Source organism: Herpailurus yagouaroundi, unplaced genomic scaffold, assembly GCF_014898765.1.
Source record: "Herpailurus yagouaroundi ecotype Mexico unplaced genomic scaffold, PumYag 140, whole genome shotgun sequence".
Taxonomy (NCBI): domain Eukaryota; kingdom Metazoa; phylum Chordata; class Mammalia; order Carnivora; family Felidae; genus Herpailurus; species Herpailurus yagouaroundi.
Window position 1 is genome coordinate 88,713,456 of NW_024412395.1, and position 72,089 is coordinate 88,785,544.

Genomic DNA, 72,089 nt, shown 5'->3' on the forward strand with positions numbered 1-72,089 from the left:
TCTTTCAATTCCTCCAGATGCCACTTGCTTTATCCCCTCAGGGATTTTATACAGGTTAATCTGTCTTTCTAGAACCCATTTCTAGAAACTTTTGTTCTTCAAGTCTTAATTATAATTTTCTTAATGAATCTTTCCTTAACTCTTCCCCCTACTCATTCCACTCAAACTGTTATAATATCAAAGCTCATTTTATTTATTTCTTATAGCACTTACCAAAATATAATTAATTTTTTCCCCTGAGCCCATAAGCACCACAGAGAATGAGATTCTATTTTCTCCCTATTTTATCTCCAATAGATGACATTTCCTTGGATACAGTAGATGTATATACATATTCATTGAATGTATAAATGGACTCCACAGGAATATTTATTAATTGCTTTTGACTGTTTAAAATATATGGTAAATGTATTTTTTTACATAGTTCTCTCTACTTACCTCAATTTCCTCTCACTTGTTGTCATTCTATTTTCAGTGATTGAAGAAGATAAACAAAACCATTTCTATAAAATCTAGAAGAAATCAGAGTTAAGCCAAAAATCTGAGTATGTTCAATAACTTTTATTTTTCATTTTTTCCAAAGTTAGAAAATAGAAGTAAATACTTCATAAGTAATGATTTTTCTCCCTTATTCAAGTGCAACTCAGCTTATTAGGGTGGTCACTGACTATTTTTCAAATAGGAATTCCTGGGGATTAAGGAGGGACCAGAATCTTTACTAGAAAGCATTTAACATTAACAGCAACAAAATAAAAACATAACTTCAATGTTCGGCACTTTCAAGTCAACACTCCTACTTGGCCCATTCTTTAATACTTTCTTTAATCATTTCCTCTGCTTGCATCTGTGTTTTCAAAGTTGCAATAGCCCTACACAATGTTTGGAAACTATAACACAATTCCACTCTCAAAATGGAAAGGGAGGAAAAAAAGACAACCTACATTTCACACCCTGCCATGTTCTGGCTGCACTAAGTGATTAATGATAATGGCCATTTGCCCAAAATATAGACTGAGTTAACAAATGGGATTGGAAAACAACTTTATGATAAATGTAGGAAATATATTATTCTTTTTCTATGCTATATACCTTTCTTTGTACATAAAATGGAAAGCATTCTTAAATTCTATTTGCACATAATAATGCATGAAATTACAGCTTTTATAATGCCATGTATTGAAAGGAGTTGGATTGATTTGGTCAGCCAAGGAATGCAGCCTGTGAGAATTACGTTTATTAATACCTTATAACCTGCAGAGTTCTTCTAAAGGAAATATTACATATTATAGATTTATGGTTTACTTTATGGAGACTCTGTACTTGATACAGAAGAGATAATTTTGGAGTTTCCATCCTTATGTTTACCTGGCCAGTACCTACTTATTTACATAAAGGTTATGATGGTGAGCTTTAGAACAAAAAGGTTAACTGAATCAAAGGGAAAATCATCCATGAAGAATTAGGTCCCTCTGGAAATGATACATTTCTCTCACTCCTTTAAATTGTGTTTTAGCTTCTCTCAGTGAAGAGAGGTGAAGGAATGGCTCCCCATGACCCATTTTGTAAATGATAAAAAGTTCTAGGCCTTCAGTCAGGTAATGGGGAAAGTCTGTTCCCAGTACTATGCATCTGATTGTTCTCTAATAAACTAAATGTAATTAAAAATAGAGCAAGGCCATTGCATTTTAATAGCTTGGATTCTTCCCTGTGGAAGAGTCAGCAAACAGTGAGAGAATATGAAGATTCAGCTCCCTAGCACCTGCCAGGCAGCCTTTCTCAAGATTAACAGCATCACACCAGGTTATTAGAGGAAACATAAATACTTTTGAAGCTCTGTGGGTAGTTACGATATCACATTTTATTATCTTCTCCTAAAATGGAATTACTCACTGTAATTGCTTGCCCGTCACAGGCCAACAAACATGACAGAAGAAATCCTACATATTGGGGAGCAGGGATATAATGCAAAAGCAGCTGGCCTAGAAAATGTTTTTAGGGACACATTATTACGTATTTATAATAATCATAATTAAAATTTTATAGCACTTTACAGCTTCTAGGATAGGCATATATTTATGCCTTGCAATTTGAAGTGGGCTTAGTAGTTATTTGAATTCCAATTCGGATAAGGAAATAGGGGTGTAAAGATGTTGAGTGATTTGCCTAAGAATCCTGCTGCCAGTAATTGCAAAGTTGAGAATGAGCCCAATCTCCCAACTTCATTGTCTGTTCTTTCTGCCATTCTGCATGGCCTCCCTTAATTCAGTAGCAAACACATATTTGCAGTTCCTTTGTGAACCACACCCTTCTTGGAGAAGAGTTGGTTTTCAAGAAACTAGAATTCCCCAGAAGAATAATGGAGGATAACTAAAATGCAAAGAAATTACAATGTCATATGTGTCCTTACAGAAGTTTAGAGATTTGTTGTTAGGTATGGGCTATTTGATAGTATACAAGAAGTCACTATCTCTATGAGTAAGAGGAAAAAAGAGATACATTAGGAGACACTTTATATGTTGTTATTATTTTTGCTTTTGTTGACTTTATTTCCAAAATAAGATTGATTATGAAAAGGTGGGCTGAGTCTAAAGATGGAATGGGACTAATACACAGAGAAGTACAGACCGGGAGATGATACTTGTGTAAAATATTATTGGATAAAAAACTGTTATCCAAAATATACAAAGAACTCTTAAAACTCAACAATAAGGAGATCAACATCCCAATTAAAAACGGGCAGGAGATTTAAACAGATGCTTCAACAAGGAAGAATACAGATGGCAAAGAAGCCTATGGAAAGCTGCTCCACATCACATGTCATTAGGAAATTGCAAAAACTTAAACAACAATGAGATACCACTACTCACCTATTAGAATCACATCACTCAAATCCAAAATACAGACAATGGCAAATACTGATGCAGATGTAGACAAATAAGAACTCTCATTCATTGCTGGTAGAAATGCAAAATGGCCACTTTGGAGGACAGTTTGGAAGTTTCTTACAAAACTAAACATCCTCTGACCATATGACCTAGCAATTGTGGTCCTTGGTATTTACCCACCAAAATTAAAAACTTATGTCCACACAAAAACCTGCACATGGATGTATATAGCAGCTTTTTAATAATTGCCAAAACTTGGAAGTAACCAAGATGTCCTTCATTTGGTGAGTGGAAAATAAAATACCAGACAATGGAATATTATTTTGTGCTGGAAAGACTTAAGCTATCAGACCATGAAAAGACATGAAGGAAACGTAAATGCATAGGATTAAGTGAAAGAGATTCATCTGAAAAGTCTATATATTGTATGACTCCAACTATAGGACATTTTGGAATAGGCAAAGATATGAAAATAGCAAAAGAGGGTGCTTGCCAGGGATGGGAGGGAGGAGGGATTAATGGGAAATAAAAAGGATTTTTAGAACAGTGAAACTATTCTGTATGATACTACAATGAAGTGTTGCACACTATATTAGTTTTGACAAATGTATAAAGAGATTTATCCACCATTATAGTATCATACAGAATGATGATATCACTCATCAAGAATGAATCCTAATATAAACTGTGGACTTTGGATGATAATGATAAGCCAATATAAGTTCACTGATTATAACCAACATATCTCTCTGGAGTGAGATTTTGATACTGGGAGAGGCTGTACATGTACGGACACATGGACTATATGGGAACTCTCTGTACATTTCTCGTCATTTTGCTGTAAGCCTAAAACTGCTCTAAAAATAAGCTGTCTTATTTTAATAACCTTTTTAAATTAAAAAATGTAGTATGGGGAATATCACATCTATATGGGGAAATGAGTGCTGTCACACTCAACAGCACAATGTGTGGCCAGCAGGAAGTGAAGTCAGTGATAACATGTTTTAAAATCCATTTGAGGTCTGAAGAAAATAGGGAGAATTTTAAGTCAAGACTCCTAGACCCCATATTTTACTAAACTAAATGAATATTGGAAGTTCTGACTGTACATCGTACCAGTACATGGAGATTCATTCCATTTATTACCATACAAACCATTGCTGACTGGTGTACCTCAGTCCTAGACTATCTGGAGAGGAATGATCCATAAAGGTCCAGTTAGTCCAATGGGATGTCATGAAGAATGTGCTCAAAATACAGAGAAGACAGTCTCTGTTATATTTCAAAAAACATGAAATATTTTGTGTGCTCAAATCCTTTATTTGATGCATTACATGCTGCAATCACTTATGGGGTTTCTCAGTTAAAATCCCATTACCTTGATTGAAACTTATCTGTGGATTAATACAATTTTAATTTCTTTCTTGCTTCTTGTTTTCTATACATTTTTAAATTTGAAGTTTCCTGATAATATTTAGGTCAGATACGCGGTTGAGTTCTGAGTATTTTAGTGTTTAAATTCTCTGGTCTTTTCTTAATGGAGTATGACCATAAATTAATGTCCGATGATTGTCCTTTGCTTATTTTCTCTCTTAAGCCATCATTTGAAACCTCTTTAGCAAATATTATTTGCCCTTAGATATTCTAGCTTGTCTGCTGGCTGAATCCTCAATCCCTAAACATCCATTCATTTTGTAGTAACCAATGTGGCACCAATTTTTACCTCAATTTGGCCTATCATTGTTGAAAAATTCTTGAATTCTTACTGTGTTATTTCTGGGAGTTCTTGGGCACATTGCTTTTGGGTTCATGAAGAGTATTTCTGTTACCACGGCATCCATTATGCCCCTCCATGCTAGTTCCAATTCCTGACCACAGCTAACAAAATCACTTGTGGCTGACTGATTATTACCACTGCGGTTGGTATTTAGGAAATCACTGAAATTGTTGGCAAGGGGGTCACCTCCTGACATATTCTCTAGGCCCCAAAGCTTTGTAGTTCATCAACAGTTGGGCCACATTTTTACTTGGGCAGCAAAGCAATTTATTCCAGGGTAAAGAAAGACCTCTGCCTGCAGCCCTGAGGAGTTCAGATAGAAATCCTTGGACCTAAGCCAACTTACCAGCTCCTGGTCAAACATTTTATCTTCTTTACTCTCTTCTCCTCTCATCATGAACCTCTGTCTGTTGTAAATGTCACTGCTTGATTCCATAGTGGACAAAGCCTGGCTAGTGCCTGTAACCCCACTATACCTGTCACTCTCTTGGTTTGGTTCTATTTTATATGAAAAGATTTGCCTTCTGGACATATTTTATGCCTAAAGATTTCCCTTTTTCAATAAAATCAAGTTTGCACTTTGAATGACTCACTAACCACGTGCAAGCTGAAGATACACTGAAGGAGGAATACTTGAGGAGAAGAGACAAAAGTGGCAGCAAGTGCAGTCTTAAGGATGCTGTTTCCAGTAGTCCTTTAAAAACATTCAAGAACAGTGTCATAAGAATATGCAACTTATGTTTTTAAACTGTTTTCATATTCTAACTGCTCTAATTATTACCATATGTATTGCAACTGCATATCTGACGAAATGGCAGAATGTAAAGTGGGTCCAGAACCTTGTAGACATTGCTAAAATAAATAGTAAAGAGCATAAATAAATGTCACCCTTTAATCTGCTACCCTATGTTTTATTCATATTCATAGTGAACATAATGGATTTAACTATATAGTTTTACCTAAGATCACTAGTCTGGTACATATTGATGGAGACGTTCTTATGTGTCAGGTATTGTGAGGATGTCACTGTCTAGCATGGATGCATATTTCTTTTGCTTTATTATTTTGTAATATTAAAGAAAGCATACATATTGTTGGAAATTTCCTTTAAGCTCTTGAAACAATGGATTTAGTCACATAACGTAATTTTGAATGAAACAGAGCTGACTCACCAAATTAGATAGTTTTAATCCCAAATCTGATTGCCATTTAGGGACTGGGTTAGTGACTCCAGATGCCATTTATGATGTCTTTAGACTATATGCTCATTAAGAGCTTTTATTGCAAATTCAGTACCTTTTAAGCTAAAATGCATTAATGCTCTGGATCTGAATTCTAACCCAAATGTTAAATGAATAAATAAGTGTTCAATGTTTCCTCTAAAAATTTAGTTCTGGTTAGTTAGTCTAGTTGTTTGCTTTTGGCTTTGTTTTATGTTTCCTAAACTTGGTGAGATAGATTTTAATGTTTTATTGTGAAATGTCTTATTTTCCTTGCTTATATTCTGTCCTTGAATTCTTCTAATAGACATTCTAAGTACATATGCTTACACATAATATGCGTGTATGTCAGTTGAGTTTTGTCTCTGTGGAGTGGTGGAGAATAAGGCAGACAAGCAGCCTCTAACCAAAGCAAGTGAGCTAACAGATGGAGTGCACAGTGTGAAATTAGGGAATAATTGGCAGGATTTTTTTTTAATGATCCATCTGGAATCCAAGGGTCAAGATCATCCATTCTGACAGTTCCACAGGATCACAGCCTCATTTTACATTTAGTTTTTAAGGTTACTTTCTTCAAAAAAAAAAAGTCTTCATTATAAACAATTTTTTAAGAAAATGAACAGTAAGAACAACTTAGAATTTACCACAGAATAAATGCTACCCTGTTATAGAATAATGGCTTACATATAAAAAAACAACATATCATGAATTACTATGTCTAATCACATTAACAATTCTAAATATCCTATACCACAGTACCCAGAACTGCAAATGACTGTATTCGGTTAGGTTACATTGATGGTCACTGATCCACACAAAACTGGGAAGCAACTGAGAAGCTGAAAATTGAAAATATCTGGGGGCTACATTAACAAATAATTCTATTTCTCTAGAGGAAGGGAAGGACAGATCTGGGGAAAGAGCTAGGAGTCTGCCCCATTATGAGGATGATAGTGCCTAGTATTCTTTTTATTTATTTTGCAGTCTAAGTAAAGCAGGTAATGTAAGTAGGAAGGAAATGCAGTACTGACAATCATTTAAAATAATAACAGCCGCAAATGTTCATTGTGGGTTTCCTGTGTGCCAGTCATTCTCCATGAATTACATGTGTTAAGTTACTTAATGCTCCCATTATGTGGCAGGTACTGTGGTTATTCTACTTTACAGATGAAGAAAGAGGATTATAGAGGAAAGCAATGTGTCCAATGACATATGGCTAGTAAATGGCTATTCTGGAATTGAGCCCCAGACTCCCTGACTCTGGAACCTGTGTCCTTACTCTCTATGTTGTGTTTTCATTAAATATTGATATATTAGATATTGATATATGTGAATCCTCTCTCTCTCTCCTCCCCCTGCTGATTTTTCATTATATATTGATATATTACAGGGGGAAATTTTCTATACTGAAAATAAGCCAGTGGGCAAATGAGTAGTTACCTCTTTTATTGCATGAAGAAATAATTTACAAAAGCACACACATTTTAAATAGAAATCTACCAATACTTCTTTCATTTATGAATTTTACTTACTCTTCCAAGGTGAATACAAGTTTAATTTTATTATTTGTACTTTGTACTAGTAACCAACTCTCTGAACTCATTGGATGATTTTTCTTTTAGTTTGTGAAATTGTTTTTAATTCTATATAAATTTTGAGACTTTGAGATCTATCAAAATGTTTATTTCCAGCCTTGCATACCACAGACTCACTATATTTCTGCAATTGTAATATTCATTCATTTATTCATTTAAAATATTTACTAGGCATCTGTTATTCACCATTACTAAGACTACTTTGGTAGACAGGATAGATTTTGTTTCTGTTGTTACAGAACTTAAAGTCTAGGGTGAAGGTCAATTATACAAACATTAACCACTAAGCGTGATAAACGCTAAAATAAGATAAACGCAGGTTGCCTTGAGGACACATAGCAATATGTCTGTCCTTGTCTAGGGATTTTTAAGCATTTACTCAAAGTGGATGTTTTAAGTAAGAATTTTGCAAATAAGCTTCAATTCTGTCTTTATGCATTTATTTTTCACTCTACTGATAATATCTTTTTAAGATAGAAGAAATTTGGTTATTATAAGGTGATCCAATTTCTTCCCAAGTAACAAGAAACTCTCATGTCCTCAATCCTCTTTCAGTTACCATCTCATTTCTCTTCCTGCTCTTTCAATACAACTTAATACGTCTTCACTTTATAAATAAATCAAACTTCCCAAATTTACTTGTATATACACTATCTATAAAAATATGTGAGCATAAAAATATATTAAATATAAAATTTATTGCATCTATAATATAAAAATACATCTCACAGAAGTTTTATATATTTGGGTAAGAATGCAAGTGGGCACTTTGCTGTGAATCTTGAAACAGGTTTTGGAAAGGTGGGGGGAATCTTGGATTGTACACATATACAAAAAAAAGCTTATAAAAGAGTGCATTAGGAGCTGAGGTGACATGGTCACCTGGCTTCAGAACAGTCAATGTTCTCTTCACCTTTTCTGTGTGCAGATATTTTAGAAAAGGGCAAAAATCCTAAATTTGGGCTCTATTTCAGGCAAAGGCTCCAATTTCTCTTGTTCTCTCTTCCATACATTCTCATCAGGCTTCTGCCAGCACCACACCACTGAGGCTACTCTTTCCACGGTTATCTGTGACCTCCAGGTTGGTTCAGTGGTCAATTTCCAGTCTTTGTCTGACTTGACAATGCTGTAGCATTTGACATAGATGAGTATTCTCTTCTTGCAAGCCCCTCTGAAATGTGACTTATCGAACACCACACTCCCCTAGATTTTTCTCCTATCTCATTTTCCACTCTGTTAGTTTCATTTGCTGGTTCCCCCTCATTTCTCTTACCTCTAAATGTTGGAGACTTCAGAGTTCTGGCCTCAGATCCTTACTTTGCGTATTTATAGTCACTCTTTAGTGAATGCTTGAGAGAAATCAAACATATATTTTTATTATAATGTTTGTTTCTCCCTTCAAATCTGTTAGTATTTGCTTACTATGTTTAGGTGCTGTGATGTTGGGTGCATATATATTTATAATTTTTATGTCATCTTAATGAATTGACCCTCTGATCATTATGTACTTATTTGTCTCTTATTACAGTTTTTGACTTAAAATTGATTTTGTCTGATGCAAGAATAGCTGCCCCTTCTTTCTTTTGGTTTCCATTTGCATGGAATATCTCCCCCCAGCCCCACATACTTCACTTTGAGCCTATGTGTGCCCTTAAAACTGAAGTGGGTCTCTGGTATGCAGCACACAGTTGAGTCTTATTTTTTGTTTTTTGTTTTGTTTTTATCCAGTCAGCTGCTCTATGCCTTTTTATCGGAGAATTTAATCCATTTGCATTTAAAAGTTTTTTTTTTTAATGTTTATTTATTTTTGACAGAGAGACAGAGATAGAGCATGAGCGGGGGAGAGTCAGAGAGAGAGGGAGACACAGAATCCAAGCAGACTCCAGGCTCGGAGCCGCCAGCACAGAGCCCCATGTCAGGCTCGAACTCATAGACCACGAGATCTTGACCTGAGCCGAAATCAGTTGCTCAACTGACTGAGCCCCTGCATTTAAAAGTTTTTAAGAATGTTTATATATATAGAGTGTGTGTGCATAAGTAAGCGGGCAATTGGCAGAGGGAGAGAGGGAGAGAGGGAGAGAGAAAATCTCAAGCAGGCCCCAGGCTCAGTGTGGAACCCCAAGTGTGTTTATTCTCAGGACTAAACTTGAGCCATGGGATCATGACTTGAGCCAAAATCAAGGTTGGATGCTCAAATGACTGAACCCCCAAACGCCCCTTCATTTGCATTTAAAGTAATAATCAATTGATAAGACCTTAATGCCATTTTATTGTTTACTGGCTATTTTGTAGTTCCCTATTCCTTTCTTTCTCTTTTGCTGTCTTTCTTTGTAAATTGATGATTTTCTGTAGGTATGCATTGGTTCCCTTTTCTTTGTGTTTTGTGTGTTCACTGTAGATCCTATACTGAGAGATTTCTTTTGAAAGTAGCAACACTATTAATGTTACAAAAATGATTTGGTTTCTTTTTCCTTTTTTTTTTTTTTTTTTTTTGGTTTCTTAAACCAGGAAGTGCTAGTACAAGGAAGAAATCCTTTGTAGACACTGCACTAACTTTAACGTGGATGGGAATGCTCCATTACAAAGACATAAACTGGCCTATAATTGTCAGCTTCCATTAATTTGAAGGGAAATGAATCCACATAGTCCATGTACAGGAGCACTGGAAAAAAACTATAGAGGTTATGTGTGTGTGTGTGTGTGTGTGTGTGTGTGTGTGTGTGTGCATGTGTGTTGGAGTTGAAACTCTTAAAATTTTAGAAAACGGGTTGAAAAATGCGGTCAATAAGAAGAAATCTGGAGTTCAACAGAACCATGATATTCTCTGAGGTGTTTATATATCAATCAATGAAGAATAAGAAATAGTAAGAAAAATTTGAAAAGTTAATGTGTGATTATATAAACATGTGAAGACATCATGAGTCTTAACTTGCCAAACTCAAGTGTTTAGGTAATCCTGCAGTCCTTTATTAGGTGGAAGCTGAAGCACTCTCATACTTTGGATTGCACAGAGTTCATGAGGATAGTATGATTACTAATAAGCAAGACAAGGACTCTTTCATATTTAGTGCATCCCACTGATAATATCTTTATTCTCTAAACCCTTGTGGTCTCACACAATTCAGCAACTCCATTTCCATGATTCCACACTCTGGCGTAGGCAACTTTGCAGCTATTTTGAGCCCTGGCAGCAGAGTTTAGCTTACCTGGATTCTGCATGTAGCCATCTCCTTTGGTCCTGAGACTTCCTCAGGGCTCTCTCTGATGGGCTAGAAGATACCTATTTACTCCAGTTAATTCTGTTCTTCTCTCAGACTTGAGAATCTTTTTCATTTCTCTGACACTATTTTTTTTCTTCCCTTCCTCTTCCTGGTCTCTTCTCTTAACCCTGACACATCAACCAAGTGTAATCTCTTCAATGAGCTACTGCACACAAACTTCTCCAAGAGGGGACTGACTGTCTCATTGCAGAAAGAAATGAAAAGGGACTACATCAGAAATGTAAGAAAAATCAATATCTCATTAAATTACTCTTCTATGACTGTGTAATCAAAACAATAGATGAAAAAAATACAATAGGGGGAAGTTTATTGTCTGTGTTTTTCTAAATCATTCCCTGAAATTCTTCTTCATTTCCTCTGACACAAAAATTGCTGAAATTTTAAAACTTTACTGGTAAGTTATCAATTAAATAAGGAAGTTATTTTCGTTATTTTCATCCAGGATGAAGCTCATACGCACCTGTTCACTGAATCTCGGTATATAGCATTGTGATAATTTATTTCTACTGCTTTTCTAAAACATATTTAGAGGCTAGAAATATCCTTTAGGTAGAATAAAATGGCTCTTTTCATTAACATTTTCTTTCCTGACTGAAATATTACTGACTACATTACAAGCACCCAAGTAAATTATCTACCTGAAATGATCTCCATATAAATTTTTTCATGTTATTTTGTTACAAATGAACCTTTAATGCAAGAAGATACCAAAGACACTTCACTAGAAAATTAGCAACAAAAGACTTCAAAAGCTTTCTTGGGTGGGATGATTAGTGATTATTATGATTATTATGATTATGATTATTATTATTATTATTTTGCAGTATGTGCTTTCCCTTATACTTCAACTTTCTTTGTCTGAATTTCAGCATATTTTCCTAGCTTCACATTATGGTATATTTTAGCATTCTTCCATTTGGCATGTGGCTAATAGTACATAGTTGCTCTGTGGCTCATATATTAAAACTGAGCCTCAAGGAAAAGCTTCTTTATAATACAATGTGGGGGATTTTGTCAAGCTGAAAAAACCAATTAGAGTAATAATAAAATATACAGATAAAATCATAAAGATGTATTTCTAGAAAGAGGGAGGATAAGTTTAGATAAAGGAAAGGGAGTAATATTAGCAAAGTGGCATTCCAAACAGGATAGTTTATGGCAATAGAAATGCATTTTTCTCAAGGAAGGCTTTGACCTGCTTGAGGTAGTTTATTAGAAAATGATCAGATCTAGGATTCCATAAGGCAATGGCTGTCCACGCAGAATGAAGGTCAATGTTTAAATGGATAAATAAGAATTACATCTACTTTTTAACCTATAGGTATATTGTTATATATCCTCCTCAATGCAACAAATGAGGGAATTCTAACTACAATATATAGGATTATGAAGCTGTATAACTAGGGGGGCCTTGTTATAGTCTAGTATTTTATTTAACCATTGTATATGTTTCACATTTGTATATCGGAATTTGGGATGTGCTGGATTATTAGTCTTATTTAATTTCTTTTCTCCTCCTACCTCCTATTCTACCAACCTCAACACACACACACACACACACACACACACACCCTTCAGATAAGTTATCTCAAAATTTTTTGTTTTGTTTTGTGTTTGCAAACAGAAAGTGCATACTAAATTCTTATTTAAATATTAAACCACTCTAATACCTAATGTGATGCTTTAGTCATATAAAGTTCTAATAAGAGTAAAATAGTATAATTTCCATTTTATGGGTTCATATAGAGAGACTAAGTCTCTTGCTCAGGGTCTCATACAGACTACTGCAGTAATTTCTTATCTCTTCTTCATGGTAGAAGTAGATTGAGATACAACTTCTTAATTTTCAAGATCCATTCTCAGCACAATTTATTACTGGTGATGTTGACCTTGATAAAGGTCATGTTTGATAGGATTCTCCATTGCTGAATTATAGCTCTTCCTTTTCAATGGTTTATATGTTAGAAGGGAATCACTAAGTCTAGCTCACACTCAAGGGGAAGGAAATTAAACTTCACCATCTGCAGGGAAGAATATCAAAGAATTTGTGGTCAAATGTTAAAATCACCACAGTAATTAATCTATTTGGGGGAAGATACTTTGAAGCTACATAAATTATGTTAAAGTTTTGCCCACTGATTTTTGCATTCATTGGTGGATCTTGTCTGAGGAAATTACTACTGTGGTATCCTAATGGCGACTTTGTACTTCCTTCATTCCTCACACAGTTACTAGTTGTAGTTATTCTGTAAGGGGGACTTATTCCTTTTCCTTCCATTTTTAAAATTAAATTAAATGAAAAATTTTATTTTCCCTCTCTTATTTATTCAATCATTTATTTATGCCAATAGGGACTCATGGGTATGTACTGTATTCTTTCAATTATAATACAATGATATGGTTATTTATTAAAGTGTTCAAGTTATTCCAGCGTTAGTCATTGGGAACTACTGAAGTCGACTCTTTTGACTATTTGTGTGTGCGGTTTTTTCTTTAATGTTTATTTTATTTTATTTTTGAGAGAGAGAGAGAGAGAGAGAGAGAGAGCGAGAGAGCGAGAGCACAAGCAAGGGAGGGGCAGGGAGAAAGGGAGACATAGAATCCAAAGCAGGCTCCAGGCTCTGAGCTGTCAGCACCAGCTGACGTGGGGCTCGAACCCACGAACCGTGAGATCATGACCTGAGCAGAAGTCGGTGCTTAACCAACTGAGACATCCAGGCACCCTGACTCTTTTGACTATTTGATCACTTTTTTTGCTTTCTGGTACAACTAGATGCTCCAGGCTATAGCACTAGAATTATCTACTTTTTCAAGAAGGCCTGGTTCATTTTATTGAAGAATGGTATTCAGAAATTAAGTTTTGGGTATATTTTGTAATTTTTAATGAACTGGGTTTTTTTTTTTTTCTTTTTTAATGGGCATATAACCATTTGTATTTTTCTTCTCTTTTTTCTATTGGAATTGTCTATAGCCTTTTTCTATTTCTATTGGGTTGCTTTTATTTGTAAACATTTCTGATAAGTAAAGAATATTATCCTTTATATTATCGCATATGTTGCAATCTCTTCTCTTAGGCACTTATTAGTCATCTTTATGGTGCTTTTAGACATGTTGGAGCTTTACTTGTATAGTCCGATGTGTTAATCTTTTCATTTATACCTTGGTGTTTTATGGCTATTCTGTATGCAAAATCTATTTGTCTTTTATCATGTCAATACCACAATGTTTTAAATGCTTAAGGCTTATAGTATATTTTAACATATGGCTGGGTAATTGCATTCTTTTTGTTTCTTTTCCAAAAATATTCTTGGCTAAAAATCTATTTCTATTTTAATCATGAATACCAATTTCTCTCTTGGCGGTCATTTTCCAAGGCCTTTCAGTTTAAAATACATTTCACCGGCACCTGGAGGGCTCAGTCCGTTGAGCAGCCGACTTCAGTTCAGGTCATGATCTTGTGGTTCGTGAGTTCGAACCTCACATTGGGCTCACTGCTGTCACCCTGACAGAGCAAGGCCAGCTTCAGATCCTCTGTTCCCCACCCTGTGCCCCCACTCCCTGCTTACTCTGTCCCCAAATTAAATAAATATTTTTTAAAACCCACATTTCATTTATTTACAACTTTCCTTTTTTGTGTGTGTGAGTGTATTTAAGATAGTACATTTCCCTTGCTTTGACTACATCTTATAGATTTTGATATATAGAGTTCCCACTGATTATTATCTGGAAATGGCAAGAACTGCAAAATGATTCCAAATATAGTAACTAACTGCTCTGTTGGTTGATTCTGAAGCTCCTTCTTCTCTTAGCTTCTGCCTCTCTCTACACGAGTGGCACCGAGGCTCCTGTTCCTCCCTTCTGTGGCACAGAATTTTCCTGTGAGCTTCTTAGGTGCTCCTTTCTTCTGCTATTTTCCTTTTGTTTATATCCTTTGGGGAGGATTGACTCACAATTTATGACACATTTTGTTTGGTTGGTTGGTTGTTTTTTAAGCTGTGTGTGTTTGTGTATGTGTTATGTGTGTGTGTGTTTTGTGCGCGCCCGTGTGTTGCGTGTGTCCGTGCGTGTGTTCCGTGTCTGTGCGTGTGCGTGCGTGTGTGTGTGTTTGGAGATAGGAACATTTGGGGCAAGTGCTCCATCTCTCATCTTGAAACTAGAGTCCTTATTTCCTAAATGTCAGAAAGAAGGTAGACATAGGAGTCTGTGGACATCCAATATGAGCTAGGAATAAGCTCCCCCAAGTTCCCTTATTCATTGTGAATGGACTACTTTTTGCATGCTTCCTAAAGGAAAACCCTTTTGGGTGAAAAACCTTTTGGGTGAAGGTTTGCCTTTTCATCAGCTGACCCTCTGAATAAATTTGGGTACATTCTACACAGCTACTCCAAACCAAGGAACTAGTTAGTTCCTCTGAGGTCATCTATATTAATTCTCCCATCTGGTTTTTGTTTTTTAGCGGTGCTGAATCATTCAGCCATTTCCCAAATCTGTCTCACTTGAATTGTATCTTGCTATAATTCCTTGAATCCTGGTTTCCAGGGTTGATATATGTGTCCTTAGTTAAATACGTCTTTGGGAATGCAATGATGGAAAGGATTTAAATATATTAAATGTGATACAAATCTAAAACGGGGAATCCCAACAGTGTTTTGTAAAGCAAATTCAGCCTGATTAATCTTTCTGACTCCTAAAGTCATTAGTGAAACCAACAGGCATTTAAGCAAAAGAGCAAGGAGTATACTATTGAAAAGCAACTACTTAGCCAAGCTAACATAATTTCCTTGTTAAAAAGTGTTAACCTGAACGATGAGGGTGTTTTTACTATTGTTATTTTCTTAGCAATCTATGTTCTTCATGCCACATTGATGAGATTAGATGATATGATCTCTCAAGTTTTAGATCTAACATTCAGTGAGTTTGTAGGTGGGATGTATGTAAGTGTTTTGGCATAAAAATATTCAATAAATTCATTTAAGCAATGAGATGGCCAGAAAAAGACTTTATTCTATAATCAACCTGTGATATCTCATTTTGTGAATGAGTCTTGGATATTTTGATTAATACAGGCCCTTGATTTCAATTAGAATGGTAGGAAATCAACTTGTTTCAGCTGTGTGTAGCCTAACTAATAGATGATTTTGTGACATAAGTACATAAAATATGGATAGGGATAGAGCAACCTTCAAAATATGTTCTTGTTTTTAATTTCTTACCTAAGTCTGAATAAGAGCAGACAAGGCATCCTAAAACAGCCTGTGGTCTTAGTACTTAAAATGTGATCTCAGAACAAAAAAATAGGCATCTCCTGGAATCTTAGAAATGTGAACCCTCAAACCTCTCCCCATATTTACTGAATAAAAATTGGCATATGAATATGATCCCCAGATGATGTGTATGCATATCACAGTTTGAAAAACACTGTTGGGGTAATTTATCAGACTCTTACTGTCAAAAATGAAAGGGTACAGTAACTAATAAGAGAACTGACATGTTTTCTTTCTAAATTTCTTCCTTCCAGTACTTATGAAAATATGAACTATCCTTCCAACTTGACCAGTAACTATAAAGATGACGATCTTGCTCTTGGATTCTTTATGTTTATTTGAGGTAGAGACAGACCTACTCTTTCATTCTCTAGATTAGGTCTTTGTTATCTCTAAAACATGCTAATAATAGAAGTGTCCTATCTAGGATCATTGCTTTCAGGATTAGCCTTTTCAAATTAACTTCACACAGCCACTAGACAGATTTACCTACAATAAAAACCCAGTTCCATCACAGCTGCATTATTACTCTGTAAGCAACCCAGTAACATGGGCTCCCTCTTACGAACATTGATCCAGTTACCCTTGTTGCTGTCAGAAACAGACCAACACCAATTTAGGTCCAGTTACACTCATGACAGGAGCTGCAGCCGTAGGAGATGGAAGTAGTTTCATTAATCTTTTGCTTTAAGTTTTTTTTTGTTTTCCAAGAGATTTTGACTGGCCACAATGCTGAGAAGATGTAACAGTGAGGACTCCATGTGAGGCATGAGAAAACAGAAATATAAATGGGTATTTTGAAGCAAATGCTATTCCCATATTCCCTTACTTCACCCGCGTTCCTTGAAGCTCTGGTACCAGCAATCTGACAGCTTCCTATTTCTTTTTCTTTTTAAAAATGTTTTAATGTTTATTTTATTTTTGAGAGACGAAGAGTCAGAGTACCAGTGGTGGGGGTGCAGTGCAGAGAAAGAGGGAGACACAGAATTGGAAGCAGGCTCCAGGCTCTGAGCTGTCAGCACCGAGCCCCATGTGGGACATGATCCCCTGAACCTTGACATCATGACCTGAGCTGAAGTTGGATGCTTAACCAACTGAGCCACCCAGGCGCCCCTACAGCTTCCTATTTCAAGTACTTGATTCTCACTTCTCTACTCAAGGGGTGTGGGGAGTTTTGGGAACCCCCAAACTTGCTTCTCTGTACTTAGGCAACCCAGACATATGTGGATGTGTGGGGTGGGAAGAAATAATGGCCCTAGAGCAACTCTCAATAATGGGAGATGAGAGTCCCATCATTCAGTGAGAATCCTGATACCTATTATACCTGGTTTCTTAGATGGAGCCTATTGGATTTAACACTGGTGAACTAAAATAGCAAATTGTTCACTAACACATCTTTGTTGTCGTTGTTGTTCTCCCTTTCCCCATCACATTTTCTTTGTTGATCATTTGTGCCTCCCAAATGCTTGCCTCAGGGTCTGATTTTGGGAGGATCCAAACTAAGGCAGTAAAGTTCCCACTATTCCTTAAACCCCTCAGCTTCCTATTCAAAATGCCCACCTGCTTGTTGGGAACTTGCTGAGGGTGACTACCAAGATAAAAGTTTTGAGTTTTCTCTTAAGGGGCCTCACAAGGAGAAAGTTATTACTCTGATGAATTTACTATGGTAAAAATTCTGTCCCTTAACTTTTTGTTAAATTAATTCATTTATTTGAGAGAGAGAGAGACAGAGTGAGGGGGGGAGAGGCAGAGCCAGCAGGAGAGAGACAGACTCCCAAGCAAGCTCCATGCTGACAGCGCAGAGCTCAATGCATGGCTAGAACTCACAAAACCGTGAGATCATGACCTGAGACGAAACCAAGAATTGGACACTTAACCTGAGTAACCCAGACGCCCCTGTCCCTTAACTTTTAAGCATAGAATCCAGAGTTTATATATGAAGAAGCATTCTATCTGTCAAATTTTCTTCTCTGCATCTTCGGCCCGCATTTCCAGGGAAGACCCAAACCATTTTTCTTTATGGGCACTAACAATTTCAAGGAAAATGCAAGTAGTTTTTCTTGAGAATCATTCAGTTTTTCTTGAATACTTTGCCCTTATAGATCCCTTTGAGTTTTAATTTTATAGTTTGACTCTTGAAGGAAAAAAATTATTTCCTCTCCTTCTAAATTCCTACAGGATACTAGCATAGCCGTCCCTAGGTAGTTAATCCTCCATCATATTTTTTTCAAGGCTCCATTCTTTTCCTCATGATATTCCATACTAGAAGCTTCTTCCCTTACCTTCCACCTCACTAACTTAGACTCATAGACTGGAGACACATTTTGGGAACTTGCTTTGATCATTAGGTAATTAAATCTCCTTTTTGCATTCTTATTATAGGAAGAATACCATTTAATTGGAGTTTTCTGTATGAATGCCCTTGAGGTCACAAACTATGTCTTATTCATCTTCGTATCCACAAGGCATAATAAGCACTCATTGTATGTTTGTGGAATGAATAATCAAGTGCATTGTAAGAAGAAACAGTAGTAAAGAATCTGCATAGGCCTATGATACCCTAGCAGGACTTTGGTGTTGAACTGGTTTAAACCATTTTAGGGCCTCCCCACATTTCACAAGTAATGTTCCCCCGATCAAAATGACTTCTTGATCATGATTTCTTGGTGAGTTCACAGAGAGAAAACAAAACATAACAAAACAAAACAAAAGTCTATTAACTTGGAATATACTATATGATTCCAGACACCTGCCCAGCTTTTCAACAGTATAATTGTCCAGGCCATAAACATAGCATCCAGCTGATTCTTTCATGTGAATGCTTCTTTATTTATTTATTTTTTCATACGAAATAGCTAAGATGATTCAACACCTTCTGTAATGAGAGAAATATTTCACTTAAAAAAAAATCTAAAAGATGCACAGATAATACAGTTCTATAGTTTATAAATGGAATATTAGAGCTCCTTAGATAGTTTCCCTACTGACACCCATACTGATATTCAGGGTTATATAAGGTACTGTCCATTTGATCTGGCCAAAAAACACTTGAGAAGATGAATAAAATACTGAAGTATATGATAAAAGTGTCATCTGGCATACAGTAGCTATATTAGATACTGTTTTCTTTTAATAATATATGCTTCAAGAAAGTGACTAATAGTGAACAACAACAAAAAAAAACCAAAATAAAATGTCAACATAATTTAATACTCAAAGATTTTTAGAAGAGTATCCCAACATAGATTTCCTTTATTATAAAGCTAAAAAATTACATATTAATTAATTTAATAACTTTTTAATAAGCACCTACTGTGAATCAGGTACTATGATATGTATTCAATGTGGGAAAATTAGAGAATGTAGATAAAATAACAGCAAAATAATATCATTACTCATAGATAACCATTGTTAAAAATATGATCTTTCTCTCTCCCTTTCTCCCTCTCTCTCTCTTTTTCATGTGCTCACTCAGGCATGTGCATACACACACACACACACACACACACACACACACACGCACACACACACACTCTTTTCAATAACCCAAAGTAAAAGAAGCCCATTTGTCTGCCTATTACAATTGCCATAATGCAGCCACACTTATAAATAAGAGTTTTTAAATTTTGTTTAAAGGACAATTTATCCTGATTGCTGTGGATGCACACACACCAGGTTTAGCAGTCTCTATTTGTTGGTTATCTACCTGATAATAATCCCCCATTTTTGCTTTTTAAAAAAATCCAATTTCTTTCTTTTTTTTTTCCAGAGTTTGGGAGAGTCATGGGCTGTAGGGGAGAATGGGCTCTTTCTTAGTACTAGTAATTAAATATTGATTAATAAAAGAGTCAATTTTGGCACTCCCATTTCCCCTGCTATTGTTAGAACTAAGCACACAAGTGAGGTTCAAATATATTAAATGAAGCAAAGACTTCCAGGAAACTTTGGAAAATATTTTGTTACTTTTAACAAGGGGCATGAGGTTGGGGTATGCTCTCTGTGTGGGAATTCTCATGTTTCTCTACTCACTGCCCTTTTATTACAGACTATTTCTTAAGGAATTTGTATAATGAATGGTTTTCAAGGATAGAACTAGTTTTGGAGAAAAGGGCAGGCTTGCTTACTGTCCCGAATAATAAACATTGTATCTTCTTCCAACACAAAAGTCTAGAAGGTTTGTTTATTGCATGTATCAAAAGATTAGAATTTCCTAATGTCAAGGTTCCTCTTGTGTAAAGAAATCCACACAATATGAAGGCATCACCAGACACTTGTCATACTGCCTTTGTGAGAATTGTGACTTTGGGAAATGGCTCAAAATAGTTATGACACTGTGGCCATTGCTTTTGTTATGAGTAATAAACTGTCCATCTCTGACTTACTCTGGGGTCTTATGTCTTTTGTCAATGTCCATGAAACTGTGGCACACTAATTTTTAGCCTGAAAGTAGTATGAGATCTCAGACCTTGCACAATTCTTGACACTCTCTTTCTATTTCTGGCCATTGTGCAATGTCCTGTGAAACTGTGAGGGCAGAGCTGTGGCAGCCACCTTATGTCATGAGGATACAAACCTGAGGACAAAAATCAATACTGAGTGTGACAGAACAAAAATAGATATGGAGACAATCTAGGTTATTAAAGATATTGTTAAGACTATGATAAAAAGTTTTGAAATTATTGTACTTCCAGATTCATTTTAGTTGAAATGATACATTTTGCCTATTTTTAAAAATCATTTGAGTCAGATTTTCTGCTGTGACAAAAACAAGTAATATAAATAATTAAGGAATACAAAGTAGTTTGAAGGCCTGTTTACTGCCAATAGATACAATAATAGCCAAGATTTATTTAGTACTTACAAATGTAAGCTTAATGATAAATATTTTGCTTATATTTTAAAATTCATTTCTTAAGCAACATCCCTGCGTGGTTGTTTTTATTTTATTATTACTATTTTTTAGAGAGAGAGCACAAGCAGAGTGGGGCAGAGGGAGAGAGAGGGGGAATCACTTTTCTTAAAATGTTTGTTTATTTAGTTTTCAGAGAGAGAGAGAGAGCAAGCAAGGGATGGGCCCAGAGAGAGGGAGACATAGAATCTGAGGCAGTTTCCAGGCTCTGAGCTGTCAGCGCAGAGCCCAACGTGGGACTCCACTCCAAGAACCATGAGATCATGACCTGAGCCGAAGTCAGATGCTTAAGCCAAATTCTTCAAGAGAGAGAGAATTTTAAGCAGGCTCCATGCTCAACTCAAAGGGGGGCTTGGTTCCACAACCCTTGGATTATGACCGGATCTGAAATCAAGAGTCAGGTGCTCAACCAATTGAGCCACCCAGGGGCTCCAGGTTGTTGTTATTTAAAAAACATTTTTTCGGGGGGCACCTGGGTGGCTCAGTCGGTTAAGCCTCTAACTTCAGCTCAGGTCATGATCTCGTGGTTTGTGAGTGTGAGCCCCGTGTCTGGCTCTGTGCTGTCAGCTCAGAGCCTGGAACCTGCTTCAGATTCTGTGTCTCCCTTTCTCTCTGCCCCTCCCCCACTTGTGCTCTGTCTCTCTGTGTCTCTCGAAAATAAATAAATGTAAAAAAAATTTTTTTTAAATTATTTTTAATGTTTATTTTTGACAGAGAAAGAGAGAGAGACAGAGCATGAGGGGGGTGGGGGAGGGGCAGAGAGACAGGGAGACACAGAATCTGAAACAGGCTCCAGGCTCCAGGCTCTCAGCTGTCAGCACATAGCCTGAGGTGGGACTCGAACTCACTGACAGCAAGATCATGAGCTGAGCTCAAGTGGATGCTCAACCAACAGAGCCACCCAGGAACCCCCAGGTTGTTGTTAGTTTAAACACAAAGAATCTGAGCCTCCTGACTTCACGTAATAAGCCTAAGATAATTGAGCTAAGTGACAGAACTCAGATTCAAATCCTGGCAACAAATCCTAGGCACCTAACCGTGATATGGTGTCTCCCAAGTAGTTGTGATACCCACCATTTGTTGAGGCTTCTTTTGGTCTTGACTCTGTGCTAAGCACTTAACAATGAATTCTTCTTACATAAGTGGGGGATGAATTTGGACCAGTTATATAAGTCTCTGTGCAAATGAGTGCCAAGAAACATTCTGCCTGAAAATGAACTTTTAATTTGTCCCCAAACAGTAATTTTAAATCAGAGGTCTGCTTGGGTTTTCAGATCAGAACTGAAAATTAGATGCTTGCTAGTTCTTGCTGAAAGTGAATTTGCACTGCTTGTTGTGGACTAATTTCATTGACATATATAATCCTCATAATTGGAAAAGATATTTTGTTGTATCAATAGAAAACAAAAAGAGAGATTAGCATACTTCTTCTCAATCCCTTATTCAGTAGTCCTCTACTGCTCGAATACTGCTCTGACCTAAACCTGAAACCATAGTGAGAAACACCCACCTCCCCCAAGACTGTTGCAGTCTCAGCTTTAAGCTGTCAGGAACTGGGTTTCACTAGTTCAAATCACTGTCAGCTAGGCTGATGCCTACCCTTAAAGACTTTCACGAATAGATAAACAAACCGACAAAATCCAAGGAATTAAAATATATATCCTCACTTTGATTCATAATGGTCCAAAGGGGCACTGCAACAGTATTCTCTGAGATTCTGGGTTAAAAAAAAAAATCTGTGTGAAATGGAACTTTTCTTAGTATACAACTTGCTTTTTGAACTGCAGTGGCCTGTATTTGGTGAATTTTCCTTTTTTATTTTTTTAAGTTTATTTATTTATTTTGAGAGAAAGAGAGCAGGGGAAGGGGAGAGAGAGAATCCCAAGCAGGCTCCACGCTGCCAGCACAGAGCTGTCCTGGGGCTCGAACCCATGAACTGTGAAATCACCACTTGAGCTCAGATCAAGAGTCATACACTTGGGGCACCTGGGTGGCTCAGTTGGTTGAGCGACCGACTTCGGCTCAGGTCATGATCTCATGGTTTGTGAGTTCGAGTCCCGCGTCGGGCTCTGTGCTGACAGCTCAGAGCCTGGAGCCTGCTTCAGATTCTGTGTCTGCCTCTCCCCTGCTCATGCTCTGTCTCTGTCTCTCTCTCTAATAAATGAACGTTAAAAAAAAAAAAAAAAAAAAAGAGTCATACACTTAACCAACTGAGTCACCCAGGTGCCTCCCTCCACCCCCCAGATAATTTTGTATTATAGTTTGTGAGTGTGACAGATTGATGGCCTATTTAGCTTCTTCGGTGTTCAAAAGGGGTTAGAGGTATTCAATGAAGATTTTGAAGTGCTGGGAAGTATGATTTGAAATTCTAAAAAATGACTAAAATATTCTAAAGTTTTCCTTTCTGTAGCGCCAGGAGTGATATCAGAATATAACCCACTTCCCCACTGTAATATAATTTTTAATATAAAAGTTATTTGTTATCACTCACTACCATGGCCCAGAAGTGAAACATAATCCAAATACATTATCCATTGTAATATAGCTTTGACGTGTATTTCCCTAGTGCAGTTGTTTTCCAGGGGACCTAGTCCTAATTATTTAACACTTTCAAAGTCAATAAATTATCGGAGGCTAGCAAAAGGCCTGTTGGTGGATGAAATTTCTCTGTGAAATGAAAGTTGTCTCATGAAGTGAGAAGCTGCAAGAAGGTATCATTTAATAATAGCAAGTAATATTTTTAAATTACTGTTTAGAAAGGTATTGCCTGATATTAAAATGACTTTATATAAATGCTGTGTCCTCAATTTAAAAGGACATTGGTAAACCCCTAGGACTGAACAGACCTTTTCTCCACCTAATTAAATTAAGTGTAGTGTACAGAGCCTCTCTGCAAAGATTAAGAGAATGCATTCCTTGTCAGTTTAAGTGTTGCCTGTGGCGGTATTTTTTTCTAATTTAATTAAAAGCTGTTCTTTTATGAAGAACAAGCTTGCAGCATAATTTCTCTTATGTTTACATTTCTAAAGGCTATTCAGAAGAAAGTGGAGAGTAAGAAGGACAAAAAAGAGGAGAGGGGACTAAGTTGCAGGTGTACCAGAGGAAGTTCAGTCTTTCTTGTTGTTCAGGAAAAATTCATTTCAACAGTGAAAATGAGTGCAGGGAAACCAGGTGTCTGGGAAGACCACAGTTTTCATTGTGTTGGGTTACACCATGTCTTCACCTTATGCCCAGTCAACACCCTTGATAAAAATACAGAGCATTTGTCAGAGAGGTAATTGCACCATAAACTCTCACATATTCAAATACTTGTGCAGTTGTTTCTCTTTCAAAGCGTGTGATTAGCTATGGAGGCTGAGGTGGATTTTTCAGTCTATTACCACATGCAAAGATAGGTATGCATCGGCAGTGCCATATTGGAAAGCCATTTGGTGCTCTGGTACAGGTACAAAGCCCATTCAGAAACATCCTGAAGATATATATGCAAGGGCCCTGAGAGCCAAGTTAGACTGCCCCCCTCCCAGGTATCGATAGATCTTGATCAGAATTTAACAAGATACAACCTCTTTGATCTTTTCACATTTTTGTTATGAACTCAAAATATCCATGTACGTTGTTAAATATTTATTACCTCAGTATTAGAAACCTATGTCTTTTGAGTTTAAGCAAAGTGGAGAGAATAGAAATTAGTAGAGAAAAAGGAAACTTTTGATAAAGGAAGTATCCAATAAAAACTAGGAATGGAGGGAGGAAAGGAGGAAAGGAGGGAGGGACTAGGAATGTCCTATAAGACCAGAAAAAGTAGGAAAAGAGAAAAAAGAATCAAAGAGAAAAACCAATAAATAGAAAATAGCTACAAACATGGTATATGTGATACACACACACACACACACACACATACACATATATACATTTTTAAATGTTTTTAAATTTATTTTTGAGAGAGAGAGAGAGTGGGGGAAGGGCAGAGATAGAGGGAGACAGAGGATCTAAAGCTGGCTCTGTGCTGATAGCAGAGAACTGGATGTGGGGCTCCAACCCACAAACTGTAAGATCGTGACCTGAGCTGAAGTCGGAAGCTTAACTGACTGAGCCACCCAAGTGCTCCAGCCATGATATATATTAATCAAACCGTATCAATAATCACTTTAAATATGATGGTCTGAGGGGCGCCTGGGTGGCTCAGTCAGTTGAGTGACCGACTTCGGCTCTGGTTATGATCTCATAGTTCATGAGTTTGGTCCCGCATCGGGCTCTGTGTGGACAGCTCAGAGCCTGGAGCATGCTTGGGATTCTGTGTGTGTGTCTCTCTCTGCCCCTCCCCCACTTGTACTCTGTCTCTGCTTCTCAAAAATAAAGAAAAAAAAACTTAAAAATATAAAATAAATAAATATGATGGTCTGAACACATCAATTAAACGATAAAGAATATCAGAGTGGATTAAAAGACCCAACCATATATTGTCTACAAAAACATTAAAAGTAAAGAAGTACAGAAATATATACCATGCTAAATCTAGTCAGGAGAAAGCTAAAATAGCTAGCTTAATGTCAAATGAAGCTGACTTCAGAATAAGAAAAATTATCAAAGGTAAAGAGAGGTACTACCTAATGATAAAGCACTCGATTTTTCAAGAAGATATACAATCAATCCTAAATGAGTATGCACCTAAATGAAACATCAACATAGGCCAGGCAAAAATTGATAAAACTGAACAGAGAAATATAAAAATTCACTATTACAGTTGAAGACTTCAACATTTCTTCTTCAGTAAGTGGCAGATTAAGCAGACAAACATTCAGTAAAGATATAGTTGACTTTAAGTGTGATCTCACTCAACTTAACCTACTTGAGGTTTATTAAAAATACTTTAACCAAAAATACCAGTATGCATTGTTTTCTCAAGCTTGTATGTACTTTCAGGAGAGTTTTAAAGATATTTAGACTAAAGAAAATGAAAATAAAGCTTGTCAAAATTTATGGGATGAAGAAAAGGAAGTGCTTAGAGGGAAATTGATATGTGTATATGTCTGTGTTTCCCACGTATATATATCAGAGAAAGTAAAGATATAAAAGCAATAATCTAAGTTTCCACTGTAAGAAACCAAGCAGAGAGGAAAAATGTAATTCCAAAGCAGGGGAAGAATATAAATAATAAAAATTAAAGAGAAATCAATGAAATCGAAAACAGAAACAATAGAGAAAATCAGTGACACCAAAAGGTATATCTTTGCAAAGATCCATAAAATTGATAAACCTCTGTGTTAGTGCAGGTTCTTCAGAGAAACAGACTAATAGGAGGCTTGGTAGAAAGTCCAAAATCTGATAAGGAGGCTGGTAGGAGACTTAGGAAAGAGTGGCAGGTAAAGTCCCAAAACAGTGTGCTGTAGAATCAGGAAGAACCTGATGTAGACAAAGTTTGAAGGCAGTCTAATGGAGGATTCCCTCTTAGTCATGGGAGGTCAGTCTTTTGTTCTATTTAAGATTTCAACTGATTGGTTGAGGTCCACCTACATTATGGTGGACAATCTGCTTTACTCAAAGTCTACCAATTTAAATACAAAATCATGAAAAAAAAAACAAAAAAAAAACAACTCACAGAACATCTAGAACAATGCCTGACCAAATATCAGGGCACCATAGCCCAAACAAGTTGACACATGAAATTAACCGTCACAGTTTCTACTAGCATTAAGGAAGGGAGGAGGGAGGGAGGTGGGGAGAGACAGAGAAAGAGAGAGCAAGAGAGAGAGAGAGGGAACACAAAGTAGCAATATTAGCAAAGAAGAGTTATCATATTGAAACCATGGGCATTAAAATGATAATAAAGAAATATTGTAAACAACTCTAGTCCTAAAAATGTGATAACTTAAATGAAATGAACCAATTACTTAAAAGACATAAGGTACTAAACTTATGCAAGGAGAAAAAGGTAATCCAAATAGGCCTATATCTGTTAAAGCAATTAATCAATAATTAACAGCCTTCAAAAAAGGAAAGCAGCAGGCCTGGATGGTGAATTTTACCAAATATTTAAGTAAGAAATGATACCATTCTCTATAATATCTTCCAGAAAACAGAAGCAGAGGGAATACTTCCAAACTCATTCTATGAAGCTAGTAATACCCTAATACCAAAATCCAATAAATACATTACAAGAAAGAAAAACTGCAGACCAATATCTCTCATGAACATAGATCCAACAATCCTCAACAATATACTAGCAAATGGAATCCACAATATATAACAAAAATTATACACCATGACTATGTGGGATTTATTCCAAATACATAAGGCTGGTTATACATTCAAAAATCAATCAATGTAAAACTCAACAACAAGAAAACTCAATTAAAACATGGGTAAAAGACCTGAACAGACACTTCACCATAAGAAATATATAGATGGCAAATAAGCATATGAAAGTTTCGCAAAATCATACGACATTAAGAAATTGCTAACTAAAACTATGTACCTATTAGAATTGCTAAAATCCAAAACACTGACAACATCAAATGTTGGCAAGAATGTGAAGCAATAGGAACTCTTATTCACTGTTGGTGGGAAAATGGTATAGCCACTTGGAAGAGAGTCTGGAAGTCTTTTACAAAACTAAGCATACACTTACTATACCATCTGGCAATTGCACTCCTTGATGTTGACCCAAAGGAGTTGAAAACTTATATGAAAACCTACATAAGGATATTTACAGTAGCTTTATTCATAATTACCAAAACTTGGAAGTAATCAGGCTTCTCTTCAGTAGGTGAATGGATAAAAACAACCTGCAGTACCTCCAGACAATGGAATATTATTTACCACTAAAAAGAGATGAGCTATTAAGCCATGAAAGCCATAAAGAAAACTCAAATGCAGATTGAAAGTGAAAGACGCCAATCTGAAAGGTTGCACACCATATATACTATATGACGTTCTGGAAGGCAAAACTATGGAGTCAGTAAAAGTACCAGTGGTTGCCAGAGGTTGTTGGGAGAGAGAGATGAACAGATGGAGATCAGGGGATTTTTATGTCAGTGACACTACTCTGTAGAGTAATGTGGTGGTAGACACATGTCATTATACATTTGTAAAACTCATTGAGTAAACCCTAACCAAACACCAAGAGTAAACCCTAATGTAATCTATTGACTTTGAGTGATAGTGATGTGTCCATGTAGGTTCATCAAGTGTAATACACATTCTATTCAGGTAAAGGATATTGACAGTGGGGGAGACTGTGTGTCTATGGGCTATATGGGAAGTCTCTGTACATGCCTCTTAATTTTGCTGTGCAACTAAATGTGCTACAAAATATAAAGCCTACTAAAAAATGAAAAAGGTAATTCAGATGTTAATAGGATAAGAAAAATGACATATCAATTGATGCAGAAAAAGCATTTGACAAAATCTAACACCCAATCATGATAAAAAGTCAGCAAAGTACAACTGTGGGCAATTTCCTCAACTTGGTAACATAAGCCTACAAAAAAACCTATAGCTAACATCATACATATTGACAAGGAACTGGACACTCTTTCTCTAAGACTGGGAATAGGGTAATGATGTCCTCTCTCATTGCTCTATTCAACATTGTACTTGGGGCATCTGGGTGGCTCAGTCAGTTAAGCAATCAACTCTTTTTTTTTTTTTAAGTTTACTTATTTATTTTGAGAGAGACAGAGATAGCGCTAGTGGGAAGGGGCAGAGAGAGAAGGAGAGAGAGAAACACAAGCAGGCTATGCACTGTCAGCACAGACCCCGATTTGGGACTCAAACTCATGAAATTGTGAGATCATGACCTGAACTGAAACCCAGAGTCAGACACTTAACTAACTGAGCCACCCAGGTGCCCCAAGTGTCCAACTGTTGATTTTGGCTCAGGTCATGATTTCACGGTTTGTGAGATCAAGCCCTGCATCAGACTCTGTGCTGACAGTGAGGAGCCTGCTTGAGATTCTCTCTCTCTCTCTCTCTCTCTCTCTCTCTCTGCCCTTCCCCCACTTGTGCACACACTCTCAAAATAAATGGATAAACTTTAAAAAACAAAAACAAAAACATGTACTGGAAGTCTTAGGTAGTTCAATAAAAAGAAAAAATATATATAATGCATACCAAGTGGGAATAAAACTCTATTTGTAGATAATATGGTTGTCTATGTAGAAAACACCAAAGAATTAAAAAAAAACCTCTTAGAAATAATAAGCACTTATAATAAGGTTGCAGAATATAAGATCAACATACAAAAGTCAATTGTTTTCATATACAACAGGAATGATTAATTGGACTTGATAATTTAAAAATGGTTTTATATTTATATACCATTTATAAAGCACCAAAAGAGAAATACTTAGGTATAAATATAATAGAGTTTATACTTTCAATAGTTTTATATATATATGTATACATATATAAATATAAATTTTGATGAAATAAATCAAAGAACTAAATAAGTGGAGCGATATTCTATGTCAAGATTTGGAATATTCAGTATTGTTGAGATGTCAATTCTTCCCCAACTTGATCTGTAGATTCATTGCAATCCCCATCAAAATCCCAGCAAATTGTTTTGTAGATATCAACAAACTAATTCTAAAGTTTATAGGAAAAGACAAAAGATCTAGAAATGCCAATACTAAAGAAAAGAGCAAGGTTGGAGGACTCACACTACCTATTTTCAAAACTCACTATAAAGCTAAGTAAATAAGACAGCATAGTATTAATTAAAAAAAAATAAGATGATAGGTAGATAGATAGCTTAGTGGAATAAGATGGAGTGCTCAGAAGTAGATTCACACAAATACAGTCATAAAGGAGCTAAGGCAATTCAATAAAGAAACGAGTCTTTTCAACAAATATTTTTTGAACAATTGTATGCCCATGTATAAAACGATGAGTTTGGACACAGACCTTTTAACTTTCACAAAAATTAACTCAAAAACAGATCATAGATCTCAGTGTAAAATGCAAATTATAAAACTATTAAACTTTGAGAAGGAAACATATGTGACCTCGAGGTTACTGATGAGTTTTTGATGCAAAATCTAAATCCATGAAAGAAAAAAAAATTGATAAGTTAGCCATCATTCAAATTAAACATTTCTGCCCTGCAAAAGGTATTGTTATAAGCAATAACAGACAAGCCACAGACTGGGAAAAAGTATTTGTAAAACATATACCAGATAAAGGACATATATGCAAAATCTACAAAGAACTCTTAAAATCCATCAGAAAACAACCAGTCCAAACATCTGAATAACCATCTGACCAAAATGAATATTTTACATGGCAAATAAACAAATGGAAAGATGCTCAACATCATCTGTCATTATGGATTTGCAAATTAAAACAATAATAAAATACCATTCTATACCTACTATAATGGCTAACATCTAAAAACTTGATAATACCAATTATTGGTGAGCATGTACAGCAACAAGATCTCTTATTCATTGCTGGTGAGTGTGCAAAATGATATACCTACTTTGGAAGATAGTTTGGAAATTGCTTATAAAGCTAAGCAGAGTCTTACCATAGGATCCAGCGATTGTTTAGTTACCCATCTAAACACCCACACACAAATATTTGCGGCACTTGTATTCATAATCATCAAAAACTGGAAGCAATCAAGATATCCTTCATTAGGTGGATGGATAGACGAAATGTGATACATCTGTACAATGGAATATTATTCAGTGACAAGAAGCGATGTATCAACGTATACTTTATCCCAAAGTATAAAATAAATATCCATGAGCCCATGTCGACATAAATCATTGAGTAATTTAAATGGAGGAGAACTGAAAAATATTTCACGCAGAAGAATTCCAAATAATTTATGTAGGTATTCCTCCTTCAAGGAGGTGGAGTAGAATTCCCCATTTTTTAAAATATGGCTTGTATACAGTGGCTTCTTTCCTAAGAGTACAGTGTGGAAAGGGGGAAATGAGTAACTGACAATGAAAAAACCTGGTAAATACTATCTCAGAGGATCAAGGTTAATCAGCAGTCATAATTAATATTGATAGTATGTATTCTTGATATCATGTGAGGAAAATAGTATTTACCTTTGAGGGTTTTTTTTAAAGTTTTTTTTTATTATTATTTATTTTTGAGAGAGAGAGAGAGAGGGAGGGACAGAGAGAAAGGAAGAGAGAGAATCCCAAGCAGGCTCCACACTGTCAACACAGAGGCCAATGTGGGGCTCGAGCTTGCAAACTGTGCGATCACAACCTGAGCCAAAATCGAGAGTCCCACACTTAACCAACTGACCCACCCATGTCCCCCACTTTTGAGGTTTTCCTTACAAAAATGAATAGCTCCAATTTAGTTCCTTGTGATTAATGAGGAATAATATATCAGACAAATACCAACTTTGAGGGTCATTCTATATAATATCTAACCTGTGCTCAAAATTGTCAAAAGCATAAAAAAAACAAGGAAAATTTGAGAAACTCACAGTGAAGAAGAGCCTAAGTAGGCATGACCACTTAATATAATATGGTATCCAGGTTGGGATACTGAACTAAAAACAACTTTGAGTAAAAACTAAGGACATTTGAATGAAGACTAGACATTAATTAATACAATGTGTCAATATCGGTTCATTAATTGTAACAAATATACCATGCTACTAGAAGATGTTTTAATAAAAGTGGAAATTGGGTGTGGGGAATATGGGAACTCTCTGTACTACATAGTTTTTCTGTAAGTCTAAAACTTATAAAATAAAAAAAACAATTCAAAATGGATTAAAGATGTAAGTTTGAGACCTGAAACCATAAAAACCCTAGAGGAGAACATAGGCAATAACCTCTTTGACGTTGGCTGTAGCCACTTCTTTCTAGATATGTCTCCTGAGGCAAGGGAAACAGAAGCAAAAATAAACTACTGAGACTTCATCAAGATAAAAACTTCTTCACAGCAAAGGAAATAATAAAACCAAAAGGCAATCCACAGAATGGGAGAAAATATTTGCAAATTACACATCTGATAAAAGGTTAGTGTCTAAAATATATAAAAAATGTATAAAACTCAACACCCCCAAAATGAATAATCCAATTAAGAAAATGGGCAGAAGACATGAATAAACATTTTTCCAAAGAAGAGGTACAGATGGCCAACAGACGCATGAAAAGATACTCAACATCACTGATCATCAGGGAAATGCAAATAAAAGGTACAATGAGACATCGCCTCATACCTGTCAGAATGGCTAAAATCAACAACTCAAGAAACAAACAGGTGTTGGCAAGCATGTGCAGAAAGGGGAACCCTCTTACACTGTTGGTGGGAATGTAAACTGGTGCAGCCACTTTGGACAACAGTACAGTTTCCTCAGAAGGTTAAAAGTAGAATCACTCTATGGTCCAATAATTGCACTACTAGGTATTTACCCAAAGAATACAAAAATACTCATTCAAAGAGGTACATGCACCCTGATGTTTATAATAGCCAAAATATGGAAGCAGCAGCACAAGTATCCATCGACTGATAACTGAATAAAGATGTGTGGTGTGCATGTATATATGTGTGTATGTATATATATATATATATATATATATATATATATATATATATAATGGAATATTATTCAGCCACAAAAAACAATTAAATGTTGCCATTTGCAATGACATAAATAGAGCTAGAGAATATTATGCTATGTGAAATAACTCAGAGAAGGACAAATAACATGATATCCCCCTCATATGTAGAATTTAAGAAACACAACAAATGAGCAAACGGGAAAAAAAAGAGGCAAACCAAGAAACAGACTATTAACTATACAGAAAAAGACTGATGGTTACCAGAGGGGAGGTGGATGGGGGTTAAATAGGTGATGGGGATTAAGGGGTGCACTTATGATGAGCACCAGGTGTTATATGGACGTGTTGAGTCACTGTATTGTACACCTGAAACTAATAATTACACTGTTAACTGACTAAATTTAAAAAAGATTACTAAATCAGATTTAATAGCCAAAGGTCATAAACAGTAAAGAACTATAAATATATTTAATCTTATGGTTTTAAAAATGTGAGGAAATATAACAAGATATTATTTTTTCCTCCTCATATTTTTGAGGATGGAACAATAAAAAAAGAACCCTAAACATATAATTAAAATAAAATAAATATTTAAAAAAGTTAAAAATGTAGAAAGTCAAAGTTCTTTAAAGACTTAGAGAAAATGTTTGGACAACATAATCTCGGTAAGTGATCCTGCTAATAAATTTTCTATTCTTTGGTAGTCAAAAACCTGATGGATGGGGAGAGAGTAGAGGTAAGGAGAAAAGAGAAGGAGAAAAAAAAAGTCTTAGCAGCCTGTTTTTCCTAATCCTATTCTTACTGACCCAGCTTCTGGTTCAGTGGCGTAAATGAGTAACAGATGTGGGACTCGGATGTCTTCCAGCATTAAGGGGAGTGTGGTGCTCAGTTGTGCTCAACACAGATTCCAGAAAGCAATTCCTCGAGTCTGTCAAAAACATCACCAGAGACAGTTCCAAAACAAGGAGATTGCTTTAGCACACCAGGAAAGGGGGTGACATAGATAAAGGAAAGCCATCACAATGCTCAAACCAAGGGAATGAAAAATTCACCTTTGCAGCTGAATGTAATCACACATAAGTCCTGTCTTTTAAAAAATGAGATCATAATATGAGTCATCTGTCTCTTATATATATTTTGAACTACACAGGTCCTATATGGAGTGTCTGTTAAGGGAGGCAGAGCTATAGATACGGCATTTGAATTTTAAGTCTTAATTTCTTTTTTGAAATAAGAAAATGCCACCATAAAACTTTTTTTTGGAAGATATTATGATGAATTTCTGCCTGATGTTATAGTTTTAAAATGACGGCATTTTATTCTGTTTTGGTCCCTTAGTTGCCTGCCATAACAGTTTAAAGGAGAAAGGAGATTAGTGGAGTAATTTTGCTGCAATAAAGGCCACCTTGTGGAAGGTCAGTTCACTGCTTGCTTCTTGTTTTTCAATGCAAGACCCTTCAAGCAACAAGAATAAGGCTGCTGAAACAGGTGGACAAAGTAGTCAGAGAAAAGACAATTTCTACCTGTTATTGGATATGGTCTTGTACATTGAATCTGAGTAGATTTTTGCTAAAATGGCAACTGGAGGTATATTGCTTCCTAGGACTCATATACTGTGAGTTTTTCTGTCTTAAGAAAACAAAGCAAGGCAATAAACAAAATAAAACAAAATGATAGTCATAATATCACAACAGTTTGTGGAGACACAGAATACACTACAATATTTTTTATATCTTAAGAAATTTCTTTTGGGGTGTCTGGGTGGCTCAGTCAGTGGGCATCGACTCTTGATTTTGGCTCAGGTCATGATCTCAAGGTTCTTGGATTCAAGCCCCATATCAATGGCTCTGCATGCTGACAGCATGGAGCCTGCTTGGGATTCTCTGTCTCCCTATCTCTCTGCCCCTCCCCTGCTCCTGCACTCTCTCTCTCTCTCTCTCTCAAAATAAATAAACACTTAAAAAAGAAAGAAAGAAATTTTTTTACATTGTGGAATTAATTGAAGTGCCTTTCTTAACATCAGCAGAGTCATTTCAAATGGGCTTTACATTTTGCAAATTGAATCAACAGCTTATGGGAGGTTTTGTTCCTTCTGAAAAGCTTAACTCTTGCAAAATTGCAACTCTTAAGAAAAGTACCAGAGTTTATTGAGTATTCTCTATGTGACTAGCACTTTTAAAGTGTTGTTTGACTTAGTTCTCACAAAAGCTTTATGAAAAAGTTTTACTTAACTATTAAGAAATGAGAAAACTGAGGCCAAAACTAATTAGACTCTGTCTGAAGATCATATAGCTGTAAGGATATGGTCCTATGCTTGAACTTGACTCAAAGCCAGAAACAAAATATATACAAATGTATATACAATATGTGTGTGTGTATATATATATATATATATATATATATATATATTATACACATTTATTTATACATATATAAAAATACATGTTATTTACCTGCTACATACTATATATACTTTATATATATGTGTGTGTATATATATAACATATATAATACATATTGTGTGTATATATTCCTGATATAAATTGTTGATTTAAGGTAACAGGCCAATCTTGTTTCCAAATTTAGCCCAAGTTGAAAGATCCACATTTCTTGAGGACACAGACCCTGACTTATTTGTGACTTCACCTAGCCCAGAGCCTGGAAAATGGTAGTCCCTAAATTATAGTCATTGACTGATTGCAAAATGCTTAGAAATCAAGTTTTCCATCGATCAACACTTTGCTGAGGTTCAACCAGAGAAAGCAGTTGTGTTAAAAATTTGCTGGTAGCTCAACATTTTAAAACATTATCTCATATGGTCTCTACCTCAATTTAGACGTGATCTCTCAAGTTAAAAATAAGAATTTGGCTTTACCGTACCTACTCTGTTTTTACTTTTGTCATAGAAGCTTGCTTTTTTGTCTAAACTAGGGAGTTAGATTAGGTGCCCAGAGTTCAGAGGACTTAATGAATCATATTTTCAATGTCAGGTAATTTTGTGTGTGTGTGTGTGTGTGTGTGTATGTGTGTGTGTGTGTGATTTGTGCCAACTTTTTTCTTTTGTCAAAGGTTAGTTTTATTTCATTTGTTTTTTTTTGTTTGTTTATTTGGTAGATGACTGAGAATAGGTTAGGACAACACAAAATGGGTTACAAACCTTTTCTCATAGACACTGTGGATGATTTCTGCTGCTTCTTACCTCCTCCACCTCCCCAACAAGTATAATAAATGCAAAATGGCATTCCAAATTCTTTTAAAGGAAATTCTTAATCCAGAAGATTTATTTTAAAGTAAGAAACTGAAATTTTCTCATTTTGAAGGGTTGAATATAAATGAATGATTTCAGTTGCCAGAAAGAACTGTAAACACTGGTACTTGCAGATGTGTTATGTGTTGAAACTACAAAGATGTTTAAGATATGGGCTTCTTGTACTTAAGGGGTTTTGCGTTCTTGTGATGTGACCACTGAAAGCAATTTTTAAAATTTTGAGCCTCAATTCATTCCTGCATTTTAGAAATCAGATGTTTTTCTCTCTCTAAAATATGTCTACTGTTAGAGCCTGTAATAGAATCAAGTATAACAGTTATTTGTTGAATAGCAGCTTGTATGCTATATAGCTGAAGGGAAAAAGGATAAAGATATATTCTGTTTCTGTCTCCCAACTAGCAAGGGGACTTGGCCAGGTTATATTAACCCGAGTCTCAGGTTTCTCACAGTAAATAAAGAGTTTGTTTTGCACTGATATTTGAAATTGCTTCTGTGCTTGAGCCAGAGGTCCGCATTAAAGTACATAATGCATATGATGCACCTAGCAATGTACCTAATGCGTATGTAGTAAAGGAAATATCTGCTTACATTTCAACTCAGTTAACCTTCTTCACAATTAAGCGGCCTTAAGCAGTCCATCTTTTTCTGTGTATTATGCAAGGTATTGTGGTATATTGGAACCAATATGTCAGAATGGGGTTTGATTCCCAGCATTATTATTCCTAAGATTATTGACATTGTACACATTACTTCTATGAAACTACTACTACTATTTGAAAAATGATGGTAAAAATATGGGTGTTAAATGAAGCAAATTTATTTTTCTTCTAATTGAATGCTCCAAACATATCATTTTTAAAGCCTTCCTAGTGCAGACATGCTTTATCGCTTAGACATTTTGACTACAATAATCACCATATTGCTCTGTGATGGAACAAACCATTGTTGGTTGGGAGTAATCATTGGTCTCCCAGTGTTTCCTACAGTGTGCAATACATGTTGCTCTCTACTCTCTTGTTCCTCTGCTTTTCCTTTCTCAAACATATTGCCTCTCTAAGATTTGTGCAGCTCTATACTGCCAACTTGCAGTAGTGAATATCTATATAAATGAAAGGATATTGAAAAAAACTACTTGCCCTTCATTTCAGAACCCCAAGCTGAAGTTGTAATGCAGAGTACTCAGTCATTACTGTCGAACTAATTAATGCTACCAATATACCATTTATATTCCCCCCAATATATCAAGATGTATCAACTTTTAAAATGCCATCACCAATTAAAATCTAGGATATACTTCAATGTTGACTAAAATTGGGTCCTATGATGTTTCTCTTCTGTCTCCTGTCCAGACACCATTTCTGTAGTAGGGCAGAGTGGGAATGGAGAGTTGAAACCACAAGAATTAATTCTGAAGAGACAGGTTGACATCCACTTTTCACACTGCAGAGATTCACAAAAAGCTCTTGTCTTTTAGTAGAGGTTGCAGTGTCTTATGCCCAGGGACACTTGAGTGTCCTGTTGTGGCTTGGCATTAAAACAGATTCATTGATGTTCTTCTGTGGGACTACTGGCTGGCCTTTTGTTTATTATTGTTATATTTTATTTGTACAGATATCCCGCCAAGCTCCGTGCTATAAATAGTGATGTTTTTATTGTTAGTACCGTATCCTTAATAAAGCTGCAGTTTTCCTGGCAATTAATTGTGCTGACAATCAATGCAGGGCTGCAGGCAGTGTGTTTATGTGCTGAGCGTTTGATGAGTAAAGCCCTAAGAAGTTGGGTTGTCAAAATTAAATACATTTCTCAGACATAAAGCCACATTCTGTTCTTGGTTTGATCAAATGACAGTTGATTGTCGGCTGAGCCTAGATTTGGTTTTGCTTGTAAAGTAGAGAATATTTGGTCACCTTCAAGAATTAAGTTTAGACATGTATTAGGACAAAATGAGGATAAAATTACTCATGTCTGCTTTTTCTCAGGGCTCAGTCTATTTTTGATAAAACTTTCTTCTTTTGAAGTAAGTACCCTAGCAGGTTTTGGAAAGCTTTTTGCTTTCCACCAAACTTTAAGATTAAATACACATATATGTTTGGTGCTTTTGTAGATACTTCAAATTTACTCAGATAATTTCCCTGATTAAATATGGGTGATGACTTGGTGTTTTTGTCTACTTTTTTTTTCTTATTCTTCCAAGTACTAAACAACATTCTTCTGTGACATTTGACTTTATGTCCTGACTCATTGGATGTTTAATCTTTGTCGAATAATGATAGCAGTGACAGATCAAAAGGCATTTGGGGATTATAACAGGAAAAAAAAATCATTCAGCAAACAACTTTGAGCAACTTTTTATTTTGTTATCTAGTATAAAGTTTATTTACAAATGTAAATGTAAACTATTATTTTAATAACTAATTCTCAAATTATACAAAAGCTCTTTTTGTTGCTTTCCTCAAAGTATCAGTTACGTAACAGCTAGTACAACTCTGTCTTTGTTATACACACTTTATAATAAACAAATATATAAAACTTAATTCATAGTTAATATCCACAGTTTCATTTATCAAACATGGATTTCAGTCAAATGAAACATGTTGTACTTGTATGTCCATATTTTAATGACAGAAATCATTTTGAGCTTCCCCCCTTTTTGTTATAGCTCTTAAAATATATTCATATATATATATATAGTATTAAGATTTATAAAATATATTCATATATATATAGTATTAAGATTTATAAAGGTTATTTATATGGCCTAGAGAGTTGTTGAGGACAATTCTTGCTTAGAATAGACATCAAACAAATATTTGGTTACTGACTGACCTAACAAACCAGTAAACAATAATCTTATAATGGTAAAACTATTGGTGTGTACTATTTTAGAACTTTTCCTTTATAGAATTTAATGTAACAATAAGAAATAATAGATATAGGACTTCCGGTTTCCATTGAGAGATGTTGAGGGTTGAAAAGGGCATTATTTCCGATCATACAACAAAAACTAATCTAACAAACATCAGGTTGTTATGCCCAGAATTCGTGATCCCCAAAGACCACTAGGGAGCCAAGTCCGATGCAAAAGCAAAGAGCCTTTATTCGAGCTAGCTCGAGCTCAATCCCCTACCTGCACCGACGCAGCGGTGAGATACCAGGGAAAGAGAGTGAGTTTCAAAAGGACAAAGGTTTTATTGGGGCCTGGGGGCAGTTGGTGAGGTAATGGCTATGGTCTCAGCTGATTGGTTGGGGAAGGGTCCTGGGGAAGGGTCGAGTCCTGTTAGGCAGGTGAGGGGGGGGTTACTCAAGGGGAGGAGGTGTGGTCAAGGTGAAGGACACAGAACAAGATGGAGTCGGCTGGCGTAGGCCCGCCCTTTCACAGGTTTGTGACTTTTTTTAAATCCATGAAGTGTTGAAGTCGCAAGGCAACCATTGGCTCAAAATATAAAGACAGACAAGCACCCATGGGGAGAAGTGAAGCTTGCATTTTTGTTTACCTGGCAAGATGCAGTCAGACACTGGTACGCAGAGTTCAGCTAAAATGACTGGCAAATTGATAGAGGGCAGTCAAACATGCGTTTGGAAATATAGCTGACAATTTTTCCCACACCCTCTTGGAGGTTTTCCTTGCATGAAATCCATCAGGTGATCACACACACATGAAGAGAAATGTCTTGAGAAAGTTTCCCTAATTGTGAAAACCCAAGAGACAGAGGACAGCTGTGAGAAGGGCACAGAACTCCCTGGAGCATTTTCACATTCACTGCCCCTAAGAAACGAAATTCTTTATGTGAATGGAGGGGTGAATGAATACTGTTGTCCTACAAGCACTGGCAAAAATCTGTTGCAACTAGAGAAAAGGAACAGGGGAAAGCTCCTCATCACAAGAGAGAGAGAGAAATATCTGCTAGGCCAATGGAGGGAAGGAGCACTGAGAAAATCAAACCCTTAAGACCCATAGGACAAGAGTCACACAGAATGCTCTCTTATTTTCCCCCGACTGTAAGGATAATAGCAACTAACAAGTAACGTATAAAACACACCCTCCCAGTGACAGTGCAAATGGTAGATTAAAGCTGAATTTTTGACAGGTTTTTTAAAAACAAAAAAATGTGAAAACAAAACCAAACAAACAAAAAAGAAGTCACTAGCTTAAATACAAGGTATTTCTAAGAGAAAACTGAAGTGTGTAAAGAACAGAAAATAAACACTGGTGGGACAAACTTCAACACCAGCTAACCTCCTGTTTAAATTAACTCAAACCCCTGCATTAAAGACCTATCTAGAATAGAGGTGATGGGGTGCCTGGGTGGCTCAGTCTGTTAAGCTTCCAACTTTGGCTCAGGTCACAATTTCACGGTTCATGGGTTCCAGCCCCATGTCGGGCTCTGTGCTGACTGCTCAGAGGCCGAGCCTGCTTCAGATTCTTTGTCTCTCTCTCTGCCTCTCCCCCATTTGCACTCTGTCTCTCTCTCTCTCTCAAAAATAAGTAATAAAAACGTTAAAAAATTAAATAAATAAATAAATAAATAAATAAATAAATAAATAAATAAAATAGAGGCAAGTCCATTTCCCAGAGAAAATGTTCTTTCTTCAGTGTTCCTTCCAGTATATTATTAAACTAGGGGGAGGTTTTGGGAAACCCCTAGACTTGCAGTTGGTGGCAAAAGTGAGTCTGGTTTCATGGAGAGTTGTGCCCACAAACTTCACAGTTTGGCCAATTCTGGGAGGCTCTTTACAAAAAACCCGCTTTGAACATAGAGACATAGATAAGTAAAAAGTGAAAGTATGAGGGGCACCTGTGTGGCTCTATCGGTTAAGCATTGACTCTTGATTTTGGCTCAGGTCATGATTTCACAGTTTGTGAGTTTGAGCCCCGTGTAAGGCTCTGTGCTACCAGCACAGAGCCTGCTTGGGATTCTCTCTCTCCCTCTCTCTCTGCCCCTCTCCTGCTCGTTGCTCGCTCTTGCTCTCTCTCTCTCTTAAAAATAAATAAATGAACATTAAAAATTTTTTAAGTGAAAGTATGAAAGCAATATGCCAGCACAACATTAAACAGAAGAAGTTTGAATTAACTATATTAATATCAGACAATGTAGACTTTCAATAAGAAATATCATCAGAAATACAGTATTACATACTGAAAAAGGGCTCAATTTTCAAGGATATGTAACAGTCCTTAGTGTGTATGCATCTAACAGAAAATATTCTGAATTCATGAGACAAAATATGTGAGAATTAAAAATAAAATAAGAAAATTGACAATTTTAATTGAAGCTTTCAATGTCCTTCTCCAAGTTTTAGAATAAGTAAAAAGAAAGCTGGGTAGGCTGTAAATGATTTGAACAACACTACAACCAAATTAATGCAACTGAAATTTATAGAACACTTCACTACAGAGCAACAGAATACACATTATTTTCAAGTATGCATAGAAATTTCACCAAAATAGATCATATTCTGGGCTACAAAACAATTTTTAGCAAATTTAAAAAAAATCTATCTTGGTCATTAATATATTTATAGAAACTTATGGATTCCATGTCATTTAACAGTCACTGAGTAAACATTGGTTATTAATTGTATCCATATAGAAATAATGACATAATAGAATTGCTATATGAAACGTTCTGGTTCTTGAAACAAAAGTAAGAAATTAAGCAAGATCTATAATCTAAGCAGAAAATAAGGAACAATACATACAAAGAAAGGTAAGCATATAGGAGATGACATAGCCAATAATGTAGAGGAAATTTGATAATCATTAAATGTTATATTTTCTGTTAATTGCACATTATCTTGATCTCTACCACATTGGAAATACCCATTCTACTTGGACCAGACTTAACTTTAGGCACGCTGATGGATTTATAATTTATGAGGCACACTTGCACATCAGAATGGATGTTGCTCAAATAGGTTCCTTAGCTACGCCCCTAGTGATTTACGAAAACTAATATGCCATAATACCAAGTAGTACCTAGTATTCCCTAGGGTAACTTGTACCACACACATAGTTAGGGATCATCTGTCACTCTGAAGCCAAAATGTGTTTTAGTGTGGAAAAGGGGACTTTGGGGAGGCTTGCTGGCTGGTACACTGATGGCTACTGTTTTTCTCTTTTCTCTTTTGCTAATTATTAGTAAAGCCCAGTGTGGCTTATAATGTGTATTTCATGAACATCTGTTTGATAGCCCAGTCTTTTGTGATGATATAAAATGATTTTAAAATTTTAATATAAAACTTGATATAGAAGATCATAGTATATATTGAAAAATCTTCCAAATAACTAATTTTAAAATACAGCATTTTAATTTAATTTTATGAATTAATTTATTGAAAATGCTCAAGTCTTACATAATTTTTATGCTGTTAAAGTTGTCCAACAGCATAGAGAAAAGGTGGAAATTTCATCATTCCTTCTACAAAGTTATCATTATTTTGGAATGAAAATATGACAAAGAGTGCACGAGGAGGAAAACTATGAAAAATAGATGGAGGGAAATTAAATATAATTCCAGCACAATCACAATAATCATTTAAGAAATATAATGGAAAAGTATACCATTCTTAATAAGTACAAAAACATAAAAATACAGTAGAAAATTGGACAAGATACATAATAGGACATTTATAAGAAAAATTCAACATTTTTCTGAATGATATAAAATAATTGAATAAATGAAGAGATACCATATCCTGGATATTAACACTGAGAAATGGAAAATTACTCATTTTTCTCCAAAATACATAGCCAAGCAACAAAATTCGAATCAAAATACCAGTAGGAATTTGGGAGTTACTGAACAACATGAACTAAATAGTCATCTAGAAGCATGAGTAAGGAAGGTTAGCAAAGGAAATAATTGGAGAATAATGAAGTGAGAGGAGACGAGTAATTCTGTGCTAGACAGTAAACGAAAGTATAGATTTCTAGAATGAAGAGAGTGTGAGAGTGTGGTGTGGGAAAAGAAAATTCATGGCAACAATAGAAAGTCAGGAAAGAGATTAACTATATATATTGTAAGTATTTATGATATGATAGTCCTATTTCAGATAAGGGAGAAAAAGGAATATTTATAATATTATATAATTATGAGATGATTCATTAACTTTTTGGAAATATTCATTTTTAAGGTTCCTAACTTCACTTCTTACAACAAAACTATTTTTAGATGCTTTAATATTACAGGTTCTAAAAGATAAGTTTAATGCTCATTTGATCTTAAAAGGGGCTACGGCTATCTAATTAAAATCTTTTCTTAAACAAAAGGAAATTATAGAATTGACTAGAAAAAAACTAGGGCTACATAAACAAGTACTTCTGTCGATCAGAAAAATGCCACTAATAATAAACATTTAGGTAGCATAAAAATCTAGAAAAGAAGAAACAATTTTGTCTTGGACTTATAAGTAAATATTTCATGGAAAAGAGTAAGATTTATGTTTGTGGAAAACAAAGGAGAACATTAATGGAAGTAGGGAGGACTCTTATTCATTTCCACTTAGGGTCAGAGAGACTAGTTACATTGAAACAAATTTTTGAAAAAAGAGTATTCACTTTAAAAAATATGTGAAGGGGCGCCTGGGTGGCGCAGTCGGTTGAGCGTCCGACTTCAGCCAGGTGGCGATCTCGCGGTCCGTGAGTTCGAGCCCCGCGTCGGGCTCTGGGCTGATGGCTCAGAGCCTGGAGCCTGTTTCCGATTCTGTGTCTCCCTCTCTCTCTGCCCCTCCCCCGTTCATGCTCTGTCTCTCTCTGTCGCAAAAATAAATAAACGTTGAAAAAAAAAATAAAAAAAAATAAAAAAAATATGTGAAGACATTGGAAGGCAATATAATTGGGACTGCTTTTGATTAAAAGAGCTTGAGGAGGAGGTAACACATGCTATGTTGAATCAGTTAAGGTACGACACCTTTTTGATTGAGAAATTGTGTCATTTATGTCATTCTGAGAAGGAAATGCCAAGACTGGACTAGATGTATGGGAGATTTATTGGGAAAATTCTCATGTACATAAAGTAGGCAGAAAGTCCTCCAGACCTGTATGCAGGTCTGACATCTGCAGGATGGAGGGAAAGGAGGGAAGTAAGAAAGGATTAGGTAGAAAAAGTTTCATCATGAAGGACGGTTCTGAGAAAGTTTTGTCCAAGCTAATCAGGAGTGCCTGAAAGTTGCCACATAGTCCATGCAGGCAGGCATGGCCAGGTTCTAGTTCTGCAAGGATCTGTCATTGGCTGGGACCTCCCAGGCAAAGTGTGGATGGGCATGAACGTTGTTGTGCATTCAAAGCTGTGGCAGCTGAAGTCTTGCCACCATCTCGTCTCCCACAGCAGGTCCTTGAACAGAGATCTCAGCAGAGCACCTGCAAAATTCCCTTTGGCTGCCAGAGATCCACTTCTCCACACAGATGGGGGCACTTATTCCATGGTTCTTGTGGGCCATTATTCCTGCAGAGAACTTAGAAGGGGGCTGTAGTTAGTGATATGATTCACCACCTTCCGGATTGTGACTTCCCTTGACACTTGCCTGTTAACTGAGCAGGCCTTGATAGTTTATCTGGAGATATGACCCAAATCTTTACTCCTAAGGAGTCTGAGGCTTTGGTAATCAGACATTTCTCAGTACCAGGTTGCTTTATGCATCTATTCCCAGCGATGACTAGACAAAGAAGTTATCTACAAGCACCCATGTGGATTGCCCAGGTTTCACATGTATTTTTCCTTTACTCTAGTATATAAAAGCAGCACTGTCTTCTTTTGCTGTCCAATTTACCCTGCCAACATGGTAACTATTTCTTGCCTACTGGTCCCTAAATGTAAGGAGTCCAACGTGCCCTGACAGTGGTTGTAGCCTGTAATGCAATGAAAATCTTGCTAGAGAGGACACCTGGCAAGAGTGTACTGCCCTTGAGGCCCAAGACTTCTAACCCTACAAAGCTCAGAGTATTGCCCAAAGTCCCCCAAGGGGTCACTGGGGGTGATTGTGAGTGGGGTCACTCCGTCTCTCACCCTAACCCTATAACCACCTGTTTCAGTTTTGGCTCTCCTGGAATCAGATGCCAAGACTGAACAAGAAGTGCAGGAGATATTGGGTAAATGACTGTTGAGGAAAGAAGCAGGAGCAGGAGAAGGCAGTGAGAACCTTCACATCTCAATTGTAAGTTAGTAAAGGAAGGATTGAAAAAGAAGAGCCCCAGAATGCAGTGTTGTCCTGAGAGTTTCAGCCAGGCTGGTAACAAGCCCACTAGCTAGAACTGCAGGTCAGAGGAATCCCCTACCATGTAGGATTGCTCAGGTGGGTGAGAATTCTACTGCTTTACTCCACTCCTGATTAGCTCTGTCACTGACTGGGAACAGCTGACTGGGAGTGACCTGGCATGCGTATTGGTAGGTACAAAGTCGAGCATTTGGGGGTACTCAATCATGGGTGCTTCCCAGACAGATTTTCTTAAAGGGATATCTGAGTGGTCTACTTCAATGACTGCTAAACAAACAAAAAACTGTGTTAATCCAGGAGAAATCCAGGTCTTAAATATGTACCGTTTGACTGGTGGAAGGAAGACAACTTGAGATACAGTCACAAGAGAAAGATTCTTACCTTGGAGGTTTTCATCCCTACTCCATTGTGAAGGTTATGCTTGATGTATACTTGTTAATGTCATCTTTATGTCGGACACAAACATCAAAATGTGTGAGATAGCCTGAAGGTGGGCTTGAGTTATTTTCATTAACAGTTGTATTCTCTTTGTTTGCATATTTTAGTATCTGAATTAATATGGAAATGAAAATGTTTAGAATAGAATGTTACTGTTGTGTAGATATTTTATTCACTTTAAAATGTTTTATTGGCTGTGGGGATAGTCGTTAGCATTTTCATTTTTTATTGACGGTCAGCATCTAGCAAAGAGACCACTAATTGTATTTGTCAACGTTTTTGCAAATATTTTATTTGTTGGTAGAGAAGCTGCCAAAATGTTACATTGTGTGGAAGTTTGACATATTATATGTATTGACTGATTGACTGATATTTACACTTGGATATATTTATATGTGATGAGTCAAGAATGTTTTAATATTAGTGTGCTGATGCTAATCCACAGGACTGCTCGTTATTGAATTCTTATAGACCCAGCATCTTTAGAAATTTCACTCACTGGCAACCCTGATGAACTATCATAATAATTGATTTTATTAACAGAAATAAATAGCCCAAATTTGGCTCCCTCTCAAAACAACCCTGTTTTAACTGACACAGATGAGGTGTAAGGTTATTTCACATTGACCCAGTCAGGTCAAGGCTCAAGGAAAGCCTTGGCTTGTGCCTTTAATTTGATCTTGCAGACAAGAGGATGAATCGGCTTTGTCAGTCTCTTTCTGTTTGGCATGGCTACCAATAACCTTGCTTCACTTTCGTGTTTCTCCTATAGGGAAGGGATTTTGGCAGAATATTGCTTACTTTTACAGTTCCGGAAGTTACACAGTTTAAGGAGGGAACAGTAATTACATGCCATTAAACTCAGAAGGCCATTGGCATAGATGAACATTCTGAAGAGGACACAGCCTTCAAGTTCAGTAAAGGATGATTACCAGAGCATTTTAGTAGAGAGCTGGTGAAGGAGAGGAAGGAATAACTCTGGAAATGTGCTAAGCACAGCAAACCTATGAAAATGCAGTTAGACACGGCAGTGACTACATTGATTATGCCAGGAATGATTTAGCAGAGGTGTTTCACACTTGCCATTAAACAAAGTGCCATAATAGGGCTTAAAATGTACTCAGATTCTACTTGCTACATCCAGCTTAAACCCTAGAAGTGTCACTTACATTATTGCTTCATGTTGGTTTGTGGGAAGATCCCTAGCTTTTTGTGACAGGACTGCTTTTCCTCTTGGCTCTGGATTCTGCAGTTATAGAAGCTTCTGTGTTCCTCTATGCCAATCCGTGACTCTCTTTCAGTTAAAACCCATCTTAAAATTGACCTCTTCCAGGTGAAAGGGCGGGCCTACACCGGCCGACTCCATCTTGTTCTGTGTCCTTCACCTTGACCACACCTCCTCCCCTTGAGTAACCCCCCTCACCTGCCTAACAGGAACTAGGACCCTTCCCCAGGACCCTTCCCCAGCCAATCGGCTGAGGCCATAGCCATTACCTCACCAACTGCCCCCAGGCCCCAATAAAACCTTTGTCCTTTTGAAACTCGCTCTCTTTCCCTGGTATCTCACCGCTGCGTCGGTGCAGGTAGGGGATTGAGCTCGAGCTAGCTCGAATAAAGGCTCTTTGCTTTTGCATCAGACTCGGCTCCCTAGTGGTCTTTGGGGATCACGAATTCTGGGCATAACACAGGAAGCTTTCCTGATTAATTGCATTCTATTACTTCCCTTCAATATCTTCCCTTCGTAAACACTGCTTTAAATTATATTTCTGATATGTTGGTTTGAAAGAAGGTTTAAAATACATAAGTGCATATATATCTTAAACCTTCAAGCCTATATGAATAGTAACAGATTATAGATGTAGATTATCATAGGACACAATTACTTTTATAACTAGATCATTAACTCTGACTAAGCTAGTGTTCTTTCATTTCTTTTGGTAACCTCCATAAGCAGTAGGTTGTTCTGAATACAGTGCACAAATAGGGGACAAGCCCTGTGGATTCAGTAGGAGGTATTTGTTTCTGACACAAATGAAAAGAAAAGGAAAAATTCCTGAATATCCAAGTGGGTAGGTCATTTCCCCACTGCTTTGAAAAGGAAGAGTGTTATAGCATTTCTCTTCTGCATTCCTATCATAGGAAACTGTTCTCTCTGTGTATGCTCTGGAAGAGATGAGACACTGAAACTCCAGCCTCTGTCAATTTGGATGTTGCTTACTTTATTGAGATTGTATGACTAAGTGTGGTAATATACGTTAGAACAGAATTAAGTAGGATATACAATACTAAGAGGTGGGATAAAAATTTTGCTATTCTCAGTTTTGCTCTGCCCAAGCCCTTAGTCTCCTTTATGCATTCTTCTTTTTGACTCCAGAATACAATCATACCAGAATAAAATCTACATTCCTGCTCTATGCTTCTTAATGCCATTCCTAATTAGAATGCATGTATATAGATAGGATTCAAGGGTCTAAGTTATCCATATGATTACTAATTATATCAAGCTCCTATCGTTTCTATAACAAATTACTCAACTTGATGGCTTAAACACACACACACACACACACACACACACACACACACACACACACACATTATTATCTTATAGTCTTACAGCTCTGGAGATCAGAAGTCCAAAATCAGGGCTGAGCTCCCTCCCTCCAATGGATCCTGAAGAATCACTTTCCTGGCCTTCATCTTCTAGAGGCACATTCCTTGTTTTCTTTGGCTCCTGGCACCTTCCTCCATCTTCAAAGCTAGCAAGGCAGCCTCTTGCTTCTATCATCATATTGCATCTTTTTCTGCCTGTAGCCCTATCTCCCTCCACCTCCCTTTTATAAGGACACATGCTTACACTTAGGGCCCACCTGGATGATTAGGACAATCTCCCCATCTCAAGATCATTAATTTAATTACATCTGCAAAGTCCATTTTGCCATTAAAGGTAACATTTGCCAATTCCAAGATAATACTTGACATTACAGGCTTTGTGGTAGGATGGTGAGGAAATATATTTTCCTGGGGTTGGGGGTTGTGGTGGTGATGGCATGGTTATCTTTCAGGATCCTTTAAATAACATCATTTCAGTAGCTACCTTACCTGCCCACTAGTGTCTAACCTAGACAATAGAACTGAGTTGACTTTAAACTTTAACCTTTCAAATGCTCATTATGCAAGGAGCATGGGTTTTCTATTCTCACAGAACTGTAAAATTAGAGTGTGGGCTATTCAGTTTCCAGGCCAGTCCTTTGTCCCTACTTCCTATGTATTAGGAAGTTGAGATGAAAATGTTCTTAGCTTTCAAGTCCTTCAGAATAGGCGGCCAACAGCTCCTTTAGATCAAAAAGAAGAATAAAGCTCAATATAAGAGCTATGCATGTATGTATTATGTAAAATGTTCCTTTTAATTTTCTTACCAAAAAAAAAAAAAAAAAAAACCCAAAAACAAACAAACCTTAAAGTTGTGTTCCTTTCAATATTTTGTGGTATTTGTCATGGGGTTTCAAGCAAAGCATTGTCTGTTATTCTGATCATATTACCAGATAAACTTATTATGAGATTTACATAATTTAACAATATCCGTCATGCATAGGTAGTCCCATTAAACCACATGTAAACTGTGATTTAGCGGATGAAGTGGAGATTAACGCTTTTCACCATCACAAAAAATGTTGCCACAAATTACTTTTTTTTTTCTTGACAGTGGGATTTCTAAGATGATTTTTAAAGAATGTATGTAAGAAACATTTTCCACAGTGGATAAAAAAATAACAACCAACAACAACTCAGCTATGTAGGAAAATAATTTGGGTTGCTGAAGTATATAAAGGAGATAAAGCACCCAGTATATACTAAGAAGTATAAAGAAAGTATTCTCCATTTATGAAAATGGTGATCAAAGAAAATGTCACCTCTGTGACAGAGAAAGGAAAATGGCATAGACTATTGACTAAAAATTTAAAAATTTGTGAAGCCAAATGAAAGGAGAAAAGATAAAGATTGATTTAAACATCATTGCTCATGGGGGTATTGCTCATCTTATAAATGATAATTGCAAAAATATTTTATTTAAAGCAGAGAAAGCATGAACTCCAGAAATACATAAAGCAAGAATCAAAGTGGATGAACCTGGAGCATTTAAGTACAAATCTTCTCAAGGCAATGCTCTCAGTCCATTAAATTGTTGAGAAGTCCCTCTTTTTTTTTGATTCATTAGTTCTAGAAAACTAGGAGGATACCACACAACCAAGGCTATCGTGATATGTCTATTTTAATTACTTTAATAAGCAGAAGAGCTGAGTCTATTGACCTATTAATTCAAACTGAAGACTTACAGCACAGAACTTGAGTGTTTAATGATCTTCAGTTGCTAAAAGTAAGTATTTTTTTATCAAAACAACAGAATCCATACTCAAGTAACTAAGACCCACTTGAACTAATACTCTTGTTATTAATTAATTAATTAATTATTTTAGAGAGAGAGAGAGAGAGAAAGAGTGTGAGCAGGGAAGAGGGACAGAGGGAGAGAGAGAGTGAGAGAGAGAGAGATAGAGATAGAGAGAGGGAGAGAATCTCAAGCAGGTTCTATGCTCAGCACAGAGCCTGATGTGGGGTTCAATCCCCCAACCCTGGGATCATGACCTAAGCCAAAATCAAGGGTCATATGCTTAACCACCTGAACCCCCAGGTGCTCTTTGTAAAATATATGTAAATATATATATATATATATATATATATAGAGAGAGAGAGAGAGAGAGAGAGAGAGACTAAAACAGGGGTCAATGTTATCAGTGACAAGTGAATTGGTTAACTAAGGGTTTTAAAGTTTTCTTTTCAATGATAATCATTTAAATTCAAATCCTCTCCCTTCATTAAAGTAATTAGTGCCTCTCAGATAATATTAAGGGTCTCAAGTCTCTACAACTATTTGGGTATGTAATGTGATTTCTTATAATGAGGGTCAGTTTCAGTCATTTTTTAAAAAAATCTTTTTTTAATGTTTATTTGCTTTGGAGAGAGGGAGAGATAGAGAAATAAAGGATAGACAGAGGTGCAAGTGGGGGAGGGGCAGAGAGAGGGAATCTGAAGCAGGTTCCAGGCTCTGAGCTGTCAACACAGAGCCCAACTCAGGGCTTGAACTCATGGACCTTGAAATTATGACCTGAGCTGAAGTCGGAGGCTTAACTGACTGAGCCACCCAGGCACCCCTCAGTCAGTTTTATATAATGATTTTTATAATTAAGAGACGCAGTCCTGTTTAATTAATGAATTGTCCTTTTAATGAGCATACTATACAGCTTTATAGTTTATAAATTTGCCAATATCTTTCATGTAATTAGGTATTATCTGTAATAGTCACAAATTTATACGAATCCACACCCTATTCCCTTTTTGGAAAAATAAAAGGGATTTTGCATTGCTGTTATTAATATTGGCAGAAATGATAAATGTTTGTTTGCATTGTACATTTATTAGTGTTTCATTGGACTTTTAATGCTGTAATTTTTATATAAAATATAGATACTACACCTTTCCTGTCAATATATATATTTTTTTAATCAGTGATTGCAGTTCTGGTTTTAGTGACTAAAAATATATTATTTGGATATAAACTACCATTATTACCATATATATTACCACACTTGTGTCCATCCTATATGTTTATACTTTGAGAAACAGATATTAATTTTTGTCCCATGTTCCTTATGGTCTGAACTTTGGCGATATTACTCTGGGTGAGTAAATCTACACCTGCTATGCAATTCTATCAAAGCTCCGTGGTTGATCTTACATAACCAGGTATTTTTCTTTATTTGGACAAACGTCTTTCTATTTTAAAAATAATACAATTAAGTTTCAAAAAATGTTATATATGTTGAATAGAAAACTTCAAATGCCCTAGAATAAGAAGAGGAAATAAACAGTACCACCCAAAGCCACTGGCCAGACATAACCACTTGGGTTACATGATTCCTAGTATTACCAGATGGAAGAACACATATTTAAGACCAAGAGATGACTGATAATATTGCAAGAATGAGGTCATGCTACAAATTTTATGTTAATAAAATATTGCACTGTAAATTAATTGATTTCAACAGAAACACTAGATATTAATATGAATTAGACAACTGACAAAGAGATGGTTTTACAACAAACCAATAATCATTTCTTAAATTATTTAAAGTTTAAAAAGAAACATTCTATAAGCTGGAGCATGTAAACTTTCAGTAACATTATTGAGTGTGTGTTTTGGAACATGAGAAAATAACCACACTTATGACTTCTTCAAATTTTTACTCTCTCTTTCCTTGCTTTTTTTAAACATTATTTTCACATTTATAAAAATCACATTCTATTTTGAAACCATGCTTTCCATAGGTGGTTAGCCTAAATGCTGTGTATAAAGGGATCTAATACACATAGCCACATAGTTTACACAGCAAAGTATTTTTGTAGTAAAATATTACTCAGGAAAGGCTCAAAGAGAAATGATCCTGTTTGTTTATTCTATAGAGAAAGGAAAATTTGACTATTCTTGAGTTTCATTTTATTTTTCTCACAATTTATAGATATTGCTTCACTGAGTGAAAAAACAAAATGGAAATGAGTAAATTTTAAAAATTTTATTGGTTTTATTCAGTAATTCATGAATCAGACATCATCACCATCTAGCAGATAGAAAGGAGCTCTGAGAAGCTGTACAAAATGAAAGACTTTCATTTTGAAAACTGTAATTAGATCTTAGTTGGTGATGTGGAGTTTAGCATAAGTGACTCCATTTTGGGTCTGTTATTTTGTTCTGAACACTGTTTCATAAGTACTGAAGATTGCTATAAAATGTGTCCTATTCCAGTCAAATTAATTTGCCTCCTATATGATTTATATTTTTTACTTGGATGCCCACAGACTCTTTATTTACTCTTATAGTTCATTAAATTTGTAAAGACACACTGTATAAGAGGTTATGATTTTGATAGAATCAATTTTTTCTCTACATGGTATAGCATTTTGATGTGTAAATTTATCTTTTATGGGAGGTATTTCTTTCTTTATACATTTGGAAACTTACATTTTTTAGGAATATCAATTTTGTATATTTTTGTCTTTAATATTATTGTGTTTTATATTATGTTCATCTTACTTCTTTAAGCGATAGAGTGAAATAAAATTGGATCAGTCTTAAAAAAACAAAGAAATATTTTACGTTCCAAAATCTGAAACCATGCCTTATCTCAGATGTTGGCATTCATCAGAACAATGTGCTTAGATAGATAAAACTCACTAAATGGTTAGAAGCTAAGTCAAAGATCATATAAATATGTGTTCCTGAGGTTAGGTAGTATGCATCTATTTGATTTTATTGGATGTATTTAAAAGGAATAGATTTTTTAAAAATACCTTTCACTGCCTATAGGCATATCTATAGTTTTCCTTAGTGACCCTAGAGATTATATTAATAATTTGCTCTTACAAACAATCTTTGGGTTTCTGTAATGAACTATACTTGCTTATGGTATATCAGCTGTTTTAGATGCTGCTAGATTCTATTAGCTAAGACTTTGTTTTGGATCTTTGCAATGCTGTTCATGATAAAATTGGATTATTTTGTCAAGCTTTGCCATTTTATCCTGGATTAATAGAAGAAATAAAAAAATATTATATCTTTAAATGGTTTAAACAAATAGAACCTCGCAGAAGTTTGGAAGATTTTCTTTGTGAAACCATGTTGAAGTTTTTTGAAAGCATTAGAGTATTTCATCTTTGGAAATTAGTCTTTTCTCATCATTATTTTCTATGAAAACTGATCTATTTCAATTTTCTCTTGTCTCTTGAGTAAATTTTGGTTATCTAAAAATTAATAGAATGTCATCCATTTTATCCAAGCTTTCAAGAGTGTTGGCAGAGTTGAGAAAATAGCTTCTCTCTTCATCTAATAATTTTTTCTTTTTCTTTATTTTGTTTGTATTTATTTACTCTCTCTTTTCTCTTAATAAAGCTAGTTCGTGGTTTATTTATTTTTTCAAAGAGCAAAGCTTTAAACTTTATTTGTCAATGTTACTATTTTCCAATTCAGTATTTTCTTTCTTTGAACTTTTATTCCATTATTTTGTAATTATTTTTCTTTTTTTTTAAATTTTTTTTCAACGTTTTTTATTTATTTTTGGGACAGAGAGAGACAGAGCATGAACGGGGGAGGGGCAGAAAGAGAGGGAGACACAGAATCGGAAACAGGCTCCAGGCTCTGAGCCATCAGCCCAGAGCCTGACGCGGGGCTCGAACTCACGGACCGCGAGATCGTGACCTGGCTGAAGTCGGACGCCTAACTGACTGCGCCACCCAGGCGCCCCTGTAATTATTTTTCTAAACTTTTTAAGTCACATATTTAATTTTTTATTCATTATGATATAAATATTATACTTGAATCTATACTCTAGATTCTAAAGCACCCTGGAAGAAAGCAAAAGCAAAGAGCAATCTAATAAAAAAATAATAAAATGGGACCATAAAAACACTCAGTCCAAAAGAATGCAGAATATGATGTAAAGGGGACAAACAACTAAAGGGAAAATTTAGAAAATTAAGAAAATAAATGATGATATCGTAAGTATAACCAAACTATCAATAATTGTGTTCAATATGAGTGTTTAAAATACCCAAATTAATACAGTGATTGTGTTATTAGTTAAAAAGTAAAACCCAAGTATATGCTGCCTATAAGAAATCTACTTTAAATATAAAATATAAATAGGTCAAATGTAAGAGGATGGAAAAGCATAAACCATGCAAACACACATTAAAAGAAAGCAGAAGTGACTATAATAGTAACTGGCAAAATAAATTTCCAGCAAGCTATTAAAAGAGCACAATAACTTTAAACGTGTATGTACCTAGTAAGATAATTTCAAAATTAATGAAACAAAAATCAACAAAACAAAGAAATAGACAACACCATTATAGTTATTTATTTTAATATGCCTATCTCAATAATTGACAGGACAAGTACATAGTAAGTCAGTAAAATATAGAAGATAAACTATCATCCCAAATTACCTAATTTATATTTATAGAACACTACATCTAAAAATAAGAAAATAGACATTCTTTTCTAGTACACATAGAACATTTGCCAAGACAAACTACATTGTAGACCATAAAATCAATCTTAATAAATTTAAAATAATTCAAGTATCACAAGTTATATTTTCTACCATGTAATTGTGAAATCAATAGCCAAAGACATCTGGAAAATCCCAAAATGTTTAGAAATTTAATAAGTCCCTTTCTCCATAGTGACTCACAAATGAAGTTTCAGCAATGTGGTTTGATGTCTACACTCTACTAAAATTCAGTAATCAATAGCTAGAAACACATAACCAAAAGATATCAGAAAAAATCTCAAAATTTTTGGAAACTTAACTCTTCTATATTACCAGGTAACAAGTAAAACAATCAAAGGGAAAACTTGGAAATATTTTGAATAAATATGAAATTGAGTCATCAAAATTTGTGTGATGGAAATAAGTAAATTGGTATTTAGAGAGAAATTGATAGCACCTATATCCTATATTAAGAAAGAAGAAAAGTCTAAAATCAATTTTCTGGCTTCCATAAACTAGGAAAATAAGAACAAATTAACCCAAAGTAAGCAAAGGAAAGAAAAAAAAGGAACAAATTAAAAAGTAAAAAATTAAGAGCAGACATAAAAGTAAAAGAGAAAAATAATTACAAAATCCATGAATATAAATGTTAGTTCTTTGAGAAGATAAATAAAATTGGTAAACCTCTTGCCAGACTGATCAAGGATAAAACAAACTATAGCAGGAAGGTTAGAGATGACACAATGTAGATTCTACAGATATTAAAAGGATATTGAAGGATGATTATAAACAACTTTATGTCAGAAAATACCCTAAAGACCCAATCTTTTTTAAGAAGAAATATATAACCTGGACAGCCTATTACCTATAAAGAAATGAAATTCATAGTTAAAAACTTTCCCACAGAGAAAACTCTAGTCCCTGATGGCTTCACAGTTGAATTCTACCAAAGCAAACAAACAAATAAAATAACATGTTATGTACAATCTCCTCCAGCAAACAGAAAAGAGAGTGAATACTTCCTAACTTATTTTATGAGGCTAATGTTACCATGATACTAAAATCAGACAAAGACATTACAAGAAAAGAAAACTACAGACCAGTATGCCTCATGAACATAGATGCAAAAATCCTAAACACTGTTTTAGCAATTCAAATCTATCTCTTCAAAATCCATAGAGTGGCTGTCAGACCATCTGGTTCATGCAAACAATCCTTGGGGAGAGCTGTAGCCAATTACTCCAAGATATCTATCTATCTATCTATCTATCTATCTATCTATATGTGTGTGTGTGTGTGTGTGTGTGTGTATATACATATACACACTATATTTGAAAGAGCCTTCAAATGGGTTTATAATCCATGTTGCATGATGCTACCCTTTGTCCAACCTCTTATCTCTCTTCAAGGTAGTATATATTATTTGAAGTCTTTCTAATGTTAGTCCACTTTAGTTATAAGGGGAAGGGACTTCTCAAATTCAGCTTCTTTCCCTGGAACCAGAAATTGGTATGCAGTATTTAACTAGAGGAGATGAACCCAAACTTTTTACTTTGTAAAAGTCTTTTATTTTACTAACTGGTTAAAGTGATAGAAGATTTTCCCATGGCAATGACTGTACTCTACAATGGTATCTTCCACAAAAGTCTCTACTAAAAGTTACTCTTTCAGTTTGTATAAATGGCACTTTCTGAAAGGGTTGGAAATCCCACTTTGAAGCTTGATGAAAGAGATTGGTTTTCCCCATAGTGACCTCAGGCATGAAGAAGTTCAGCAATGTGGTTCTGATTTCTACATCTTAGGAAAAGTTCAAATTTGCCACAGGAGGTATTTTTACTGTGAAAATTTGGGGAGGAATGAATAATATGAAACTAATTTAATGGTTTTAATTTCAATGTTTTGAGATAATAACACATTCTTTTGGGACATGTCTCTTCTTCCAGTTTTAAAGGATGTGATAATTAAATATATGACAGGGTTAAATGAAACATGGAGGCTACGTCTTCAGCCTTGATTATGTGATGAAGTCTGATTTAACTATGAAGGGAATCCTGAGTTTAGTAACATTGTATTTCCATAGAAACTGAAACTTCTATGTGAAATTCAGCAAGAATGTGAGATGAACAATAAGTATGATTTATTTCCTATAGTAAGTGTAGTTAACTGGAGGCAACACAGGAATAAACAATTTAAAGTTGAGAAAGAAAGTAAAATATGACTGTCTATTCTTTTGTCTTCTGGCTGACCCATTAAAAGCTCTAGTCTAAACATATGGACCCACACCACAGAACAATAAAATTTTGTGCCTTGGAAAATTCTCGTATGAAAAATTGATTTGAACTTTCCGTTTACTTTTGTCATTTAAACTTCAAGGACAATATGAACAAAATATAAGTCCACTTTGAGAGTCCTATTCCACTTTAATACTGTGTACAGTGTGGTCAAGGATTTCTAATGCATTTGGTGTGGAAAATAAGACTGGACAATTTTAGCATACATAAGCTGGCTGGCTCCAGGAGAAACAGCCCTGAAATGTATTCCACACACCGAAAGGATTTTAAAGGACTTTGGCTTCTTTCAGTAATCACAAAGCTTTTCTTCTTGTCGTGAACAGTTTGGCTTGACTCTGTAAGCTTTGTGTCAAACAAACTGGGACGAAACTTGGGATCCCTGGGGGGAAAACCCTTTTATTTAAAGAATTACACAAAGTACTTCTAATTCTCCAGACACTACAGACTGCTTCTTTATTCTCAATTTCCATGCTTTACATCTTTATAATTGTGATGATGCTTCTAGGTAGCCCACCCATCACGGCTTCCCCTTCTCCCTTTCAGGAATTCTTCACATCAGTCAAACTGAGAAAAATGCCAAATTTTTCCTCACTTCTGCATATTGGCTTCCTTCCTTTATCTTATCTGAAAATGCACAGATTCAAGCAAGAGAAGAATGGCTATGTAGATTAACAATGCAAACACAATTTCTCAAATAAGCTTCAGCTTACTAAATATTTAATACCAGTTATATAAAAATAATAAACTTTTAAAATGCTTTGAATATCTCAGAGCGTTCATTTTTAAATTTAAAAAAAGTGATCTAAATATAATATACTGATCTCTATTCATTAAACCAAAACACCCCGTAGAATAATAACCACTTATTTTCCTCCTGACAATGCCTGTGCCCCAAAGTAACATACCATATTATCTCTTAATAAATACTTAAAATTCTATCATGTTATTAATTCACAAAATTTTAATAGCAAATCTGAATTTTATTTTATTGTTAAATTCAAGATTCATTTTGGTTTCCTTGCTAGATTATAAGCTCCAGAAAGTAACTTTCCAAAGTTTAACATAGGCGACCTACAAAAAGTTAATTGGGTCTGAAGGAAATTTCTCATTGTATTCCCCTTTAAATTGCCTCATAATAGCATATGCAAGAAAAAAATTTAAGCTAAAGCAAAAAAGGAAAAAGAAAGATGCTTTGAAGAACTATAATTGGGGGTGCCTGGATGGTTCAGTTGGTGGAGGGTCTGACTCTTGCATTCAGCTCAGGTCATGATCCCAGGGTCATGGGCTCCAGCCCCAAGTTGGACTCCATGCTCAGTGTGGATTCTCTCTCTCTCTCTCTCTCAATCTCTCTGTCTCTCTCTGTCTCTCTCTGCCACTTTCTCCTGCTTGCGCACATGCTCTCTAAAAAAGTGTACATAAATAAAATGGCTTTTTTTTTAAATTATGGTGATGCTTTAAAAATTTTTATGAAAAGCTTAAGAGGTACGAATTTATCACCTGACCAAAATATAAATTTCAAGGTAAAAACTGAGGGACGTTGGGTTGCTGGAAGGCTAGCTCATCATTTAGCAGACACTTAACTGGGGCGGCTTGCTAGTTTGCAGAGCGTTGGCTCATGACTGTGGCTGCTTCTGTCATTGGTACATTGCATTTTGTAATCGAATGGTGCTTCAGGTCCTGCATGTGGGGAAAATTACTGCATTTCTCATGGGGTTTACGTCTTCTGTGCCTCATATTGCCCACTTGAGGCATGCAATAATCGTCTAGAACATGTAATGATGATCACATCAGCTGTGTTTTATTACTATAAATACCACAGGACAATCTTTCTCACACATTTTAAGCTCAATGTGGCAAATGGGTTTCATATATCATAGCTAAAATGCATTTATTTCCAAACTTGAAGATGAAACAAGCCCAATACCCATTCCCAAAGATTTAATAATACTGATCCTCGTTTTTCTTGAAATTTAACCTGAGTGATAACAAAAATAGTTTTCACTACATTAGTTTATAATTGAAGAGATTTAGATTACTAATGTAAATATATTATGTGTGGTTATGGGTAGCTCAGATCTCTATTTTCAGAAAAGACCCAATCTTATAAATTAATAGAACCATTTAATGATCAATATAGGTTAGCTGTTGGGATTAAATTGTAACATATCTTCATGTTAATAGAAGTGATAGCATTTTACATGCAAAATAATAACAACTGGAGTCAAAGTCCCACTTTTAATTCAGGGAGCAAAATTTGTTATTATGTGTCTAATTCACATGTCATGTTAGAATTTCTTTTTCCCCTACATATTCCTGAGGCTGGTTTAATACAACTCTTCTTTCAAGATTTAAGCTTTCAGGGTTTGTTTTAATTTCTTGCTTTCTAATCTGTTTGCTATACTTTTGTTCCCTTAACATTAATTAGGCACATCAACTCTGTCTAGTTTCTGAAATATGGTATCTGGGACACCCTCTTCTGTTTCTCTAACCATACAGTAAGAGAATGCACCTGATTTTCTCTGCAAAGCTGTACTAAGTGCTGGGGCTTGATGTATTGTTTTGTTCTGCTCTGTCGTCTAATAATATGATAAACTTCTTTCAGCCTTGAGATAAGATGGAAGAAAAATGAAAGGTCTGGAAACATGGAAACACTAGGGAATATAAAAAGCCACATTGGAATTGGAATTTTGAGACACATACTAAAAAAGCTTGAATCTTTTTACCATGAATTGCTCAAAGGAAACACAGAAACACTTTGTGAAATATGTATCTCACTTTATATTGAACACCTTTTCTAAATTTGAAGAACTTGACAGGTTTTACCCATACTCTTCTCTTGTCAGTAGCAATAGTGTTGTCAATTGCTATTGTAGCAGAAACATCCTGTCTTGCTTTTTTCTGCCTTTTTATCCCCTCAACTGGCACAGACCAGATGAGACGATTAGAAATACCTAAGGGAGGAGACTCTTTGCCCACCAACCGATATCTTTATTGAACATCTAAATACCTTGCACTCTGCCTAGTAGAGACAACTTTCTCCATCCCTGAGAAGTTAGTGATCTAGTCATTTTGCCATGAACTTGAACCATATTTGCATTTTCCACCTAGAATGAACAGAATTCATGGACTGTGTTCACATATAAAAATAACTAAATTTGTGCCCATAATCTTTCATTCTCCAGTCCTATTTTCGTTCCTTCTTATATATGATATAAACTGTACTTATTTTCTCCTTGTCCTCACCACCTTTGACACTACTAGACCTTACCTCTTAAGAGTCCACTTTTTTAAACTCATGATGCTACCCACTTACAGATTCCTTTTTTCATCATCTGCCTCCCAGACATTCTTCTACTTTTCTCACAATCAAAAGTTGCTCAAGGATATAATAAAATGAGGCTGATTTGGTCACAACTGATTGAGTATGGTTTGACATCAGGTAAGTCATTTTGGTTGCTCATCTGTTTTGTTTTGCTGCTTTTTTTTTTTTTTCAGTTTTTTTTCCAGACTCCTGATTACATTCCTAAAAATATCTATACAAAGATGAATGAGACATGTTGCCTTCTCTCAAGGATTTCAGAATAGGTTAGGTGAAGTGGATGTGTATTCTCATAATTAAAATACAGAAAAGTAAATGTCAATAGAGAGGTACATGATTAAGAAAGAGAGGTTTCACAACACATTTATCAGAATCTTGTGGGACGGTTTCTGGGGAGGGTGGGAATAGGATTTTATGTATAGTAAAGAAAGCACACAGAGAAGAGCCCGAGGCCCCTTTTCTCATCTCTTTCCCTCTGCATTTTATCTCACAACAGTCTGAGTTCTTTAAGACAGAGTTTGGCAACAAGACCCTCCTCTTTGGCACCAATTTCATGATTTTGTTAAAAGCAGAGCAGGGATAAGGAGGGAAAGCTTCCAGTACCACAGTACTGTGATAAACATAAGTCAGTAAACATAAGATCATGCAGCCCACATTGGAGAAATCTGAAGCTTGTGGGACACTAAGGTTCACTATAGCAACATCAAAGCACAAACTCCATTCAAATATCTAAACTTCTTTAACTTCCTATGCAAACAACCTCACAGAAGAAAGGTCTCCACAATTTGCAGCTCTAACTCCTATTTGCTTCAGTGTCTACTGTTATTTCAGACATGATCTTCAGTTAAGTATTAATAGATTTACAAAACCCCCATAATACTAATAGTTGTATTAATAACAATAGAAAAAGACAATGAAATAGGAAAAATCTCACTGTAAATATGTAAAGAAATTAACAGAATCAAACTAAGAGATAATGCAGATATTGAAACTATAAATCAGAATATTTTAGACCCACATGCAATGAAAAACTGGAAATGTAAATACATTCATATAAAAACTAGTATTTAATATAAAAATATGACATGCTCAAGGATAAAACTGACAAAACATGCAAAGTGTTTAAGACAAAAATGATAACGTGTTGATGACAACAATTCAAGAAGAGCTAACAATGGAAAGATATACCATGTTCATGTCTCTGAGGACTCAATATTGTTATGACATCATTTTTTCCCACACTGGTCTATAGAGTCAATTCAATCCCTATCTAAACATTAACAGACTTTTAAAAATAGAGATTGGCAAACTACTTCTAAAATTCATTTACAAGTGTAAAGGACCTGAAATTGCCACAGCAACTTGAAAAAAAAAAGAAGAAAAGAAAAATGGAAGACTTAAATTATCAGAATTTAATCCTTACCTTAAATCTATAGTAACATAAAATATTATCATAAAGATAGACATATTGGTCAGTAAACAAGAAAACAGATCCATATATAAAAGCACATATAAGGGTGCCTGGATGGCTCAGTTAAGTGTCAGACTTCCGCTGGGGTGACGATCTTATGGTTTGTGGGTTCTGACCCCATGTCGGACTGTGTGCTGACAGCTCAGAGCCTGGAGCTTGCTTCAGATTCTGTCTCCCTCTCTGCCCCTCCCAGGCTCGCACTCTGTCTCCCTCTATCTCTCAAAAATAAATAAACATTAAAAATTTTAAACACACACACACACACACACACGTGCGCGCGCGGGATTCCTGGAAGATTCAGTCGGCTGAACATCTGATTCTTGATCTCGGCTCAGATCATGATCTTGTGGTTCATGGGATTAAGCACCCCCTGCCCCCGCACTGGGCTCTATGCTGACAACATGGAGACTGCTTGGGATTCTCTCTCCCTCTCTCTCCCATCTCTTGCTCACACATGCTTGTATGCACTCTCTCTCTCTCTCTCTCTCTCAAAATAAAAAAAGTAAACTTAAAAGTAAAATAAAAGTAAATCACATGGGGTGCCTGGGTGGCTCAGTCGGTGTAAGCATTGACTTTGGCTCAGGTCATGATCTCACAGTTCATGGGTTTGAGTCCCACATTGGACTGTCCACTGACAGCTTGGAGCCTGCTTCCATTCTCTGTCTCCCTCTCTCTCTCTCTCTCTGCTCCTCCTCTGCTTGCAAGTGTGTGCTCTCTCTCTCTCTCAAAAACAAGTAAATAAACATTACAACAATAAAAATTAAAAACACATATAGGTGTTAACTTATTTGTCAACAAAAATGCCAAAGTATTTCAATGGAAAAATAATACTGTTTTTAACAAATAGTATTTGAACAATTGGATAACCCTATGCAATAAGGACCACCTTTATTCTTACACCACACGTACAAGTTAAGTCAAAGGGGATCATAGTGCTAAACATAAGAGGCAAAATTATAAAAATTCTCAAAGAGAATGTAGGAGAAAATTTCTGTGACCTTGAATTAGGCATAGACTTCATATACAGAACACAAAAATACAAACCATTAAAACAAGTTTGATACACTGGTTTTAGTTAGAATTAAAAACTCCTGTTGTTTGAAAAACTGTTAAAAACTGAAAAAGTGAGTCATGAGTGGGGACAATATTTATAAAACATGTGTCTTATAAAACACTTGTAATCAGAGTATATTAAATAACTCTTGCAACTCAGTAAGAATGGGTAAAAAATTTGAACAGCCACTTCATCAAAGAAGAGATACCTAGAACAAATAAGTTCAAATTTTCAACATCATTAGTGATTAGGAAAGAGCAAATTAAAACTGCAATGCAGTACAAGTACAAACTACTAGCATGGCTGTAATAAAAAATACAACAATATCAAGTCCTGACAGGATGTAGAGAAACTCTCATATATTGCTGGGAAAATATACCATAGTTGTTTTAGAGAAGAGTTAGACAGTTTCATATAAAGTTAATCTTTACTTTCCATACATCCCAGCAATCCCAATCATACATATTTCCCCAAAAACATGTGTACTCAAAGACCTATATGCTAATATTTATTTAAAAATTTGTGGATAGGGGCGCCTGGGCGGCGCAGTCGGTTAAGCGTCCGACTTCAGCCAGGTCACGATCTCGCGGTCCGGGAGTTCGAGCCCCGCGTCGGGCTCTGGGCTGATGGCTCAGAGCCTGGAGCCTGTTTCCGATTCTGTGTCTCCCTCTCTCTCTGCCCCTCCCCCGTTCATGCTCTGTCTCTCTCTGTTCCAAAAATAAATAAACGTTAAAAAAATTTTTTTAAAAATAAAAAAAATAAAAATAAAAATAAAAATTTGTGGATAATAACTTCAAACTGGAAGCAATCAAAATGGCCATTAATCAATTATAATGCAGATACATCATTAAGTACTACTAAGCAATAAATACATGTAACAGCATGGATGAATTACAAGGGAATTATACAAAATCCAAGAATTCAGACATAAAATGTTGGAGCATCATTTGATTCCATTTATATGGCTTTATGGAAAAGGCAAAATTTTAGACCAAAAATCTGATTGGTGGTTGCTATCAGTTGGGGTATCAGGAAGGAGACTGACTTTATACACGAAGGTGTATAAAGGAAATTTTTCAGATGACGTAACTGATCTATATCTTGATTATGGTGGTGGTTAAATGAATGCATACACTTTTCAAGATGAATAAATGATGCACTTTAAGTGACTGAATTTCATTTTATTTCATGATATCTTAATAGTATTACTAAAACCCATATACATACAATCTTAATCTCTCTTTGGTATGCCATAAGTATGTTTTCAGTTGACTAGAGACCATCTATCTCTACTTGGATTACTACCAGGTATTTAAACACATGACCACACTAAATCTCATATACATCTCTCATTTCCAAGTTTTGTGTTTTGCTGAGAAAAGCTAGGAATTGTTTTTTCACTCAGACTGGAAATCTTAGAGTTAGCTCTGATTCCTCTCTCGTCTTTGTATGCAATAAATTAACAATTCTTATGAGGCTTCTCCTGTGGCTCTTGCATCCATTTCCACTTTTATTTCCCTTTTGCTTCATCTTGGTTCTAGGCATCTTTGAATTTTCTCTTTCTGGTCAAAATTACTCCTTATCTCATAACTGAGCCTCTAGCCCTCCCCATTCCAATCACACATTTTTGCCAGATTAATATTTTCATGCAGGCACTATAGGTAGTCTATTTGTTCTGCTCTTTATTAGATACTTTATCTTAAGGAATTTAATTTCTATAGGCTTTTAAATTCATAAAATGCATCCATCCATTTAGTGAACAGCTATTAATTAAACCCCTGCTGATGGCCGATCATGGTTCTAAGTACTGTGGTGATGCTGCTAAATCATTGATTTTGCAGAGTTTACTTTCCAGAGGAGGAAGGCAAATATAAAACAAGTAAAAATAAAATAAGTACAATAATTTTAGATGCTTGGAAGTTTTCCGAAGGTAATAAATTAAGGTATGATGATATACTTTGTCTTGGTAGTTTGGGAAATGAGAGTCTCTGTGATCACTTTAGATTCAGTACTTGAGGAAAGCCTCCTGATATTTCAGGTGGGACCCAAATAATACTAAAGTGCCAGTCATGAGATGATCTGGGGAAAAATCATTCAAGGATGAAGAACAATCACTACAAATGTCCTGAGGTAGGAAGGAGTTTGGACATGTTTGACTAGAAGAAAGAAGTTCAGTGTGGCCAGAGAGTCATGAACAGGGACAGAGAAGAGAAGATGGAAATGAACCGACAGCGCTAGAAAAAGATCAGACCACATAAAACACCATAAGGTATTTGAAATTTCTATATACAGTAGAAAACCAATGAAGGCTTTTAAGCAAAGCAGTTAAATAATCTGATTTATATTTATAAAAATAAACTTGATGGTAGAAAATGAGAGAAACGAGGGAAAGCAGAAATACTGGTAAAGACACTATCATTGTGGTCTATGTGAAAAATAAGTGGCTTGGGCCAGAATGGTACCGGTAGATGTACTAAGAAGTGAAGAGATTTAACTGCTTCTTGAAGTGGATCCATCAGGCTTGCTGATGTATTGTACAGAAGTAAAGGAACGAACAGGAAATTATGCATTATTCCTAGGTTATTGGCCTAAGTACCTGGGTAGATAGTGACATCATTAATTTAATTGAAAATGACTCAGGAAAAAATATGTTCCAGGGGAAACTCAAGTGTTCAGTTCTCAACACGTTAATTTTGAGGTGTCTGTGAAATATTCAGGTAGATTTTTTTAGCAGAAAAATATGCTAAGCAGGAGGATTTATGTAGGATTCTGATACTCAAAAGAGTGATCAGAACTGGTGATATAAGTTTAGAGTCATCAGAAAATGTATGTTATTAGAAGCCATGGGTATGAAGATATTACATGGGCAGAGAATATGGATAGAATAAGATACAGAATTGAGCCCTAGGACATCTAAAATGTAGATCTTAAGGCAAGCCAGCAAAGAGGACTCAGAGAATAGTCAGGGAGATTGAATGTAACTATTGGTATAGGCCCTCAGATGCCAAAATAAGTTTTTAGAAGGAAGAACAATGGACTCTTTTGAATATGGTCAACATGATAATTAAGATGAGGGACAGAAGAGGCCATTGAATTGGATGTTTTTGGTGACAATGACAAAGGAAAGTTCATGGGAGTGTGGGATGGAAGCTGAATAATTTCCCTAAGTATAATTGAAAATTTTATAGTACTAATGAAAATCCAAAATGGATGATGAAACCATCTTGAGGATCACATATATAAGAAAACATTTTTAAAAATTCTAGTGGGAATTTGGGAGTCTTTGTCTGTTTGGGAATCAAGACCAGAATAAGAGGTTTAGGAAGAATCTGAAGTAAGAAAGCAAAAGGCACTGGCATTGTTGGTAAGTTTAATGAATAAAAGTCTTGGATATGCTGATATGTCAAGGCAGAAATCACATCATAGTAAATCTATAACTTATTTGTGCAATTAGGACTATATCCTACACAGAATCATAGTGCAATATTGCACTCCCTGTATTGGTTAATGGAGAAAATGGAGGTGGGGAAAAAGACATTTGGAATCCCTAAATGCTGAGAGTGTGCTTAGGAGTGCTCCACATACACAAGTATATTCCATGTACAAGTAGAGGAAACATCTAGTTGAAAATTTTTATTAAAGGAATTCATGTGCCAGGTTAGAACCTGCTACTGATTAAAAGGATATTAAAAGGAGTTTCAATCCAGAGCTCATCTATTTCTCTGTTTGCTCTATACTTACTAGCTTTGCAGTGACATTTATGTAATCTTTACTTGTATGCAAATTTATGTTAATGACACCACTGATGCTTGGAATCTGAAGTGACATGAAGTGAAAGCAAAGTACTGTAATCAAAGCTTTGTGATTATTGGCCTTTCTGAAAGGAACTTTGAAATATCGGTAGAATTCCACTGTGGATCCAATGTGTCTAGTCTGTGTGGATTGAGTATTTTGAGGTTTCATTATAGTAGTCCCCCCTTATCCATGGGGGATGTATTCCAAACCACCAGTGAATGCCTGAAATTGTGGATAGTATTGAGCCATATATATATATATATATATATATATATATATATATATATTCCATGCTTTTTCCTATACATACATACCTATGATAAAGTTTAATTTATAAATTAGGGATAGTAAGAGATCAACGACTAATAATAAAATAGAACAATTATGACAATATACTGTAATAAAAGTTACATGAAAGTGGTCTCTCCCAATATCTTATTGTACTGTATTCACTCTTTTTCTTTTTGTGATGATGTGAGATGATAAAATGCCTATGTGATGAGATAAAGTGAGGTGAATGACATAGGCATTGTGAAATAGCATTAGGCTACTACTGACTTTCTGATGATATGCAGAAAAAGGATCATATGCTTTCAGACTATGGTTGACTAATGGGTAACTGAAAGCACAGAAAGTGAAATCATGAATACAGGGGGACTTTACAGTATGTACTCTTTTGCCAGTATCAAGCTTGAAAGAGGTGTGAGATTAAAAGAGTTTCTCCACCAATATACTTTCAAGGTAAGAATGGGTGGACAGTCCATTCCTGAGATTGTTGTTGTCAAAATATTTCTACTATTTTCTTCTTAGATAGATGGTTAGGAAATAATATGATAATTTGATTTTTTACCAATAATAAATTGACTTCTGACTTTGAATAGCCTTTTGATAGAATGTACTTTAGGCACCAAATGAGAATGAACTTCAAGTATATTTATTTTGTAGAAATGACAATTAATATCCCTTTTAGTTTATATAACAAAATTGATAACTCCCTTTAGAGGCAAATCTAGGTGGGAAATAGGTGGTATTTTTTAAAAAAATATGAATTTGGAGGCTGCTAGACTACAGAAGAATAGTTGATTCAAGACTGATTGGATCCCCAAGTAAATACATGTTTTGTGCCTCACACATTTGTTTTCCTTGTGAATCTTTTTCTTAATGTACATATATATTTTTTCTAGCCAAACATCATAGCCACTATGTTATATATCTTACTTCACCTTTATATTTTTACTATAGCACACACATTGTTATTTCTAGTGGTAGTAAGTCTTGATCATATACATTTTAAACTGCCTGAATAATTGGACAGCTTAAATTTCCAACATGGCAAGCACATACCTATTTCCCTTTCTTTGTGTAACAGATTTCTTTTTCTTTATTTATTAGGTCACATACATCACTGCTCAGCTGAAAAATGGATATTCAATCCAATGGATATTCAATATAAATATATTCACTATTGTCTGCTTTTCTAGCATGATTCCCAAACAGGTTAATGTTTCTACATGTCTTTTGTGTTAGAAAAGTCAATTGTTGGTAGAATCCTCTTTGCTATACGTATTATCATCAACAATCAGTTATATGTAGGCTATTGATTTTAGCAATAAATTCCAGTGAAAAACTGATAAGTTGTTCTGATAATTCTGTGAATGTGAATAGACAAGCAAATGCTGGATTAACACATATTTGTATAGAATTTTCCTGATGCTCTATCTAGGTAGTACTATTACCATGGTTATGAATTTTGAAGTATACACACACACCACACACTAACGCTAAAATAAAAATACATACAAAAAGCAACAACAACAAAACTCTGATGTACAGTAGTGCTTATATTGAACTAACTTTCCTGTCAAAAACAATTATCTATTTTGTACAAAATATATGTAGAAACACACTCACATACACAGAGTTGCTTAGAGGCATTGGACAGTGACCAAAATTAGGCAGAAACTGTTGGGAAATCACTCATTCAGAGGAAGAAAAATATTGGGAAAACATGATACAGTATGACTGAGTCTGAGGACCCAGAGTGAGGTCCCACAGGACCAACCAAGAAGGTCCTTGGCTTCGTGCAGGATAGAAATCAAACACTAGCTGAGAGGAAGGGAGAGCAGAGTTTATTAAAGAGAGAAAGCAAGAGTAGATATGGACAGAGCATCCAGGAAACTCAGAAAGGAAAGAAGAGTGAGTTTTATTTTTGCTTTGGGCCCAAGGTTTTTACTGAGGATCGTGGTCCTGTGACGTTTGTTCTCAGTAATGGAGGAACAAAGATGAGTGTTTAAGTGTCCTCCATAAGTCACTTATAACCTGGAGCCAGGGGTCTTGGGTGAGCCAGTGGTCCTGGAAAACTTTCGTGATGACTCTGTCCAGTCACTCCTTAGATGTTGCCTCTTGTGCTGGGAGACTCCAAAGAAATCACTAATGCCTTGGGGTGCCTGGGTATCTCGGTTGATTAAGCTTCTGACTTTGGCTCAGGTCATGATCTCATGGTTTGTGGGTTTGAGCCCCACATCGGGCTCTGTGCTGACAGCTCTGAGCCTAGAGCCTGCTTCAGATTCTGTGTTTCCCTCTCTCTCTGCCCCTCCTCCCCTCATACTCTGTCTCTCTCTGTCTCTCAAAAATAAATGTTAAAAAAAAAGAAATCATTAATGCTTTGGCCTTTGCAAGGAGGGCATACATTATCTGCACTACGAGACATGTGCAAGGAGGGAGTGTAGGTCTTAGCAAGTATAAAGAAAGCAAAAAAACTGTCTCTCATGGGGTCTTTTCAGTTTCCCTCTCTCAAAGCTACATGCTTTGAATAGAGCTCAAACATAAAGCTATAATTTTATGACCTGAGAACTCAGTGGTTAGAGCATGGTATTGAAAAGGAGCTGGAAATTGATAGGAGATATCACAAAAATGAGAGAGCTTCATAAAGTGTAGCCCTCAGATTCATGCATAACAACGCTCAAATCTTTGGTTGACACCTAATCTATGCATAAATGGGACAGAATACAAGTAGTCTAGGGATAAAACAAAAGCTAGATAGATGAAAGTATTGAGCAGAAATTTTAGCTGCTTCTCCCTGTAGGGGAAAGCAAATTTGGCATCTGAGTTAGAGAGACCCTAGGACTAAGGGAGTAGCTAAAATATACCCTTCCTGGGGCGCCTGGGTGGCGCAGTCGGTTAAGCGTCTGACTTCAACCAGGTCACGATCTCACGCTCCGTGAGTTCGAGTCCCGCGTCGGGCTCTGGGCTGATGGCTCAGAGCCTGGAGCCTGTTTCCGATTCTGTGTCTCCCTCTCTCTCTGCCCCTCGCCCGTTCATGCTCTGTCTGTCCCAAAAATAAATAAACGTTGAAAAAAAAATATACCCTTCCTCACAAAGTATTAAACCAAACCATCATAAGGTTATGATGATGATTCATTAGCAATATAATTGGCTGATAGAATAAAACAATAATCATTAGAGGACAATTACTGGTGTGTGTGTGTGTGTGTGTGTGTGTGTGTGTGTGTGTGGCAGTTTTAAGTTATTAGTTTTTAAAATCAGTACTTTTTAATGGAAACAACTTGGCCAAATGTCTGCCACAGAATTTTGAGGTCCATTAAAACAAAGTTTAATGAGAAACAAAACAAAACAAAGCAAAACAAACAAAAGATAATAGAGCAGCATTTATGATGAGATGATGGACAGGGGGAGGGGTGGTGGATGAAAAAAAAAAACACAGAAAACCTTGTTAACTAAAATTGTACCTCCAGAGGAAAAAATAATCTTTCAAAAGAAGAGTGGAGATAATTGTATTTTTCATTAAACAAGACCTTAAAAAAGAAACAATACAGTAAGTTATATTGATTAAAGAGAAATGAGGCTAAAAGTCCTCAACTGACCAAATAATTTTCTAAAGAGGAGGGAGGACAAAGGATTACATAACAGAAGAGTTAGATAGAAAACAAATAGCAAGATGGTAGTTTTAAATGTAGGTAGATCAATCGTCACATTAAAATTAGGTTGTCAAAACACTATAATTAATGGAGAGTTTATCAGACTGGATAAAAGATAAGACCAAACTATGATCCATCTACTATAGACACTTTCAAATATAAAGACAAAGATAGGTTGAGGTAAAAGAAAGTGATAAGATATATCAGGCAAATACAAAGCATATGAAAGTTTCCATGGCTATATTAAAAACATAGATACTTCGAGACACAGAGGATTTTCAAAGGTAAAGAGACACATTTCATAATGACAATTGACTCATTTAATGAACCAATTTATCAGGAATAATAATCCTAAATTTGCACATACCTAATAACAAACTATCAAAATATATGAAACAAAATGAACAGAAGTAAAGAGAACCAAAAGAAGTAAAAAACTTTAATACCTCTTTGTCTATAATTGATAGAACAAGTAAAAATATAAAAATTAAAAAACCCCAACTAACCATAAATATATAGCAGATTTGAAAACTGCCAACAATCAATTTGACCAAATTGACATTTATAAAATATTAAAATGACCTTGTTTTCATCTGTACATGGAACAATCACCAGAGAAGATCATATGCTAAGCTATAGAAGAAGTCTCAGACTTAAAATATCAATATTAAATAGAGCATGCTCTCTGGCCACAATAGAAATAAATTTAAAAAAAACAATAAGGTGATCTGGAATATCCTCCATGTTTTTGGAAATGAAGCAACAAATATAACTGTACAATGATTAACATTGTACTGAAAACTACAAAACACTGCTAAGAAAAATTAAAGAAGACTTACAAAAATGGAGAGATATAGCATCTTCAATAATTGGAAGGATCAATATTATTAACATCTAAATATTTCTTAAGTGGATCTCAGATTCAATGTAATTTCAATAAAAATCTCAGCAGGCTCTGTTGTAGCATTTGAAGTCTCTTTCAAAAAAAATGTATGGAAATGTAAATGACTTATCGACTGTCAAAAACATTCTTGAAAAACAACAAAGTTGGAGGATTTATCCTACCTGGTGACTATGGTAATCCAGAAAGTAGTATTTCATAAAAATAGGGATATAAATCAACAGAGCAATACAAACCTATTCTGTGGCTCAGTCATTTCATTCCTAAATATTTACCCAAAAGAAGGAAATCTTATGTGCACCAAATATTTGACAAAAATGTTCATAGCAGTTTTTATTCATAATAGCAAAAGGTTGAAAATATCCTAAATGCCCACCAACATAGTAAAGGATAAACTAATACTGGTATATTTACTCATTTGAATTCTCCTGAGCAATAGAAAAAAGGCACAAAATACTGAAACATGCAACAACATGATGAGTCTCAAAACAATGAGAAAAAGAAGCCATATGATCAAACTCCATTTATCAAGTCCTAGAATAAGCCCAATAAGATAAGATAATACAATTCAGAATAATGAGTGCAGTGGAGTGGAGTGTGCACTAGCAAATACTATGAAAAAGCTTTCTGAACAGTAGTAATATTTATGTTTTGATTAGAGTGGTGGTTACATAAACATATATATTTGTCCAAACAGACTGTATACTTAAAGTCTGCATATTTTCGATTTGAAAATAAAATTTAAAAAATTAGTCAATTTTAGAATAAACATGGAATCCCCCCACCCCATGCCTTTTTTTCCCTCAATGCAAGTTAGTCATGTATT